Below are 69,168 nucleotides of genomic sequence, written 5' to 3' on the forward strand. Positions count from 1 at the left end.
CCGAAGTTTCTTTTAATTGGGATGGTTCGAGTAAAAATGAGAATGTCACAAAGAAGCTACCGCTTGAAGGAGTGGAAGCAATTCTATCTTGTCTTATCTTCCAAGTTCTCGACTTGTAAACCCGTTGAAGATAGAGACAAATGTTCCTTTCTTGGCCTCAAAGCAATAATTCCTTTGTGTAAGCCATAACCGAGCCTATATTAAGGTCCTTTCAAAAGACCTTTTTAATCGATCAAATTGTGCTCATTGCGATTGTTGACACCTAATTTTTCACATAAATTAATTAATTTAAAGTAGCATTAAATGTTATGAATTAGTCACAAAAGAAAATTAAAAAATTATTATTAATTAAATTTAAAAAAAAAAAAATCGATCGGGTTGGGCCGAATCTAGCCTTGGCCCAACCCACCCCTTTCCTTTTCTTTTTCCATGTGTTGGGCTCGGCCCAGCCCATTTCCTCCTTCAACCCAGCCTGCGAGCGAGCTGGTTGTCTCCCCCAACCGGTCTTCGCTGCAAGACCTGCAAAGAGAAAACAGAAACAAGGCAGCAATAAAGGGAGCAGGGGGATCGGTGGCAGGCGAGCTGCGTGATCCGCGGGTCGAGGGGCAGTTCGGCCGACAAGCTGGCAGCTACAGAGGCCATGCGCGCTTGCTAGCCGGGCATAAAAACCAGAAGAGAGACAGAATCGAGACCACAAACACACGAGAGAGAAAACACCTAAAAAAAACACCAAGCCAAGAGCAAGCGGGAGAGAACAAACAAAGCACAGAGAGAAACGCGAAGGGAAGGAGAGGAGGAGAAAACCCCTTTGGCCGTCAATCGCTGCGGTTGATTGCCGCTGGAGGTGCCGTCTGTCTTCAACCCCACCGGAACTTCAGGAAACAAAACAAACCGAGCAGGGGAGAATTGGAGACAAAGAGGGGCAAGGAGAGAGTTCGAAGGGGAGAGACCAAACCAGAGGAAAGATGCTCGAGGGAGCAGCTAGCCGTCGCCAGAGGTCCTTCCGCCCACCATAGCCCATCACCGGACAAGGTAGGTCCCCTGAACCCGTGGTCTCGTTTTTGGAAAATGCCGGGCCGAAGTTTGTGCCACTAAAGCATGTTCGACGCTCGGTTAAGCCGAAATCCTACGAATTTGGTACTGTAGACTATGTGTTCGATAAAATGCTCCAGAGAAAACCAAAGAATAGCCTACGTTTTAATGCCGAACCCACTCATTCTTGTCCCCGCGCCTGCTGAATCCTTGTTGCCTTGCCTGTATTCATTGTGTTTCCTAACGGTTTGCACGAGATATTGGCATATGTTCGAATCGACGACTCATTCTGTCGAAAATAGGTTATGGGTTGTCGAAATAGGTAGCCGGTGAGGGTCGGCGCCAGTCGAGGGGGATGACCAGCGAGCGGTAGCGGTTCGACGACTTTCCTTAGGGCGGTTGTTCTTCATGGTATAGGCGGCGTCGGTCCGGCGGAGGAGCTGTCCGGCGGAGGAGTTGCAAGGGCTTCTCCGCCGAACCCTAAATTCTCTGATTGCATAGGAAGTGAGGTATACTCTCATACCTCACTTGGTTTCTAGCCGACCCCAATAGGCTAGTAGCGACTCCTTTTGTGCAAAATTCCTAAAGAATATCTCATGTCACGCGGGGTATGGGCTTGAGAGAGCCCACGCCTAATTATGGACCTTAGGCCCGTCCTTTAGGCAATACCCCTATACCTGTTCCCTCCCCCGAGGGTAGGTCGCGACAGCTTGGCGACTCCGCTGGGAACTTGGTTTTATAACTTAGAGGACTTAGGCCAAAATTAATCTTCTTTAAAAATATTTTGTTTGGCAGCGAGGATCCTAGGTACGTCCCTAACATTAAAGGTGTTAAATGTTTTTGCAGAATGGGAGGTATAAAGGAAAGTGTTTGCTCACCTTTGTCTTGTAGGGAGGTGTAGGAATGTATGATTTATTTCTTATGTACGGAGAGTTGTTGCTTATAAATTGTTGTGCATGTATCTTTTACATTGCACTACACCCTAGCATGCACTACCTGCCGCTGAACCTGAGCCGCATAGAATCACCTAGGATGGTGTTGAGGTGGATACCACTCCGACTACAACCGTGTAGTACAAGTTGTCCATCTCATCCCCGAAATTTCTTTCTTCACGTCGAAGGTACCCACCCTGGTTTGCAACCGCGCGACACGGGTCAGTTCTTTGACGAAGCCAGAGTCATGGGTAACCCGACCTAGCCGCAACCTTGTTGGTTCGGTCCAGTGATCCTATGGCTCCATTTTGAGCCGTATATAGTAGAAATCGAACCACATGTCATGCGCATGTCTATGTAATTGAAAAAAAAGAAGATAAAGATCAACACTTGTTGTAAATATCATTTTCCTTTTTATTTGCTCATATTGAATTGCATTTTCATCTTGAAATTTGCGGAAATTAATCGAATGCCCTCGGTGTTATAGGCTTGTGATTAAAAAATTGGCAATCACTCTTGATAAGTGAACATTGAATACAAGTTCTAAACACTTTGATTTGGCCATGTTGAACACATGGTTTTGTTTAAATTTCTAGTTATGGACCCAAAATCATTTTGAAAAAAAAAATACTTGTAAGTTGTGATTTTATATCGAGGCACAAAAATTGAAATTGCATTTTTATCAAATTCTCTCATCCTCACATTTTGGGACTAAAATGCAAATCATTTTGTGCACAAATTTCTCAAAATAGAAGTCACTTCATTTTTCTAGGAGTAAAATCACAAATCAATCTTTCAAAAATCAATGACAATTTTGCATACGAAACTTTTGGAATAAAAGTGGACATCCGATTGATAGTCGTGGATTGATTATTTTAATGATGTCTTCTCTTATGATAAATCTTGGCGAAATACTAAAACCCCGTAATAAGGATTGTGGCGCATGTACCGTCACCTCGATTTTATTGTAAGAAGCGACCTCATTGAGATATCATTTTCTCTCATTCACGTACTGACATTGTCATCTCTTTGTAGGTTATGCATAATGCTCAATGACATTCTCGTGTTTGACCACATAGAGAAATGAATTCAAGAGCTAGGACAAGAGTTGATTTTTACTTTATCTATACAAGAGTTTCTTTTATTTTATCATTGTTCTTATTCTTGTTAAGGATCATGTTTTCCATTTTAAGTTTTGATTGCGAATCCAATTGTTGCTTTTGTAAATCATGCAACTCACATTTTTTAATGATGGAATCCAGTTTCATGAAATCATCATTAAAAAAAAAAAGAGAAAAAAAATAACAAATTCATAAGTGTTTCAAGAAAATCTTTATGTCCACCTTCCAAATGAATTTCAAGAAAACTTTGCTTAAGGCCCTCTATTCACGTGGTCGTTTTCTCGGGCTCATGGAACTTAAAGAGCAAGCATGCGTCGACGCTTCGTCGGTGCCAATTTTCCATAAAGGCGGAACGAAGTTGAGTTCCGTTCTAGGAAATTTCTTTATTTGAAGGGAAAGAATGCAAATGCCTTAGGTGCCAAAATAGCCCATCGATCTCATTCACTTTGCATGATGAGACAAATGAAGGGAGTTGCCAAGCATCCAAAAAGGCGAAATGAATTTGAATGAAGAGTAAACTGTATCGATTCCAATTATAAATTTCCGATACCGTTTCTAACATGTCTTTCTTTTCATTGTCAATGAAACATCAAGAGTACCAAATTTTGTAACGCTCCACCAAACGTGATGGAGTATTATCAAGTCATGTTCATCTTAAATAAAGAATGATTCAAATGAAGTAGATGGGCAATATTATCCTTTCCTCCATAAGAGATACCTTGGGATGTTGATTGCCCGACTTTGAAAAATGATGTATTTCGTTCTTAAACTTGATTCTCTTTAGCATAAAGAATGCCATCATTTTCTTTGGTACATGACAGACTCGAACAGAACAAGGGTTTGTCAAATAAAGAGTGGGAGAGCAACGTTTGATTTAGAGAAAAATCTCTCCTTCACCCCACCAATGAAGTGTGCTGGAACAACATTGTCAAATCCATCAAGAAAGGATGTATCGTTCCTCAATTGAACCTAATTAATATGGAGATAACCCGTTTCATCTCTTTTTCTTACAGGGTGATAAATGGGGAAAAAGTTGCACCTTGATCATAGAAGCAGCACCTTCCACCAAGGAATCAGGAAAACATCAAACACTTAAAGGCAAATGCAAATGAAGGGTGATGTCGAGTTACCAAATATCCACGAGGGTGAATACAAAAGATGTTAAGGCCCAAAGGATAAAAGCGAATGAAGGGTAATAATGTATCGTTTCCAACATTTCAATCCCTAAAGATTTTTGCACTAACATATTTTTTCAGATTCTTTACAGGGTTACCGAGTCACCATTAAGTACCCTCTTTCTCATTTTATTTTTCTTTAAAAAAAAAGAAGAAAAAAAGAAAAGAGAACTTCTATTACCAAAACAAAAGAACCTTTTGCGCTTTCCTAGAGACACGCACAAAAATGAATAATTGAGAAAACAAAAAACAAAAACAAAAAAAAAAACTTTTTGCAAACCTTTTGAGCATCCTTTTTATCCCAAAATTGTTTTCTCGTTTTGTGGATTATTCATTTTGAATTAAATTTCCCTATGGAGATTGATCTACTCAAATGATCTCGACAGAGTGAGATGGAAATGTTAACCATGTTAAACAAGAAGTGCTTAGGATGAAGAAAGGCAAGTCATTTCCAAACACATCCTTGAAACACTTTTGAAAGTTGAGTGAAAAACAACCTTCTCTTAGGACAAATGATTCATTTGCATTGAGCTCAAAGATCGAAATAATAAAGGCATTTCCTTCATCAATCCCAAGCATTGCACTAATCTCTTGCTACCCCTTTGGGCAAAAAAAAAGATAACCCTTCAAATTACCCCTATCAAGTACGACCCTACAATGAGGCAGCATAGGAGGTTACGGTCGAGTTATAGAGTGAAAGATTAAGAAAGATCCTATTACTTTCACTTGCATTAATCTTCTGGTAATAGCTTAAGAGGAATTCTCGTCAGAGCTTGACTCATCCCAAAGTGAAGAAAAGCATTTCCTTCTCTACCCAAGCACCGATACACATTGTTTTAACCAATTTGGGCCTGATTATTCATTTCTGAATCCCAAGCGGTGATCATCTCCCTTCACTAGGGAAAGACATAAGAATTGACCAAATACAATTGACAGTCACAAGAACATCTCGAAAGTCATAAGAGTTACAAAAATTCAAAGAGTAAAAAGTTCGACAAATTAGGGGGCATGAAAAAGCAGTGTGCTTGGTAAAAGTAAGGCCAATGCCTGTCAAGAAAAAGAACTAAAAGTTGCATCTTATTTGAAAGAAAAATTATCAAAGTCCAAGTGCCTGCGTAAAAAATCGTCGCAAGTGCAAAGGAAATTAGAGATGAGCGAACCTCCCATGCAGAAATGATTAGTTAAAGGGCTTTCGAGATGCGCTGTGTTTCAAAAGCCAAATGACTTCGAAAGGTCGAGTGACCTGGTCACGATACCATGATGATCACTGACTCATAAAAATCCTCTTGAAAATCTTAAGCCTTTCGAGCCTCTCCCAAGCCAACATTACAACCCTCTTCCAAAGTATCTTCTGATTGGAATGGTTGGAGTAAAAATGAGAATGCCACAAAGAAGTTACTGCTTGAAGGAGTGGAAGTAATTATATCTTATCTTATCTTATCTTCCAAGTCTCAACTTGTAAACCCGATGAAGATAGGGACAAATGATTCATTTATTAGCCTCAAAGCAATAATCCATTTGTGTAAGCCTATGACCAAACCTACATTGCGATCCTTTCAAAAGACCTTTTTGATCGATCATACTGTGCTCATCGCGAATGTTTCTGAAAGCCTTTGATCTAGGTTATGTGAGATACCCTCAGCAACCAATTATCTCCCACATGAATGAATGGGATCAAGCAGCAATTTTATCGAAAATGTGTGAGAAGCCCTTTCTGACCAAGAAGCTCTAGTTTGGCATGCTTAATGAGCCTTTTTCACGAGTCACAATCATTTTGATAAGAACTTGACTTCTAGAGAATTTGATAATTGATGATATATCCATGAGCAAGATGACAATTTTGCACCACATGATGCTGATTGAAATCAAATGTTTTTCCAAAGCAGTCAGACTTAGCTTGATTAACTTGTTCAATTAATGCTACAATATTGCCAAAACGTCTTTTGATGATGTCTCTAATGACATTCGCTCAAGTTGAGTTTGACAGGATTCCTCAGTGAAGCCATGCAGTTTTCAAGGGGTTAGCGGGTGCTTCCCTAAAAACCAAAGGTTCATGGTCAGCCTTAAACCATGCTATCTCCAAAGGTTCATGGTCAACCTTAAACCATGTCATTTCCAAAGGTTCATAGTCAACCTTAAACCATGTCATCTTCTTATGACCCAGTGGACTTCTATAGCCTGAAGTCTTCCTTCTCCCCATTCTTATGACCCGGTGGGCTTTCCGTAGTCCGGAGTCCTTCAACCCCCTTCTTGTGACCCGGTGGGCTTTCCGTAACCTAGAGTCCTTCAACCCCCTTCTTATGACCTGGTAGGCCTTTTGTAGCCCGGAGTCCTTCTCCCCATTCTTATGACCCGGTGGGTTTTCCGTAGCCCGGAGTCCTTCAACCCCCTTCTTATGACCCGGTGGGCTTTCCTTAGCCCAGAGTCCTTCAACCCCCTTCTTATGACCCGGTGGGCTTTCCGTAGCCCGGAGTCCTTCAACCCTCTTCTTATGACTTGGTGGGCTTTTCGTAACCCGGAGTCCTTCAACCCCCTTCTTATGACCCAATGGGTTTTCCATAACCCAGAGTCTTTCTTCTTCTTATTGATAAGACATGCTTTTATAGTTATAAGTCATTTCTATCGACCTAATACGTGCACATGCACCTAGGGTTTCTCTACCGCTAAAATAATTTAGGTGTCTTCCGTCTTTAAATGCAACCTCTTCAAGGCTATATTCAAAGAGAAGCAGTTGTTGACACCTAATTTTTCACATAAATTAATTAATTTAAAGTAGCATTAAATATTATGAATTAGTCACAAAAGAAAATTAAAAAAAATTATTATTAATTAAATTTAAAACAAAAAACAAAATCGATCGGGTCGGGCCGAATCCAGCCTTGGCCTGACCCGCCCCTTTCCTTTTCTTTTTCCTTGCGCTGGGCCCGGCCCAACCCATTTCCTCCTTTAGCCTAGCCCGCAAGCGAGCTGGTCGTCTCCCCCAACCGGTCTTCATTGCAAGACTTGCAAAGAGAAAACAGAAACAGGGCAACAACAAAGGGAGCAGGGGGATCAGTGGCAGGCAAGCGGCGTGATCCGCGCGTCGAGGCGGTTCGGTCGGCAAGGCCGGATGCGAGAGCCGGGCGCGCTTGTTGGCCGGGCATAAAAATTGGAAGAGAGACAGAATCGAGACCATCGACACGCGAGAGAGAAAACACCCACAAAAAAAAAAAACACCAAAACAAGAGCAAGCGGGAGAGAACACACGAAGCACAGAAAGAAACACAGAGGGAATGAGAGGAGGAGAAAACCCCCTCTTTGGCCGTCAATCGTTGCGGTTGATCACCGCTAGAGGTGCCGTCTATCTTAAACCCCACCGGAACTTCAGGAAACAGAACAAACCGAGCAAGGGAGAATCAGAGACAGAGAGGGGCAGGGAGAGAGTTCGAAGGGGAGAGACCAAACCAGAGGAAAGACGCTCGAGGGAGCAACTAGCCGTCGCCAGAGGTCCTTCTGCCCGTCGTAGCCCATCACCGGACAAGGTAGGTCCCCTGAACTCGTGGTCTCGTTTCTAGAAGATGCCAAGCCGGAGCTCGCGCCCGACCGGTTCGCGTGAGCTCCGATCCACGTCGCCTTCGCGCTTTGTTCCCATGTTCCTCCTACATCATGTTCCAAGGCCCCTAAAGCATGTTCGATGCTCGGTTGAGCCGGAATCCTACAAATTTGGTACTGTAGACTATGTGTTTCATAAAATGCTCCAGAATAGCCTATGTTTTAATGCTGGACCCACTCACTCTTGTCCCTGCGCCTACTGAATCATTGTTGCCTTGCCTGTATTCATTGTGTTTTTGAACGGTTTGCGCGAGATATTGGCATGTGTTCGAATCGACGACTTGTTCCATCGAAAATAGGTTATGGGTTGCCGAAATAGGTAGCCAGCGAGGGTCGGCACCGGTCGAGGGGGATGACAAACGAGCGGCAGCGATTCGGCGACTTTCCTTAGGGCGGTCGTTCTTCATGGCATAGGCGGCATCGGTCTGGCAGAGGAGCTGCAAGGGCTTCGGCGAATCGCGGCTGCGGGAGGAGGGCTCGAAGAAGACGCCCAAAAGAAAAGGGCAAAAGAAAATAAAAGAAAAAAGAAAACATAAAAAGGGCTGAAAATAGAAAATAGGGCATGGGCTTCGCTTCGGGGCTGTGCGAATGGGCTAATTCTTGGATGAGCCAGGCCCCTCTCTTTTTTAGGGAATAAGGGCTAATTTCGATTCGAGCCAGGCTTTTTAAAAAAAGAGGGGAAATAGGAAAAGAGGATCTCGGGCCGAGCCCGAACTATGGGCCTGCGCATTAGGCTCGGCCGGGCCAAAAATGGACCCAAGCCGTGCCAACCGAAAAGGTTAACCGGGTCGGGTTAGACTGGACTGACCCGTTTACCCATTTTCAAATAAAAAAAAATTATTGTTTTAAAAAAATTAAAAAATAAATATTAAAAAAATTAAAAAATTAATTAAAAATTCGAACAAATAAAAAAAGTTTTAAAACTAAAAAAAAAAAAATTAATTAAAAATTTTATAAAAAATAATCAAAAATTCAAAAATGATAGGGTTTGGTTAGGAATTGCTAGGTATTTTTGTTTTAAGTGTAATTATGCATTTATTTTGATTACATTGCATATTTAGATTGCATATCTTGTTATGTTTAATGGTACGTGTGTAGTCTTATGGTAATTAGGACATGGTTAGCTATGATTGTTGGTGGATATGTTTAATGGTATGTGTATAGTCTTATGGTATGTTTAATAGTATGTGTTTAGATTACACCCGTATGATCACTTTAACATGTTAGTGGATAAGTAAAATCAATCCAAACTGCTTGGCAAAAATTCTCCCTTTTAAAATGAGCAAAATAAGGTACCGAAATGACACTAATTGGCTAATTAATGTAATTAAGTTCCTAACCCTAGATTCTCTGGTTGCGTAGGAAGTGAGGTATACTCCCATACCTCACTCGGTTTCTAGCCGACCCCAATAGGCTAATGGCGACTCCTTTTGTGCAAAATTCCTAAAGAATACCCTAATGTCACGCGGGGTATGGGCTTAGGAAAGCCCAAGCCTAATCATGGGCCTTAGGCCCGTCTTTTAGGTAATACCCCTAAACCTGTTCCCTCCCCTGAGGATAGGTCGCGACAGTGATGTTTTTGAAAGCCTTTGACATAGGTTATATGAAATACCCTTAGCAATCAGTTACTTCCCATGTGAATAGATGGGATCAAGCAGCTATTTTATCGAGAGTATGTGAGAAACCCTTTCTAACTAAGAACTCTAGTTTGGCATACTTGATGAGCATTTTTCATGAGTCATAGCCGTTCTAATAAGAACTCAACTCCTAGAGAATTTAATGATTAATAATACATCCTCGAGCAAGATGACAGTTCTGTGCCACACGATACTGATTGACATCGAATGTTTTTTAAATCAGTCGGACTTAGCTTGATTAGCTTGTTCAATTAATGCTGCAATATTGCCAATACGTCTCTTGATGATATCTCTAATGACATTTGCTCAAGTTGAGTTTGACAAGATTCCCTAGTGAAGCCATGCAATTCTCAAGGGGTTTACGGGTGCTTCCGTAAAAACCAAAGGTTCATAGTTAGCCTCAAATCATGTCATCTCCAAAGGTTCACGGTCAACTTTAAACCATGGCATCTCCAAAGGTTCATGGTCAGCCTTAAACCATGTCATCTACAAGATTTATGGATTTTCCTCCAATCATGTATTTTCAACCCAATCAAAAACCCGTTGTTACACGATGAGACTTCATTTCTTTCATTCTTCCTATGAAACGGTGTGCTTTTATAGCCCGGGGTCTCTCTTTCTTTCTAAGACACAGTGTACTTCTGTAGCCTGTGGTCTCTTTTTCTTCCAATAACATGGTGTGTTTCTGTAGCCCAAAGTTTCTCTTTCCTATGACATGATGTATTTCTATAACCCGGGGTCTTTTTTTTCTTATGAAACGATGTGCTTCTATAGCCTGAAGTCTCTCTTTCCTATGACACGGTATGCTTTTGTAGTCGAGTCTCCCTTTCTTCTTATGACACTGCATGCTTCTATAGCTCAGGGTCTCTCTTTCTTCTTATGACACGGCGTGCTTCTGTAGCCTGGAGTCTCACTTTCCTATGACATGATGTGTTTTTGTAACCCGGGGTCTCTTTTTCTTATGACATAGTGTGCTTTTATAGCCTGGAGTCTCTCTTTCCTATAACATGATGTGCTTTTGTAGCCCAGGGTCTCTTTTTCTTCTTATGACATGGCGTGTTTCTGTAACCCGTAATTTCTCTTTCTTATGACATGGTGTGATTTGTAGCCCGGGGTCTCTCTATCTTCTTATGACACAGTGTGCTTCTATAGCCCAGAGTTTTTCTTTCCTATGACACAACGCGTTTCCATAGCTCAACCTAGTGTGAGCCTATGTGCCCAAGGCCTCTCTACCACCGAAATAATTTAGGTGTTTTATGTCTTTGAATGCAAACTCTTCGAGACTACATTCAAAGAAGAGCAACTGTTGACACATATTTATATATTTATATATATAAGGGCGAGGGAGACCAAGTCGGGCCAAATCCGACCTTGGCTTGGCCCGCCTCTCCCCTTTCCCCTCGCACGCATGGCCCGGCCCAGCTCCTGCCTCCTGCGGCCCAACCCGCGCCCATCCTTCCTCCCCCTGGTGTCCTGTGAGCACAACCTACAAAAGGGGGGAGTGGCAACAAAGGACGGCGGATCGGAGGGCGAGTGGGCGGCAGGATCCACGGGTCGCGAGGTCGGCAAGGGAGCCGATGCTATAGTCCTTCGCGTGCAAACTCGTAGAAGAAAAAAGAAAAAAGAATAGAACAAAAAAAAAAACAAGGAGGAAGGGAGGGGGAACTAGGGAGAACCGAGGGGGGGAGAGGGGTCCAAGGAAGAGATCTGAAGGAAGAAGGGCCAGACCACCATTGTTACCGCCGTTGACGCATTCGCCGATCGCCACAGTTTTCCCCTAGGATCCAGGTTAGTCTTTTTGCCAAACACCTTGAACGCATTCTTCAGTTTCAAGCCAGCTGGAGCTCACTCTAACCAATTCAAGTGAGCTCTGCCCACCACCCATCCCCCGCTACGTTTCTTGTTGTCCTAGCATGCCTTAGTAGCTCCCTAGGTCCGTGATCGGGCCTCAACCGAGCCAAAATTGCTTGGTTTCGTTAGCGCTAGCCACCAGCTTGATGAAATGCCCGAGTGAACTCCACCTCCCCAACTCCTCCGTATAGAGCCTTTTAAGACTGCTGGTGGCTGAAGGGATGCCGCCGCAACCAAGGAAGTCGGGCTGTCCCCCCCGCCTAACTGAGGCGGTGCCGTCGCCGACGTACGCCATCCTAGCACCCATGATCATGACTAAGTAGCTGCAACCAAGGGGTGCAGGCCGAGTTGGGCTAGATCTGATCTAGCCCACTCGGCCTTTGATTTTGCTTGGGCCTATCGGTTGGGCCCAAGTCGTGTTGAGTGGAGGCCCGACAGGCCTCACCCAACCGAGCTGGACTCGAGCGAGCTGGACTCAACCTGCCTTGATTGGATCGAACTCGATCCGGTCGGACCCAAGTCGGGTCGGACCGGACCTAACTTGATTCGCAAAAAATAAATAAATAATTCGAAAAATAATAATATTTAAAAAATATCTTTGAAAATCTAAAAAATGCGGGGTTTGGTTGGGAATTGCCATGTATTACCTTCTTAGTGTAATTAAGCCTTTGTTTGCTCGTATATTGATTATATCGCATATTTAATTTGTATATTTTATTATGTTTAATTGCACATGCTAAAGTTTATTGCAATTAGGATTTTGGTTGTAAATTATTACTTTAATGATTGCATACCCACATTATCACCTCAAATGTTAGTGGATAGGTATAAAATCAATCAAAACTGCCTTACAAAAATCTTTTCTTTTAAAATGAACAAAATTAGATACTGAAATGGCACTAATTGATTAATTAGTGTAATCAAGTCCCTGACCCCAGATTCTCTAGTTGCATAGTAAGTGAGATACACTCCTATACCTCACTTGGTTTCTAACAGACCCCAATAGGCTAGTGGCAACTCCTTATTGCGAATTTATTGAAAACACTCAAATGTCACGCGAGGTATAGGCTTGGGATAGCCCAAGCCTAATCTTGGATCATAGGCCCATCTTTCAAGTAATATCTCTAAACATGTTCCCTCCCCCCCCAAAGGGTAGGTCGCAATGATAACGAGATTGGCACATATTGTGGAAGATGCTCTATCTTGGAGATTTGCTCTATCAGGGTTTCTTTCATTCTCAGTCTTTGCTCGCACGGCTACATACTTGTGCCGCATGTCACGTTACTGTCCTGAGCATCGCCATCACCACGTGCTACTGTCTTGCTGAGTTTTGTTTGGCTCCTTTTGACGCTCTCCAGCCACCACCAACATATTAGCAAGCTTCTCAGCCACATCAACAAGCCTCAGTCAGCTCCTACGCTAACAAACCATACGACGTGCTTGGCCGACGCCGTAGCCAACGATCCAGCAAAGACTCACCAATGCAGAGACGCCAATGAGGCTCGAGTTTCCTGTTGCAAAGCTAGTAAGGCTAGCGGAACAACCTTAACTTCAATGTCTCGCCCTTGCTTTCACTGACCCGCGTATTTTCCATGTTTTTTTCTCGCAGGTTTCTTGGCCCACTAGTAGCTATCAAAGGAGGTCGACACCTCTATAGCTAGTTTTGTTGGTCTCTGACAGAAAAGAGAAGGAAATGTGGGGAAAATGTATTTCTGTATATTGATCTATACGCTATTACATTGTACATTTATAATGTAAGGAAGAAAGAATGAAATAGGAAAAATAATATACATGAATCAGAATTCTAGAATTTCCTATTTACTATATTAATCAAAGATCTACTATAATCAATTATAATCATAATCGACTCTAAGATCTTCTAACACTCCCCCTCAAGCTGGTGGCCTATATATGTCGAGAACACCTAGCTTGCTCAATAGAAACTTGTGTTGTCTTTGGCATAGTAGTTTAGTGAAAATATTTGCAGGTTGATCCACTGTTTCGATGCCCCTTGCTACGAGAACTCCCTCTTTGATCTTGTCGCGAGTGAAGTGACAATCAACTTCTATGTGTTTTATTCTTTCATGAAAGACTGGATTTGCTGCTAACTTAAGTGCAGCATCATTATCACAGAACAATTCACTTGGTCCACTAACCTGTATTCCCAAATCTGAAAGAAGTCCTCGTATCCAGACTATTTCGCAGGTAGTTTTCGCCATGGCTCGATATTCTGATTCAGCTGATGACAATGACACGGTAGATTGCTTCTTTGTCTTCCACGAAATCAACGACTTTCCCAATTTAATACAAAAACCGGTGATGGATCTCCTAGTCATTGGGCAAGTAGCATAATCAGTGTCACAAAATGCCGTCATCCCCATATCACACTCACAAGATAGAAATAGACCAAGCCCTGGGCATCCCTTCAAGTACCTTACAACTTTCAAGGCTACATTCATGTGTGATTCCTTCGACATATGCATGAATTGGCTGAGGATTTGTACTGCATAACATATATCAGGTCTTGTCATGGTAAAATATATTAACTTTCCAACAAGTCGCTAATACCCTGACGGATCCCTAAGCAATGGATCCTTACTTGATGAAGAAGAATTGAGATCATACTCATGTGTCGTCAACTTGACATTTTGTTCAGTGGGAATTATTGCTAGCTTACAACCTGATAACCCTGTTTCAGAAATGATTTCTAAAACAAATTTTCTCTGGCTGAGGGAAATTCCTTTATCATACCTAGCAATTTCAATGCCAAGAAAGTATTTGGGAGGTCCCAAATCCTTGATATGAAAAATGGAGTGCAAATATTCCTTGAATTTTGCAACATGAGAATCATTATTTCCCATAACCAATATGTCATCAACATATATCAGCAAATAAATCGATGATCTACCCACATTTTGTGTAAATAGAGCATAATCATGCTTGGAATGCTGAAAACCTACATTGGTTAATGCAGTAGTAAACTTGGCATACTGGTCTAGATGCATGTTTTAATCCATACAAGGATTTGCGAAGATGACATACCCGATACTCCCCCTGTCTGCATAATCCTTGAGGAAGGTCCATGTAGATCTCTTCATCTAAATCACCATGAAGGAAGGCGTTATGGACGTCCATCTGACCAATTGCGTATGGCCACAACAAACAAAAAAGACCAAATGGTAACTTCCTTCGCAATTAGAGAGAATGTCTCATGATAATCGAAACCTTCTCTTTAAGTTAAGCCTTTGGCTACCAACCTAGCCTTGTAGCGTTCTATGGAACTGTCTGATTTGAACTTGATCTTGTAAACCCATTTACACCCGATTGATTTTCTATGCGGTGGTAAGGGAACAACATCCCAAGTACGATTCTCCATGAGTGTAGTAAGTTCAGACTCCATTGCACGCTGCCATTTGGGATCTTTCGCTGCCTCAGTGAATGAAGATGGCTCATGTTCTTCTGAAATTCAACTGATACAACACATATGTTCTGTCGATAACCGATTGAAGGAAACATAAGATGAAAAAGGATATTGTGTACCTGAAGAGTTTGCAGCAGAACATATATAGTCTTTAGTCCACATAGGCAGGCGAGTCTGTCTTCCAGAACGACGAGGTAGCTCAACCATATTCTCAAAGGCCACGGATGATTCAGCAGCTAATTTCTGTTGTGTCCACTGCTGAAGTAAGTGGAGAGAATTTCTCAAATGAAGCTGGTAATTCCGTTTCCGGATGTGATAATTCCACTAGTGCTGGTGTCATAGAAGATGGTGGCGCCATAAGAAACCCAGGCGCTAATGATAAATCCTCATCAGATAGAAGAAACTGATTGTTTTCTGATAAAGGTTCTTGTGATGTAGGCAGCTTTTCTTTGAAAGGGAATGTGTCTTCATGAAAAATAACATCTCTACTGGTAAAGAAATGCCCTGTAGAAAACTCCATGACACGATAACCCTTCTGAAGAGAAGAGTATCCCATAAAAACACATCGTGTTGCACGAGCACTCATTTTATCTCGAGAACCCACATTTGTGGCATAACACAAACAACCAAATACTCTAAAATGGCTATTATCTGGTTGTTTCTTGTAAAGCATCTCAAACAGAGTTTTACCATGAAGCATTCAACTAGGCATGCGATTAATCAGATAGGCAGTTGTAACCACACAATCTCCCCAAAACACTTCAGGCAACTAAGGCTTGGTATTTGAGTACATGGGAAAATAAGTGCTCATTACAGACTATGTGGTCACTTGCGCCCGAATCAATAATCCATGCATCAATAGATAATGAATTCCTTTCATGGGGAAAAGTACCTGAAAATCTTGCACCAGTGTCACCAATCTTGAGTTGGCTCAAGGCTTGCACGATGTATTCATATTGTTCTTGAGTGATAGTCTACTGAGATGTTCCACCACTCTTCTGTGCAGAAACATGATAGACTAAAGACTCTCTTTCCCTTTTATTATTGGGTCTCCCATGTAATTTCCAACATGTATCAATAGTGTGATGTGGACGTTTGCAATATTCACAATATTTATTTTTAATTTTTGAATTTTTCCCACTAACCTTCCCTGCTGACGTGGCATTCCATGCGTCGTACGATCCTTTATATACTGGTGCTAACGTGGCAAAATGTCGACCGTCCGATTCAACTGAGTAATTCATCAAACCGCGTCAATCCCAGCCATCCATTCCAGAGAATTGATCCAGCCTATCTGATCCAGCGCGTCTCCCTCAACCGTCAGATCCACCATAGAAATGATCCAGCTTGTCCGATCCAACGCGTTTTCCTCAACCGCTAGATCCAGCGGTGCAATCCCAGCCGTCCATCCGTGAAACCCTAGGGTTGTCTTCCTCTACTTTCGTCACAAGAGCCGCGAAACCTATTCCCTTCGTTTGTCCTGCGGCTCCAAAACCCCCCTGGCTCCGGTGACCATCTCCGTCGAAACGAGGCCAGATGGGAACGCCACGAAGCCCGTTCCTTCACCGATCCGAGCCTGTTCAGTCGCGGCAACCCGCTGATTTTCCTCCTGCACGGCCAATTGGAAGATTCGCCCGAGAGGTGGTTGGGGATCCATCGCAAGGATCTGCGACCGAAACGCGGTGTACGACTCATTCAAGGTAAGGAGAAATCTTGTGGCTTTTTCTTTCTCCTTTATTGCATAGTATTGTCAAAGAGTGGCCTCCGGCCCCTTCAATTTGTCTTTTGATGCTTCAATTTCGTTCCACAAGGCCGACAACCGGTTGAAACAAGCAGTGACCGAGAGGTTGCCCTGTTTTAGTTCGGTTAGGGCTTGTGTCAACGAAAAAACTCTCGCCTTATCTGATTTCTCATACATTTCTTGTATGTTTTCCCAGAATTTCTTCGAGTCTTCTGTTGGAGGGAGACCAACAGCAACATCGGGCGCCAAGCAATTCCCGATCCAGGTGCGTACCAGTTGATTACAGCGCCGCCAGTGTCTCTTCAATCGCTCATCCATCGGGTAAGGCATAGTTCCCTCAATGAAGCCCTCCTTGGCTTTAGTGATGAGCGCTCGCCGGAAATCCCGAGCCCAAGAATGGTAGTTCGTCGGTCCGATGAGCTGTTGGCTTATCAGGCATAACTCTGGTTCGTCCGCCGGCGACGTGTAAAGCGCATCTCCAAGTTCCGGCCGACCGCCGTTGAACAAAAACAGGTAAGGCAGTGTCAGTCCATGTGGAACCGAGTAGGGCTCCATTCCCTGACCCGGCATCAATCCGAGTCTATGACCCACAACTGTCTGACCCGACTCATCAGTCGGGTCGGTCCCATATGGATACTGGGCCCATGTCTGTCCAGGCCCAGTGGTCCATTGTGGGGGGTACCACTGGGCTGGGGGCCAGTAGGTTGGAACCAGCATCTATACTAGAGCAGGAGCAAGAGCAAAGACGATGTTGGTCACTTGCCCCTCTTCAGTCGATCTGGCTTGATCAGAGATCGTCTGATCCTGGGGTGATGAATCCTCTGCCGAGGGATTCACAACATTCTTATCCTTTGCCATGGTATCCAAAAAAGAAAAAGAATTCCTAATCGCTTTTCTAATTTGTTCTGCAGGAAGAGATGTGCACCAACAGACCAGAATAAAAAAAAATAATTATGGCAATTCAAAAAGTTGCGAAAGCTAAGCCAGGAAGCGAGTGCTCTGATACCGTGATAGAAAAGAGAAGGAAATTTGGGGAAAATGTATTTCTGTATATTGATCTGTACGCTATTACATTGTACATTTATAATGTAAGGAAGAAAGAATGAAATAGGAAAAATAATATACATGAATCAGAATTCTAGAATTTCCTATTTACTATATTAATCAAAGATCTACTAGAATCAATTATAATCAGAATCGACTCTAAGATCTTCCAACAGTCTCGTAATTCGACGCTTCCACACCATATGCAACCAGCCCTCACTGACCAACCTCCTGACGCCACAGACTTGTAAGCCACCACGTCACCATCAATCGAGCATAGCACCGATGTGATATTCCAGTCACTTTCACCATGCCATGCTCGCTTTGCCCCTTGCACTCGTCGCTTGATTTTACCGGTCACTGCATGTCACTCCCGGGCCGCCTGTCCCTCTGGAGTCAAGGTTCCAAATTAGCTGATTTTTCAAGCTCAATTTGAATATTTAAATTCTTAAGCTGGATTGCTTGTATCTCAATTAGCAAATATCCCAACTTGTTGGCGGTAGCTTAGTGGCATTGGTACACACAAATATTCTTGTTCACAAGAGCACAAGTTTGAATCCACTTGTGATGATAGCCAATGATTTTTATGCCCATGAATGGGCTCCGGATATCAGGCGCTAGTATTATGCATGAATTAAGGGCCCAAATGATAACCATTCTAATCAAAAATTAGTTTTTAAAACATAAATATATTTTTCTATTTCTATTTTTGGATGAGTTTCGAGTAAAAATATCGTTTAATAATGATACAAAATTTATATTCCCGAAATAAAAATTTATTTAATAACAACGAAAAATTTCTCCCACATGAGTGGCGGTGGATAGTTGAGGGCAGCCAATGGCAACAACTAGTGGCGGCGGATGGCGACCACCAGAAGGTGGTGACGATAGGTGGCAACCAAAGGCATACAATGAATGGGCAGTAGCTAGCAGTGGCAACAGGCGATGCAGGCCGCGACGGATGGCAAGCAGCAACGGCGGGTGGGTGGTCAGTTAATAGCAAACATAAGTGATAAAAAGAGTTTTTATAATCTCATTTTTGTTTCAAAAATTGAAAATTTTACTTCTCATTTCTATGCTAAACCTATTTTTGAACTAAATATTTGTTTCAAAAATAAATAAATAAATGAAATTACATTACTAAACGGATTTTTATTTTAAAAACAAGTTTAAAACATAAAAATATGTGTAAAATAGAAATGTAATTGTTATCATGCGCACCTTGAATAACCATAACTCAACTCAAACATTATGCATCAAGCTAGATTTTATTTAGATTAGCAATAGCAGTAAAAAATTTAAGAAATACCCATATTACGTGAAAAAACTCACATCATCCAAGAATATTTTTTTGATAGGTGAAAAGGGTCACTGACGACCTCCCTAAACATTATCATAGGAGCTCCACACTTGCAATGAAATATTTGGTTTGAGCCATTACGATTGCTTGTTATAAAAGAGCCTCTCACCGTTGCCTACCGTGACACTAGTAGGGGCAAAAGAAAGCACGGTGAATGAACAAAGAAGCGCCCTCACATCCTTGCCAAGAATTGCCCCCACAGCCAAAAAGGAGCATGATCTCAAGTGTAATGAATGCAAACTGACGGGGCACCAGCAATTAATTGGGCACCGAGTAGAATTTACCATATTTAATTTCTTGATCCCCCGTGTCTCACGAGGAGCATCATCCCTTTGCCAAAGAAACTTTATGTCCCATCAGTGGAGCGAGCTCTCTCATGTCTCGTCGGTTTTAGCTTTAATGAACCAACGTCGGATCCCTTTGTAATGGTGCTGCAAAAGATGCTCTTTTCCACGAGTTAAAAGATGCCTGATTAGATATAAAAAAAAATATGATGCTATATAATGTAATATTTGTTAGAGTATTTAAATTTCATTTTATTTACCCAAATCTTCCTTATTTATGAGATATAGAGAAAATAAGAAAAAAATGACAAAAAGAAGGAAATGAAAATTTTGTAATTCATGAATTCAGATCAACAAGTATTGGAAAATGTATACCAAATCAAGGATTCAAGGATTTATTCCCTGATGTTATGTGAAAAAAAAAAAGAGAGAAAGCAATTGCCTTGTGTTAGAATTTTTAATATATCTTGTAAATAGGATAATATTGAGAGCTAGGAGCAATGGCTAGGTTTTTATTTTTAAATGATAAAATTCTTGTTATTTGATTCAAAATACTGAGTTTAATTTATATATTTGTATTTACTTCTATTATGTTCTAATTTTCTTTTATTAGGGCTACAATATAAGTGACTAACCACCACTTAAACGATCTAATGTATATATTAGAGACTGAAAAGTGATAATATGCAATTACTCCTTATAATATATAATGAATTAAACATGAATAAAGATATACCACACTATTTGTGTAGTTTTCAATAATGAAGTGATTCAAAAACTCATCGTAAGCTAGAAATATTCATAAATTTTAATACACTTATGTTTATTTAAATTCACATAGAGATATGATAGTAAATAAATTAAAAAATTCCACTATCACATGTTTGATATCATTCTTGTACGCGTAATAATATAAAATTCATATCTAGTGGTTAAAATAAAATCGGATGCTCTAACATATTTATTTGATTGATTTACTACATTCAATTCCAAAATTTTGCTTTTAAGATTTTTAGTTTTAATTTATTCTCAATTCTATTTTGATCTATTAGATAAATTTTAGAACTAATCTAGTTTTGATATTTAATTGGTTTGTTATTTATCAATCTCTGTGGCATGATATTCTTTCCTCATCATTATATTACTTATTCAATACGTTCATCGGTATTTAGAATTCTACAAACAATGCCCAATGTCCTTTCTATGGGATGTTGTATGTTTTAAGTTGAGGAATCGATCTACAACTAGAAGTAGATTGTAACTTGACCTTGATAGATGCTAAGCTTCAAGTGGTTGGAAGAACCTCCATTGATTCTAACCGCATCATTGACAACCTTAAGAAGTAGTGGAAAGAATAGCAATTTCTAAAAGTCGCATCGCTTTAAGATGACGCAATTGCACGAAGAATCTTATTTGCCCGATAAGGGTGAGTTTGGCATCTTGCCCAACGGTGAAAATTTATATTTTTTTATTCTTGTGAGTAGATTTGAAACAAAAATTCATTTAGTAAATTTTTTGTTCTCGATATTAAATTTGTTCCTGAAAATAGATTTGAAGTAGAATCAAGAAGTAAAAAAAAAAAAAAATTTGATTCTGTGTTTCTAGGAACAATTTCAAAATCAAGCCAACTCATTTTTTTCTTTTTTCTCTTCTTTTCTTCTTGTTCTTCTTTCTTCTCTCTTCTTCTTCCACTACCGCCGTCGTCGCCACCACCGCCACTACTGCTGCCGCCATCGTCCATCACTGTGGATCATCGATGACTAGTTGGGTAAGGTTCGACAATCTCATCGATGGCCAAGTGGGCCTCGCCTAAGCCTCCCCTAGCCACCAACGAGCCAAGTGAAGCTCACCCAACCACCAGTGAGCCTCGCTTGGCCAAGTGGTGGCCAGGCCCAACCGAGCCATGGCTGAGTGAGGCCACTCGCCTAACCAAGGCTCGGCCAAGTTTCACCCAATTGTCGGCAAGGCGAGGCTAACGAGACATGGCCTTGCCAGGTCGCCAACCAAAGCTTGAAGAAGAAGAAAAGGGAAAAAAATGATAAAATTATTAAAAAATTAAAAAAAATGGTATGGAGTAAAAATTTTGATAACAATGTCAAACACAATTCTATTTCAAGAATAGAAATTTTGGACAATTACCAAATACCTTAAAATACTTTGAAATTATTCTAGAGAACAGAATAAAAAAATCATTTCTGATCAGAAATTATTCTCGAAAACATAATGGTTACTAAACGCGGAATTTGGGTGTTGTTCAAATGCAAGAAAAGGTGGATTAACAATAGAGCGCTTGCTCTTGCGACTACATTTTTGGTAGCGCAAACCAACTACCGCATTGAGTTTGCTTTTAGAGAAAGTTTTTGGGAAAATGTAAAGAATTTTAGTCTAAAGGGTTGTCATGGAAAAACAAAGACTGTTTGATATATATATATATATGTCCAAAATCAGCCAAACTGAAGCCAAGTAATTTGGGTCAAAAGTTATGAATGGAGAAAAATCTCCAAGAAAAATACAATTCCACCCATGCAAATCACTATCGTTATCAGCCTTAGGGGTGTCAACGGCGTCCGGTCAACCTTGGTTCCGGATCGGCCCACCGGAAAACGGGTCGGGAACCGGTTCCGGTTGAAACCAGTCCGGGAACCGGTTCCCAAATATCAGACCCTGTTTGAACCGGTCCGGGAACCGGTTCCGAGGGATTACCCACCCGGGAACCGGATCGCCCGGACCGGTTTTGGAACCGGTTGGAGAACCGGTTTGGGAACCGGTTTGAAGCCCCCAAAACATACAAAAGAAAACCTAATCTGCTGTTTGTGTCTTTCTCTTCTCCTTTCCTTTATCTCTGCAGAAACGAAATCCCTAAATCGCGAAGCACCCAAGCACCGACGCCGCTCTGCCGCTCTCGTCAGTCGTCACCGCCCTCGCGCTCGCACCACCGCCGCCATTCCGCCGGTCATCTGAAGCTTTGCTGAGCCGCTGACCCCGCCGAGCTCCACTGGTTTTGCCCGCGAAGTCGCTGAGCCCCGCCGAGCTCGCACCTGAGCAGTGACGCCGCCTCCGTTCGATCGCCTCATCCCACCTGCTGCTGTTGCCTCGCCGACGCCCTTGATCGACAAATCTCCGTTCGATCGCCCCTCGCCGCGAAGTCGCTGACCCCCGCAAATCTCGCGTTCGCAAATCTCCCCTGCTGCTGATCTACCGACGCCCGAACGACGCCCCCCCTGCTCTGCTCGCTGACACCAGCTGAAGCCGCGTCCCACCGAGCCCCTTGCTGCAGTACCTATTTGTCTCTCATCTTGTCACATTTGGTCAATACAGAAGCTATATTTAGAATATCGATTTTATGGTTAACAACAGCTTGTTGTTTTAAATCAGATTTGGGAGTGCTTCTGTTCTGTTTTCTGGGATCCAAGCCATTCTGAATCTCTGATTGTGCTGTCCATCAGGTAACATTAGTCATTTTGTATTATTTTTTCACACTAGCATTATTTCTGTCCTTAAATCTGCATCCAACTGTTGCTGTCTTCCTTGATCTTGTCTGCATTCACAACACACTTTTAAGCATTTCATCAGCATCAATAGAGTTTACGGCAGGAAGAGCGTCCTGCTTATCAAGCTTCTTCATGACAGAATTGGCAGAGTTAATATCACTAGAGTTAAGCTCAGTGAAACGAGGGAGAGAAAACACTAGTGGGATTAGTTAGGGATAGGACGAGTCTCTTTGCTAATGATGATGATGATGATGAATTTCATCTGCCGTTCGATTGAGGTAATGGACTGTTGCTGCATCAACAGTTTTCTCAACCATTGCCCACCAAACTCCCAACCATTTTCGGTGAATGCACAGGATGTCCCTGACCATTACTAGCAACCTCAATCATGTAGAACTGTCGTAATCAGAGCTCCACAAGGACCCCCACTTTTATGCTCTCCTTGAGGAACACTGATGATAAACGACAGACTTGCTTTACAAACGTATCTATTCCAAGTCCCACATCATTTGAGAATCAATTCAATGGATAGGCTTCACAACACTAGCATCTTTTGCTTGTATTTCATGATCGAGATTCCCCCACGCTTGATGTTAAATTAGTTGTCGTCCATGAGTTTGAGGCATCGACCGACCTCCATGATCAGAGGCCAAAATTCAGATTTCTAATCGATGGGTGACAACTAGGCCCAAGGTCCCCTGCGATTTGTGAACTCCGCCGTGCTATTTACGTCTGGGGAGTACCGATTGTTGCAGGCACGAGGGCCTGGTTAGGTCTTGGGTACGATCCTTCTGAGGTACATTGTGAAACCCTCGACGTAGATAATTTATGTTTGGTGTGCAGATTGTAACAGTTCGAGTCCTCGAAGCGAGTTGCAGTTTTCTAGTTGAATGATGAAAGATTGAGAAAGAAATGAAGAGAGAGGGAGGTCGCACGAATTTAAATGTAGATTAATGCTCTGCCTGTAATTGATACTTCTATCTACTTTTTATTTTTCTATGCTAATACCGGTATAATCTTCTTGCTTAGTGCTTACATGTATCTTTTGATTCATATTAATGGATTGATGTTGCAATTTCATGATCGGGGCAAATCATTTTTGTCAAGTAAAGGCATTTAAATACTTTTTGACTGATTTCAGGATGCAAATTCAGAAACTTCTTATTCATTTTAAACTGCTTAAGAAGAAAATAAATTCTTAAGCGTTTTTTTCTGTTTCTTCAAAACCTCCTAACTGCTAAACCAAAGTTGCAGCGATTGCTTGATTCCTTAGCATTTGCTTGATGATTCAATTCCTTGTCAAGTGAAGTTAGTGGTCTATGTAACTTTCTGTAGTTGGTCTAGGTAACTTTTGGTACCTTTAAAGATTGCATCCAATTTCACTTGCCCAAAAAGCAAAGAAAAAGATTGAATCCTGTTACACTGTGTTACCTGATTGGTTTGGGGAGTCTGAAACTTGAACACACTGTTCTTGACATTGATCTCCTAAAAAGATGGGGTTGTATTGTCTTTTGCCTCTAGTTGTGGAGTTTTTTTAATGTGTACTGGATATATCAAAGAAGTAGCTACATTACTTATACTGTCCTCGTTGTATGAAGACATGAGAGGAGAGAAAATCTGCCAGACAATGCAAGTTTCTCCCAACTTTATGGTTTGTATATGCATATATGAAGCTATTTTTTTTGTGATAATTGCTCTTTCATGCATCCCTTCAGTACAGTACTTTGTCAAATTGGTTATGAATGTTTTTTTTCAAGAGGAGTCTAAATTTTATACATGTTCCCAATGAGTTTGGTCGAAGGATGTACTTGGTTCGGCCTTTTTGTTTAAGCGGATAACTTATCTAGAATTGTTTTTCTAAGGTTAATTTTTATGCAAAACAGGGTCCAATGAAAACAGGGTCAACCTTGTTCCCGGACCGGAAAAAGCAGGGGTGGGCGGGAACAGTCCAATGAAAACGGGGGTAGGGAACAGGGGTCCAAAAATGAGAACCAGGTTATAACGGGGTAGGGAACGGGGTCCAGGTCTAGACCCTACCCACCCTGGACCCGCTCACCCCTAATCAGCCCCGATGGAAAACTCCTAGAGAAATCGTTTCAAAGTGATTTTATGCCCTAAATGAGAAAGTGAAAAATGGCAACTCACTTCTCAGCAAAGAAAGTGACGCGCAAAGAGAGAGTCGAGCGACTAGTTTTGAGGAGGCGGGAGTGAGAGTGAGCGATTGGTGTGAGTTCGAACGACCTAAAGAGGGCGACCAAGCTGAGCTCAAACTGAAGAGGGCGACCAAGCTGAGCTCAAACTGAAGAGGGCGAGTTAGCGAACGAAGCGCGGAGTCGAGCGAGCGAGGCACGGAGTCGAGCAAAGGGAATTGAGCGAAGAGTAAGAGGCTCTCGCGCAAAACTTAAGAGAAGGGAAATTAGAGCGAGTATCGTATTTTCTTTTGTTTTCTTTTTTTAAATGGGCAAATTTAGACCTTTAGTAAATTTTTTTAGGCCAAGAAAAGCAATTGATTAAATTTCATTAATTAATGAAAAAGGGATGAAAGCCGATGGTAAGTAAGAACTTACTTTGAGCTTTCAGCTTTACTAATGCTAATTTTCACTGAAGCTAGGGGCAATAATTTTTCCTAGGGCTTATATCACGAAAAATCTCAAACTAATATATATGTGACAAATTTATAATAAACCAGTACATTTGTAACAGATTCACCATTTGTTAATTTTTATTAAATTGTACCATAAAATTGTTGAGTTGATATGAGACATTTAACGTATGTATTAGTTTGGGATTTTTCTCTCCATTTGTCACAAGAATATAAGTTTGTGGTTTTTTGTGATAATAATTCAATTTAACGGAAATTAACTGAAGACAAATTTATCACAAATGTATCAATTTAAGTTTTTATTGATAAAAAAAATTAGTTTATGATAAATTTGTTATAAATATACCAGTTTGGGATCTTTGATGGTCAAAAGATTAGTTTTGGGTAAATTTGTCACATATATATTAATTTAGGATTTTTCATGTTATTAACCCATTTTTTCAAAGGAACTATAGAGGCCTAAAGTCACAAACGATCCCTAAATTTTGACTAAATGCACAAGGTAGTCTCTCAACTTTAACCCAGTATGTAATGTCAATCATAAACTTTTGATTTGTTTAATACGGTCCATAGACTTTTAGTACATGCTCAATTTAGCTCTTGGACTGCATGATATATTCAATATTGTCCCTGGAATTAGATTAATAGAATGACAACATTGAACATTGTTATATAGTTCAAAGATTAAATTAAATATATACCAAAAGTCCAAAAATCATATTAAACAAATGAAAAGTTCTAGGACGACATTAAATATTGGGCTAAAGTTTACGAACCACATTAAACAAATTTAAAATTCAAAGATCGTGTTGCATGTTTGATCAAAGTTTAGAAATAATTTATATCATTATTCTCGTGACTCTATGGGACCTCTACCATCGCAGGCAATATTTTCCCTATTGTTGTACTTTAATGTTTTATTTTTGCAAAATGAAAAATCCAACTTGGACCGTCCTAACTCCCATATAAAATTCCCAACCACCATGCATACATCCGGTAATAATGATTATAATCTAGTCCCCCATATCACGCCAAAGGATACTATGCCTATCTATCCTCCACAGTCCTTATATAGTAATAACCTCTCTCTCTCTCTCTCTCTCTCGCTCTCGGCAGCAGCAACAACAACACTAAGATTGCTACTGTTGTTGCTGCCGAGACATGGAGAGCGGTAAACTGCCTCTCCTCTCGCCCACCGAGACGGCCGACCGAGCCGATCATGATATCGGCGGAGGTGACCATGCCCGCGACCAGCAGGCGATCATCGCAAACATGCCTCTCTCGACCACCGTTAATGACACCTTCACTTTCACGCCACACACAGACGACATCCCCCCGATCAAGGGGCCCCGCGACTTCCTCCGGGAGTTCGCCAAGGAGTCCAAGAAGCTGTGGTTCCTTGCCGGCCCCGCCATCTTCACCTCCATCTGCAGGTACTCCATCGGTGCCATCACCCAGGTCTTCGCTGGCCAAGTCGGCACCCTCGAGCTTGCCGCCGTCTCCGTCGAGAACTCGGTCATCGCCGGCTTCTCCTTTGGTGTCATGGTATATACGTATACATATGCGTTCTCGTATCCCTGTGACTGGCGTGACTATATTACATATACTCACATCTCAATTCTGCGCGCAACTTGTTTTATTCTAACACATATAGCTTAGTCCGACCGTCGGTTCGAGTTCACGTGCCGTACGCGGGATAATGAATTTGCTCGCACTCAATCTGGCAGCTCGGGATGGGAAGCGCGCTGGAGACGCTGTGCGGGCAGGCTTACGGGGCGGGGCAGCTCGACATGCTGGGCATCTACCTGCAGCGGTCGTGGGTGATCCTCAACACGACAGCCGTCGCGCTGTGCTTTCTATACATCTTCGCGGCGAAGCTCCTGCGGCTGATCGGGCAGACGGAGGCGATCTCGGAGGAGGCGGGGATGTTTGCAGTCTGGATGATCCCGCAGGTGTTCATGTACGCAATGAACTTCCCAATCGCCAAGTTCCTGCAGGCGCAGAGCAGGATCATGGTGATGGCGGTCATCGCCGGGGTGGTGCTGGTGCTCCACACCGCGTTCAGCTGGTTGCTGATGCTGAAGCTCGGGTGGGGGCTCGTCGGGGCCGCCGTCGTGCTCAACGCGTCATGGGTGGTCATCGTGGCGGCCCAGCTCGCCTACATATTCAGCGGCGCGTGCGGGAGGGCGTGGACGGGGTTCTCCTGGAAGGCATTCGAGAACCTGTGGGGGTTCGTTAGGCTGTCCCTCGCTTCGGCCGTCATGCTCTGGTAACATCTTCACCATCTCCGTCGCCACGAGCTCGTCTTTTAACATCCCTAGTATTAGGATCGCGGTTGCTGGCTAGAACCCTTTCTTTCGTGTTTCGTAGAACAGCGAAGACTAATGGTTAGCGACAAACAAGACGTGTCAAATCTCGCTGTCTTTCTCCTTCTTCTACTGTTACCAGTCTTGAGCATGGAGTTTTCTGCACTCCACCGAGAGGGAGACGGACCCCGCGAGACGGCCTGACAATTTCGAACTTTCGACGGGGTCAATGCACGATTTTTAAACCATGTGGCTCCTTTAATTATTCGAAATCTCGCAGACGATGGAGATACACATGATTAGCACGGTCTGTAGCGTGCGCGGTGGATAAAATCCTCCGGCGTGTTCCATGCTCATCTCATATATATAAAGATGCTTTTACCTTATAATAGTCGGAAAAGATTTTAAAAAATAAAGTGAAGAGGACAGGCCAGGCATAGTGATTAACCCGACCTTTAATTATGCATGTCTTACTCGTATAATTAGATTTTGAATGGAGTTAATGCGGCATTTATGAGACTTTACCTTAGAATTTGAAACCTCTACAATTGAATTTCACGTGCCTTTTCGTTTCTTCCTCTTTTATCTTCTTCCTGCGGCAGCTTGGAGATTTGGTATTTCATGGCGCTCATTCTCTTCGCGGGTTACTTGAAGAATGCAGAGATTTCGGTGGATGCCTTAGCTATCTGGTATAGTTCTTCCCCTTTCCTTGTTTAAGTCTTCTCTCTCCAGGGTTTATCAATTCTTGAGAAGCGAAAAAGCCAAATCAGTTGAGAAATGCAATAAATAAGAAAAATTGAGTGGGAATTCTACTTTCTTGGTTCTTTTGGAGAAAAGAAAAAGCGGCTTTTGATATCTCTGACGATTCCAAAGTAAGAAAAACAGGGTTTCCGACAATCTGTGTTGGTGGGGATACATGGACACCATTATCAAGCCGAGAATGGCGGTGACTGTTCGGTTCACTCCTGCTCTTTCCGATACCAGCAAGCGATGCCAATATTCCCCGTTTTGCTTCCAGAACTGGGTTGTACAAGAAATATGTCCCGCGTGCTGTAGTGATGAGTTAAGGCCAAAGTTTGACAGGGTTTTCCACTGAAGATGCAGTTGAGGTTTTCATGCGTTTTTGGCTTATTTGTCTCCCGTGAATTTAGGTAGCGCATGCAAACGTTTCTGTTCCGGGGAAGAGTTTTTTTTCAGAAATGGTTCTTTTCATTTCGCTCCGGGGAACAATTTCGAGTAAAAGAACCCGTTTGATAACGACACAAAATTTCTACTGCGGGAATAGAAAAAGAATAGAAATGCGTTTGATAACGCAACAATTTCTTTTTTGTATTTATTCATTTTTTAATCTTGCCGACGGATTGCCGCCGCCTCCCGCCGCCGATCGCCGTCGCCGGCCCACCAGCCACCGCTGCCGCACGACCGCCGGGCGCCGACCGTCACCGCCGGCGCCGCCGGAAGCCCATCGGCCGCCCCCTCCCGCCGGCCGCCGGCCGCCGGTGGCAGTCGCGCCGGCGGCGTGCGGCAAGTGGTCAGGCCGGGCGACGGCGATCGGCGGACGGAGGCGGCGGCGACGCAGCGGCAGCAACGGGAGGCGGAGACGGCCGCCGGCCGGGCCGGCGCGGCGGCGGCGCGCGGCGACGGCGGCGGCGCGTCAGCGTCCGGGCGCGGCGTCCGGCGTCCGGCGGCGGCGTCGGCGACCGCGCGGCGCGTCCGGCGGCCGGCCGGCGGCGGCGGCGGCGGCCCGGCGACGTCGGCGGCGGCGTCCGGCGGCCGCGGCAGCGGCCGACCGGCGGCGGCGGTGGCTCGGGCGGTTCATGGTGGTCGCGGCAAGAAAAGAAAATAAAAGAAAATTAACAAAAAAAAATCAGCTTATTTCTAGCAATTGTTCCTGAACAAGAAGCAACTTTTTTGCTTCTTGTTTCTGTTCCCAAACCATTCCCGGGCTAAGTTTTCATTCCCGAACAAAAAAATAATGTGGCGTTAGGCTTTGCAAACAGGTTTTTTCTTTTTTTTTTGTTAGGGGAACAAAAGAACAGAAACCAACAGAAATAGGAACGTTTGCATGCACTCCCTTAGTTACCGTTTTCCGCAGAGATGGCTAAATTAGCACAAGAGGTGTCCTTGAATACATATAACACCAGATATCAGGTGATTTAATCTTGAACTACTTACCGGTACAGTTCCAGGTTCCAAGTCTACAGGATAGATTTCGAGTTTCAAAAATTGAACCTATTTCGACCGATAAATTTCATGTTCTAGGTAATTGAAATCTAAAACCTAGATTTGTTATGAGTTACGTATATAGGAGCCACAAACATGACACAAATGTTTCTATTTGGTAACTGTTGTACAGATTTGTTGGTTGTTTACACTTGGTAACGGGTTAAAACGCAATTGGATAAGATTAATGTGATTGAGGGCGCAGTTCGATTCTTGGTTCTGATGTTTGATTTGAGGCGCTGTATCTGATGTTGCAGCATGAACATACTGGGGTGGACAGTCATGCAGGCTCTTGGAATGAATGCAGCCATAAGGTTGGTACTGAAATTATAGGCCCCCCTGAAAAATCTCTCTACGCATTTGAAATCGTTTCTTGATCATGCAGTGTGAGGGTGTCAAATGAACTCGGAGCGGCTCATCCGAGAACGGCAAAGTTCTCGCTGAAGGTGGCAGTGATCTCCTCGTTCATGATCAGTCTGATCTTATCGGCGATCTTGCTGGCCACTCAGGATGCATATCCATCCCTATTCTCGAGTGACTCGTCCATCCAGGCTATAGTCAAGGAGCTCACGCCAGTGCTGGCCTTGTGCATCGTCATCAATAATGTCCAACCAGTGCTCTCCGGTAGATTTTGCCAGACTTTATTTCATCTTTTAGCCATCTCTTTGCCAATTAGAGAAATGTCAAATGTGCAACGGTGGTCCTACTCTTCTTAACAGGCGTAGCCGTCGGAGCTGGATGGCAAGCCACGGTTGCATATGTGAACATTGCCTGCTATTATCTATTTGGAGTTCCCCTGGGTCTGACCCTCGGTTATAAGCTAAATTGGGGTGTCAAGGTAAGTTTCCTTTCGTGCTCAATCCTCTAGGAAGTAGAAGTTCCACTCTTTGCAGTAATTTTACCACCGATTTGATAAACCAAAAGCAATGCAAAATAGTAGAAACTGATCACTTATTGATATACAGGGGATCTGGTGCGGAATGCTGACGGGTACAGTAGTGCAAACTTGTGTGCTCACCTTCATGGTTTGTAGGACGAACTGGAACAAAGAGGTAAAACGTCTTCTTTTTGCCTCTTCATGTTCAAAGATATGAATGCTTCAGGAATAGGTGGAAGCTCATCGCCGCCTCTGCGCTTTCAGTCTTCTATTGCTGAAGAAAGAATGAGAAGGTGGGGAGGTCCTTCAGAAGAGCAGCAACTCACAGCAGCGAACGACTTAGAGAAATAAAACGGAACCCAATGACTCACCAGGAATGAAAGAATTTCGGCGAAGATGACCCCTCACTGTAGCCAGTGGCAACTCGACGAGGCAACTCATGAGATGTGACATCGGTTGCTGGATTCATTTGCTGTTCAACAAATTCCAACGGCCATTGGAGATCTAATTGGCCCCCATTTTCCAAGAGAAACCTCAGTCAGACGAGTCACTTAGTTATACCCGGCCAATTGCAGCATTTAACAAGCCATTTCATGTTTTTTCATCTCGCCGGCAATTCAAAACCTTGGTCAATGGAATCATCATCAATTTTAAGCACTGATTCTCCATGTCCATACTCTGTCCGGAAAATCAATTGGCAACTTCATGGGAAGCCCAGAGAAGCCAGAATCATATGAAAATGCGAATGTCTTTGCTCAGGAAGGGTAATAACTGCACTAAAACGCACATACGATCCTCGTTAAGCGTACCTAAGTTTATGCAAAATTTAGGTCGCCGTATCACTTGCCCATTTCGATAATAGGATTCTAGGAAAGATAACGCATTAAAGATTGTTTAATTGTTTTGCAATCTAGTTCTGATTCTCCAGAACATGGAACCAGAACAAAGTCCCCACTCTCACTTCCCTGTTCTTGCACAAACACTCGCTAACTTCGACTACCAAGTCCCAGACTCTTTACCAATTAATCTCCTACTCCTCCAACAGCACAAGCATACATGAGACATCTGTGCGATTCCGGTATTGATACTTTGCTTTCACATAAGAAATAGCTGGACGTGGCCTGGAGGAAGAGGGGTATCAAGTTTTTAAATGGCTAGAAGCGTTCTCGTGGCCGAGGAACTCCAAACTGCCGATGAAGAACTGTCAAAGAAGCCATAACCAAACGGTCTAATCGGCAATCCGCTTCATGTTTCATGCATTTGAAACACACGATCAGTCAGTGTTACACAGAACCTCTCAAAACTGATCGACTTAACCAACCATCTGATTCGCCAAATCCGAGGGCAGCAAACCAAAAGCGATGAATATCAAAACGACCACCAGTCGAATACCGAATGGGTGACCAATGACCGAACCTAAATTGGCCGGAGCTTGAGGCAGGTCGAGAAATGGGGCAATAATTGCTTTATTAGTTTAGACCCGAACTCGGGAACACTTCGCCCGCTATCTGCAAGCAGTGCCCGCTACAGGATGATCATGGAATGGCTAACGTAAATTGGAGTGACCAAAGTTCATGTAGAAATGGATGATGAAACATGCCAGAGACTATCTATCAGATAATTTTCTCGTGTAAAATTCTTTCCGACTTAAAGGTTCTCAATTGCGGACATTTTCTTTGCACCATTCTCCTTGGAAACCAGACTCTTTTGAGGATGTTTTGGCAAAGTCGGGCGGCAAGAGGAGTTTCCGAATTTCACTGGCCCGGAGACATTTTATACCAGAAATCCACAACTCGCACATTGCGTCATTGTAGAAACTAGAAATCCATGCCCGGCTGCGATTTTAGTAACGCATCGTCCCCTGCCTACTGGCACTTGGCCCAGGCACAGGGTTGCACGGAGCTATGATCAAGGAAAGAACAACCGAGGTTAATCAGAACAAAGCCACGGACTTTGGATTGAACGAAAAGGAAAGCAGCGAGGGGAAATAGTTAAGCAGGGGGATATCTCTGCTCTCTGAAGCGGGAAATAACAAGGGTAGAGCAATTATTCCTAAAAGAGACGTATTCCTTCCATTACAAGGACGGAAAATGAGACGGCACGACCAAGGACAGCCAGTGTGTTAGACACAGGACATCTTGGCTCGACAGACATAAGACGCAACAAACAGCAAACAACATCGTGAACAAACCAAGTACTTAGGCATGAAACAATCCTTGAGCAAGGCTCTCGGGCAAGTAACGCTTTCAACCAATGCATTTCATTCGGCCATTTCATAATCTACCATTAGATCATAGATACAGAGGCTGCAATTCCAATACACTACCTAACAAGCATAATTTAGTTCTCAAAAACCAGTTGGCATGATAACTTGCAATAACGATGATAAGTCACTAGCTCCTACTATCTTCACCACATAATATGTATCCCAACTTTCATGAAGTTCGATGGCCTAAGCCTAGTAGACGCAGGGTCAGATAATTAGCCAAAGTTTCATGCTGGACATCTCTAATCTTCAAAAGCAAAGTCTCCACAAAGATCAGATTGAAAAGCAGCCTAACCAAGTCTGCATTGGAACCTTGAAGGTATCACAACATGACCATATGCATGAAAGATGAAACTTGCACTATCCTAAGGCGACCCAACACTAGAGAGAGAGCAAAGTGGCAGGAAAACCAGGCCTCAACCTAAGGTTAAACATCAGACTTCCATCCCCAGCTATGTGTGCTCTATCCGTAATCATGCGGCATGCATAAGCAGATACGGATAACATACAGAGAAACTAATCCTTGGCATAAACTTATAGCTGCCACAGTCAAAGCTTCGGCACTTAAACAACCAAACAGTCACGCAGACGCAGCACAAGCAACCCACAAACAAATATGTAAATATAGTCGCCCTCGCGTGCTCCCGGAGCAGTGAAGAAAGCTAAAGGGAGACAGTCATCACGAGTGCGACACGGATTCTATTGCTTCAAGGGAACGAGTCATGTGGGAACTAAATGAATCCTCACTGACCAGATAGTGAAGCGTACAGAACAGACGTAGAAAGCAGTTCTCAGACGACCATCAATATCACAGAGAGCATTAACCCAGAAATGAATAGCATCGCAACGCGGAAAGCGAAATCATAACAAGCACACGAGCAAGCAATAAGCATAGAGAATTACCCAAAAATTAAGCTCTCGGTCTGCATAAAGTAAACAGATCCAGATCCAATTACAACCAAGCGTCAAAATCATAATGGAAAGCGCATCAATTGTATATAATTGCAAACGGGGAAACCCTAAAAAGCTACCGCGAATGGAGCCCCTAAGCGGTGAGCACGACGGCGCCGCCGGCCTCCTTGATCTTCTTCTCGGCGATCTTCGACACCAGCTTGGCCTTCACCACGATCGGCTGCTTCTCCGGGAGGACGCCCTTCCCGAGGACCTTGAAGAACCCGAACTGGGTGACGTCGAGCACCGGGGCGGCGGCGGCGCCGGAGGCCTTGTCCTTGGCGTCCTGGGGGACCAGCGACCACAGCTTCTCGACGTTGACGATGGGGCAGTAGAACTTGTTGCGGAGCTTGTGGAAGTACCGCATGCCGACCTTGCCGAAGTACCCCGGATGGTACTTGTCGAAGAGGATGCGGTGGTGGTGCATGCCTCCGGCGTTACCCCGCCCTCCCGGATGCTTGCGGTGCTTGCCGATACGGCCGTGGCCGGCGCTGACGTGGCCGCGCTTCTTGCGGTTCTTCTTGAAGCGGGTCGTCATTTTCTGGCGGACGGCGGGAGGAGCTCTCTCTCTCTCTCTCTCGGCGGCGGGGTTTGCCGGGGGAAGTGCGTGCGGCCGAGGCTCTGAGATGAGGGGAGGATGAGATTAGGGTTTGGTGGGTTCTTATATGGAGGGGTTTCGTTTGGTTGGCCGTTTTGTCCTCTAGGGTTTTGGGTATTTACGATCTGTGATTGGGCCTAGACCACATTGGGCTGGACCGGCCGGTTAAGTTTGTCCACTCTGTTTCCGAGTCCTTTTGCTAACCTTCCCGGCCCGCAACTTCTTCTTCTTCTTTTTTTTTTTTTGGGGGGTCGAAAGCCTAATATTCAGCTCGTTTCATAGATGAACCTTTTTCTATTGACTCTCGTATAAACGAAATTTACAACTTTTCATGGATATATAAAATATTAGCTTTATCAAAACTAAGGATGAGCATGGTCCGAATGGGCGATTCCCATTTTAGATTCAAAAATCGTCTACTAAGAACCGATTTCAAAAAATTGGAACTAGAACCGCCCATTGATTTCATGGATCCACTCGAAAATCAAATCGTCCGGTCCAATCTAGTTCCCATGTGGGTCTATAAAACCAATCACATCAAGTTTCACATGTTAGTTCTGTAATATATTATAAGGAATTACACAATGAGACCATCTTATCAAAAACACTCTCAGTTAAAGTCAATGAACCAACAATATTAACATGTTAACAAGTGTGTAAGCAAGCGTGCACTCACCAAACTTGTTATAAATTGGCAAAAGCATATGGTCATCTAACATAAAAACTAGTGAGTAGCTTAGGGATTTTGGATTTTTCATTATTTATATTAAAAATAAAATACATACTATATATTATTGGTTCAATCTAGATGAGCAATTTCACATTTGACACCAAGAATCGGACCAATATCCATCAGTTTCAATAAATTGCAACAAACAACCAAACTTCTAAGCAGCCTAAGCGGTTTTCAATTCCATTACACACCCCTAATCACAAACAAACATTAAAGGCATATTTAGTAACCATCTTCTTCTTTTTTTGTTCTTTTCTTTTTTTGTTATTTTGTTCTCCTCTCCGAAATAGAGTAAGAATAAAAATTCATTTGATAACGTCAGTTAAACGAAAATTCATTTGATAACATCTATTAATTTTTTTGCGCCCCAAAATAGAAAAGTGACCAATGAATAGACTTAGAATAAAAATAAGAAGTTAAAAAACTACCCTTTTGCTCTAAAGAACAAAAATGAAAAAAATTATTTATCAAAAGAAATTATTACCCAGAAAGAGAAAAGTTGCCATATACGCTCTAATTGGGTCAATGAGGGTGATCTCCATTTCACATGAGGCGTTCTCGTTCTCATGAAGGCACTTTACCATTTACTGAGGAAAAACCACGCACAAAGGACAGATTGCCCCTACTCCGGCAAAGCTCGAAGCGGCGATAGAACGTACGACAAGGTGTACATAAACACAAGATCTACCCGGATGCTACCCCCGCAAATAGGCTAAGAACTCGAATCATCGACCCGATTTTGCTCCACATTTAGCGGTCCGAGAGCAAGGAGAGAAGTGAAGAGAAGTAAAAACATACATCTTTTTAGGCAATACAATACAACTATCTTCCCAACATCTGAAGCATCCGCCAACACCCCAATAATTTCGAGGGCACCAGTCGATAACAAATTCAAGAATTGCATTTGGATGTGAAGGACACAGTTCTTCACGAACTGGAAACTATATATCACGTGAGACTCGACACCGTTTGACCACAAAACAATTGGATAGATACATATCACGAGCCCCGTGGACATCATGTAATTCTGTAACTAGAGAGCTGTACCACTGCTGCTTCATCTCTGAAGGACGATGGCGGCTCCAACTAAGCCCAACCACACTGTCAAAGCCACCCAGAAAGCCCTGTTTTTCTCGAGTCCTACCGGAGGCCGCCACACCAGAAAGTCCCCCAGAAAATCTCTGGATGAAGGAAGTTGGTTGGTCGAGGGATAACTGCTGTTTTGATCCTTGTCTTTGTACTTATCACTCCAAGTTGCTGCATAACTGCAATAGCCACACAAAACACTCACCGTCATCAATGTTTATTTAGAGACAAGAATAGCAGCATATGCAATTCCCAGTTCTAGTTCACTGATAAGTTCAGGGCATGACATCACCAAAAAGTAGGAGATAGAGGGCTTCGAATGATCGATTGATCTTCATCAGTGCTATAAGAAACAACACAAGCAAAATGTAAACCCTGTCCATAACAACATGATAAAAGCAAACTTGACAGAATTAAGTTGCAAATTAGGATGGGATATACTTAGTACTTCCGCTGCACCAGTCAAGCCAACATTTGCTTGCTCAGCTTGATTTTTGTGTCCCCTCTAAAGCTTTGAGTTCAGATTTCCTCGGTTAGATATCTCAATTAATTCATTCAAATATGGTGCAGGTTAAGCCAACATAAAATCCATCAGATGAGGCATTACATATAGTAACTGTACAGACACCCCATTACCGTACATAAATAAGAGGTAGCCACACCATCCTATACAGAAAGCATATACGAAGCCCTGCATGGGGGAATGTCAATTCTGGCCAAGGAAGATTTCTTCATGGTTTTCAAGAGAATTCAAATAACATCAAGAGGAAGACTTGTTGATGAGGGTCTTGGGAACTTTCAGAGAGTTGAGCATCAGCCTCTGAGTCTAGTCCCCAACATTGCCAGTAGAGTTGCCTAGAATGGAGTAGGCTCTCTCATTCAGGTTAATTTTGTGAAATGGGTTAAGGTAACGACTGCTAAGTTTAAACAATCAAAGTTCGGGCAAGCAACCCACCAAACAAAAACAACTAATGACCAAACACTATTGAATTTTTGTTTTGGTGCCCACTTTTGAAATATTCTTCTGCAGCCTAAACCAATGGAATTTGGTTAATGAAGTCAAAAGTTAAGTGGGTTGAGAGGTTGGAGAATGTGGGAAGTGGTCGTCTTGCAGTTGGAAAAACATAAGACAGCACGCTAGTGGAAGACTTCGTCAAAGGCACAGGAGAAGACAGAAAGGAATAAGAACTTATTATGAGTTAAAATACATGCTGGAAGATATTTAAAATAATACGAGCAAGTGAGATAAATATACACACAATCACGTGATCAGGAGAATGCTTATCACGAGGAAAATCGAATCAGCAGGAGAATGGGTTTAAAAGAATACTCAAAACAGAGGAGGGGACACACACAGACATTGAGACAAATCAAGCACTTCATCTTTTGCCTCTACATTTTCTGCAATTTTAAGATTTCTGCGATGCCGTCCATTTAGATTCTTGTACCTTTGAATTTCCACTTTGTAGCTCATATAGGTTCTGATTTCCTCCAATGATGTCTACTGGATTTCATGTTGCTACTTGAATTTTCAGTTCCTTCCAAATTACATATCTAGAAATTCACCTCAAGTAGTTGTACTTCATAAATCCAATTCCTTCATCCAATTTATTAACTTTCTAAGCACCGAATCTCATCTCTGCAACTTATTCATCCATCCACTCTGTATGTTGTTGGTTGGTTAAATTAGCCACGAGTCCATCCGAGCCCAATTCGTGCACTTTACGTGTCAATGTGGTATCAGAAGTAAATGCAGTTGCTTCTCAGTCATCTAAAGTTCAAATTGACCCAGCACAAAGTTGTTCCACGAAACAGTTGCAGCCCAAACTGTGATGCCTATTTTATCTCCAGTAACATGGAGCGAGTACTTTGCCTTCCTATTGTCATGATATACGCCTCATGCGAGACCGTGAGAGGTCTGAAATTGCAAGGGACAATCAGCGCAAATTCAAGATAACACAGTAATGTGAAGAGATGGAAATCTACCTGTCATAGCTGGATCCTATCAGCGGAATGGTAACCATCTCCTCCTGTGAAATTTTCAACTTAGGTGCTTGAAGGATATACTTCAGCTCTGCAGCTTGACGTCGAATGCTAACAATAGGGTGCTTCTTCTCCAACTGTTGATAAAGTGCAATACAATCTGCGTGACGATTATTAGCCTCATATGCCATTGCGAGCCATATCTGAATCTGGAGGCCAAAAATAAGCAAACATCCGCATCAGTTCCCATGAACAGGGTATTAAGGATGTAGCATCGCATCATCCCACAAAAAGAGCACCAGGACATGCAGACTTTAGGGTATTAAACCAACCTCACCGCCAAACAATGTAGGCCTAGGAATGATCGTAAGCGCACCCTCTAGGAACTCGATTGCCCTTCCATACATTCCTCTTCCGTAAGCTTTTTGACCCAACTCAAACATCAGCTGGGCTGTGGCTCGCCGCTCCGCCTGCTCTTTAGCCACCTGGCCTCCAACCGAAGAACAAGCAACCATATCATTACCACATTCAACGGGGCACCAGTATCAAACAAAGCAGAGCTCATGACATAGACATAAACGCGCAAACACAATTCGATTCGCAAATCATCACGAACGGTAGAGAGACAACAAATTTCTGAACTATCCACTAAAGATACATTCAACAGAGCATCATTTCTCATCTTCATCTTCTTCGAAACTAAAAAGTATTGCCAGCATCAGACAATCACACGAAGAACGAAACATCCTCAAGCAGCGAGACAAATCGTCTCCGACTCGCGTCGAGCAACCGAACGCGTACGTAAATTAACAACAACAAGCAGAAGCCCCCTGCCTTTCTGAACGTAACAAACAAGGTCAGGCTTCAGCATCAGCAGTTATAGCTTAAATCAAAATCGCACGTAAACGATCTAATCTAACCTTCTCAAGCTCCTTCCTGACTCTCATCTTCTTCTTCTCCTCCGTCTCCTCCCCGCCCTCCTCCTCCTCCTCCTCCGCCCGGGCCTGCAGCTCCTCCGCCTTCCGCTCCAGCTCCTTCATCTCCTCCATCTCCTTCACCCGCCTCCTCATCTCCTTCTCCCAGTCGAACTCCTCCTCGTCATCTCCGTACCCGTTGCCCCCGCCGCCGTTCCCGTTGCTGTCCTCGTCGCTGGACCCCGCGTCGAAATCGACCCCGTTCACCTTCGAATTGGCCTTGCCCCGGGCCACCACGGCCGCCCGGTGGCCCCGCGCGTCCCCGTCCACCTCGAAGCCCTTGGAGCCCGGCGCGGCGTGGTAGGAGGTGAAGTGGAGGGGCTCCCTCTTGGCCAAGCTCGAGACGACGTCGGGCAGCGAGGGGCGCGGCTTGCGATCGGGAATCGAGGCTCTCGGCGAGTTCAGGTCGAGCAACAGGCCTATGTTGCCGAGCACCGCAGCCATGGCGGCTAGAGAGAGAAAGAGAGAGAGGGGTAGAGAGAGAAGTGAGATATGGTTAGTCGCAGAAAGCTGACTGATCGAGTGAAGAAGAAGAAGAAGAAGAAGAAGGAGAAGGAGAAGAAAAGGAGATATTTTAGGCAGTTGGGGATGAAAAGACGAGAGTGCCCTCGCGGCGGCTCGGACGATGCGAGAGGATTCCGGTTCTGGGGAGGGTAATATGGTCTAGGACGAACGCGGAACGTGGCGCTTTGCGGGCGAGAGCCGTGCCGTGAACGAGAGATTATTAAGGAGAGTAGTCTGCATGTGGGAAATCAGATCTTGACCGTCGAGCTGGATGGGTCCCGCGTGAGATCTATCAGATCCGACGGCTCATGGGGATGCTTGTGTTTGCCGTGAACGGTTAGCTGCTGCTTCGTCGCGAGAAGCGTGATTAGCTGGTTTAACTGAGCACGGACACGTCACCAGGGGTTCTCTCGGCGGAATAGGAATTTAATTTACGGCCGCCCGTTCGTACAATTTAAGATGACTAAAAAAAAAAAAATGGTATAATTATATCCATTTTCAAGAAAATAAAAAATGGGAGATTTATGAAATGATGCTCTATTTTCCTCCTGCCTAGGTGATGTTTAAAATTTAGAATATACTTGGATTCGTCGATTTACTTGCCAACCGTTTCTGTAGATGGTTGTGTGTAGTCTTAATGCAACTTAGATGATGTATGCATGTTTTCCAAGAAAAATAAATATTTATTTTTTGTAATGGCCTAAGGTTGAAGTAACTGTCTAGATTAATTTTTAATCCCTTTTTAGTTTTTACTTGATTTAATTCTACTATATTCTTTAAATTGAAACTCATAAAACTTTCACAATACTTACGAACATCTTGAATGACACTTTTATGGGAGAAGTTGGACGCGTTCGGTTTGACTTTCGAGGAAAAATTTTGAAGAAAAGCAAAAGAATTTAAGTGAAATAGTATTTTTTTCGAAATATAAATATTGTTTGGTAGAGTGTAATTTAAAAATGTATTAGGAAATAATTTTGATTTAAAAATATTTTGTCACTCTCCAGCATTGGATATGGGTTTAACAATGATTATTTTGAAATTAGACTCTGAGGTGAGTGTAGATTCCGACTCGGCTAGAGATCTTTTGATCCAAAACATTGGGGACCCATCACTTGTCCATCTCGTATATTCCGCTAAGGATATCATCTTCGCAGACTCACCAGCAAACATGGGCTTTAAGCAGCATTTTAAAATTCAACCCATAGGAATTATTAACCACTTTTGTTGGGTCACATGGATTTGGTTTCTTTTCCTAAAAGTAGAGTCTTTCTAGTCTTCATGGAATACTCGTTTTACTAAAAATATATAAAATGATACGCAAATTCACATAAATTTTTCATGATTTTATAAAATTGTAATAATGTATTCAATTTTTGTGGGGAAAGTTTTCTTTTTGTTTGTTTTTACTCGTGAACAAACAAACTCTGGATTTGCTTGATCGATAGGCCATATTTATGACTTTTCTCGTAAATGGGAGGATGAATAATTATTGCAGATTTATGTTGAAGTACATAATAATATGTTTTTCAAATGTTTCCGTTGATACCGAAAAAATGTCAAAGTATCGTAGTCAATAGTTTGGCCAACAAAAAGTTCTTATTATTTGAATAGTATCATTTGATTTGTTTCTTAATTTGAGCTTGCAATAAATACAATTCTCGAAAAAAATAGAGTAAAAACGAAATCGGTTGAGGAAGCCGACGTTTCCGGCGTTTTTTCATCTTTTAGATCTAATAAATCTATACAATAACATTAACAGTCTATTTTGAGTAGGTGATCATATTTTTTACTTGTAATTATTTATATTTTGATATCTAATTTATTTTTCTTTCATCATGTTCCTGAAAATCGATTGTGTGAGGCCTCTTATGATTTTATCTCCAACACTGGACATGGGTTTAATAAGGATTATCTTGAAATTAGACTCGGCTAGAGATCCTTGGTCCAAAACATTAGGGACCCATCACTTGTCTATCTCGTATATTCCGCTAAGGAAATATTTTTTGCGGACTCACCAGCAAACATGGGCTTTGAGCAGCATTTCAAAATTCAACCGATAGGAATTATTAACCACTTTTGTTGGGTGATGGCTTTGGTTTCTTTCCTTAGAAGTTGAGTGCTTCTAGTTATGATGGAATACTCACGTAAATCAACATAACTTTTTCATAATTTTGTAAAATTTAGATAATGTATTCGACTTTTGTAGGAACAGTTTGTCAGTTTTTTTTTTTTTTTATGTGTGAACTAAGAAACTGTGAGTTACCACATTTATGACTTTTTTCATAAATGAGAAGATAAAAAATTATTGCAGATTTATGTTTGGCTGAACTACATATTAATATGTTTTTTCAAATGTTTCCTTTGACACCAAAAAATTGTTCAAGTATCATAGGTAATAGTTTCGCCAATAGAAAGTTATTAGATTGAGCAGTGGAGTCGTGGGTGAAGTAATTGAGTCCATATAACTATTAATATAATGAATATAATATAATGGTCAAGCAATGGAGTTTTAGTAACCGGGTGTCACTATCGATTGTAAATTATAAATACTTGCCATGTACTCTTTCGTGATAAACACTGTTGATCAATTGCATAACTTCATTTGTTTTTGCAATTTATCTCTTATCTTTAAATTCTAATACAATTAGTTCTCCTGAATAATTATTCGTACTGCTCATACCTTCAATTTTCTCGTCAATTAATTCCTTATAAAAAAAAATCTACAAATAACCCTTCCCAACCTTGGTCGGTTGATATTGATCGTTCATTCGATAGTTTTTTTCAAGAAGAAAAATAAGCTAATACTTTTCCAATTTCCAATATAATACTCTTTCACTATTAAGTTCAACGGTCTGAATGTGACGCCCGGTTTCCAATGTTCGGTAAGCGACTTCGAAGTCAGCTCACATGCATCGCCCCGTCGGCTGTCTCCCCTTCCTCGTGAGTCGGCGTGGCGCCACCGGAGGAAGTGGGGAGTTGTCTGAACCCCTGCCCTCTTCTTCCTTTGTTTTGTTTGCTTAATTTCAGTTAAAGTTCCACTTCCACTTCCCTTCGTTCACACACTTCCGCTCGAGTCAATGAAACCAAAACCCAACACCACAGCAGCTCCCATTCGGGCCATTCCCCAATTCTTCATCCACCTTCTCCGCCATTCGACGAGAATGAAGTCCAAGGTCCCTCCTCTCTATTCCTCTCTCTCTCTCTCTCTCTATCTTCATCAGCTTCTTTTCTTTTTCTTGTGCTAATACGTTTCTTGATTTGGTCAGGCAGCGGAAGCAGGTCTCTGGTCGATTTGGCTATCTGGGTTGATGCTCGTTGGCCTCTCCCTTTACGCCACTCACAAGTTGCCGTCGGCGAAGGACCGGATCAAGAGCCCGTCGCTCAACCGCAAGGTGTCCACCGACCGGGCCGGGCCGAGCATCGCCATATTTGCCGCGCCCGAGCCCTTTGCCGGCTCGGCCGGAGCCGCGCAGCGGGTCGCGATCCGCTCGTGGCTCGGGCTGCCCTCGCGAGTCTCGGTGGTGCTATTCAGCCGACACGAGTCCGTCGTCGCCTTCGCGGCTGAACTTGGGCCGCGTGTCTTGGTCGAGCCCAATATCGATTTTACGTAAGCACGGCTTTGCCTTTTCGTGGTTCGTGGTTTTGCTGTCTTTTTCAGCTCCTAGATATGTATTGGCCGATGAGTTTAACTTGCGTTGTGTCAACTGTTTTTGCTGTAATTGTCTGCTTCTAGGGCTGTGTTAGCTGATCTGATTGGCTGATATTTCTATCTGGAATATCCATACTGTTTGTCGTGCTTAATTAGGCGACAGATGAAATGCCATCATGGCCCAATTTCTCCTAAAGATTCTCTAGTGGCTCAATGATCACCATGTAGTATTTGTGTACTTTTTCTATGTAATTGAACGATGTCATGTCAAATTTTCGATTAAGAGGTGAATGTTAGGTGGTTGGTTCCTGATTACACATCTCGCATGCTTCCTATGACCTGCCTTCCAATTAAGGGACTTTTGGCAGCATGGAATAAAAGGTTGGAGATGATGAATACAGGCATAGTTGAATGGTCCTTAAAGAGATTTCTTATCGCAGTTTCTAGTAGCCTGATATGTGTTTGTATCTTTCCTAGGTTTCTGGGTATCCCATTCTTTCATTCCATGGTGGCAAGGTCGCAGGGATTTGCATCGGACATATGTGTGTTTGTCCATCCCAAGACCATCCTACTTACCAACTTTGTTTCGGCACTGAATTTTGTCCATGAACTCGATTGCGACTGGTTCCTTTTCGCTTCCCCGCATAACCTCTCATATTTCCCATTTTACTTGGACAAAGATGGGAAACATTGGCTGAGGGAGGATGGCAAGCGGGTCAAAATGAAGGAGGTACGACGAAGCCTAACTTAGATTGGAAGTCGCTGGCTAATGCTGCTCATGTGAAAAACTAGACTGAGATTATGCTCTATTTCATTAGTTGCAGGAGGTTATCACTCAGAATTCGCCACCTAATAACAATGAGGGAAGATTGATCATGGCATGGAACAGAGGGGATTTTCCCTTGCATACTGGAACACTTCCTCCTTTCTTATATGGGAAGGGAATACACAACCATTGGGTCATTAATGAGGTTGCATCGTCTGAACTGAGGTTTGTGCTTGATGCTAGTTGGAGTATTTCAAGTTTCTATATGACTGATCCTACACCTCGGTCTAATAAGTGTGGAGGCTGGTCTGGTGATCCAAGCATTGAGGAAAGAAGTTGGGAATGCGCTGGCAATTCTCTTCTAGGAGCACTCTACGGATCATCACTTTTCCATGAAGCTAAGCATTCCAGTCTGGTGAAACTACTGAGATGCAACGGCACATATCTATTTGCTGACACGTCTGACAACATCGTCCACATATTTGGGAATGCAAAAGCATTTGGCTTGCTTGAAAGGAGGATCTTGCATTTTTGGAGAAAGAAGAAGCTAGCAGCCTGTGCTAGGGATGTTAATTCATCACATGGTGTATTTAATTGGTCCCTAAAAGATCAGTTGAAGCCATCAGTGGGATTGGATTATCCATTCACGTTGGAGTCACTCCTCTCGATAATTGCAGACAAGAATAGGACAATTGTGCTCGGTGTTGCTGGATTTAGTTATAAGGATATGTTGATGAGTTGGGCTTGCAGACTGCGGGGCCTCAAGATGACAAATTTCATTGTCTGTGCTCTTGACGATGAAACTTATGAATTTTCAGTCTTACAAGTATGACAGTTTCAGTTTTTTGTCCATTCCTGTGTCCTTACTATTCATCTTCAATACTTTCTTTGTCCTCTGTGGTCTTAATAGTCACTATCAAGTCTTGCTGCCATTGCATACCAAAGCTGGAAAATTTGGGTAAATACGTAGGTTGGACTGAACCATTATATGGCAAATCGATGGTAACACGAGTCCCTCATGAAGTTGATTCTTGTTCCTCTGTGCGTTTGTCTGCTCAATAGTACTTTCAAGATTTAATGATAGATTGTTTTAAATTTGAACACTCCATTACTTTAAATAGAAGTGGCTAGAAATCAAGAGCATTCAGTCATTTGATTGAAGGAACACGGATAATTGGATGTTTCTGTCGCCTGAGATTTGTTGCCACTTTGTATTTTTCATTGCACGAGTTTTGTGCTTGCTCTCTGAATTTCATTTAATCTTTTTTACTGCTAGGGGCTTCCAGTTTTCAGGGATTCATCAGCTCCAAATGATACTAGCTTCGATGACTGCCACTTCGGGACAAAATGCTTTCAAAGGGTGACCAAAGTGAAGTCCAGAATAGTTTTGGAGATACTCAAGCTAGGATATAGTGTACTTCTTAGCGATGTTGATGTCTATTGGTTCAAGGATCCGTTACCACTGGTCTCCTCATTTGGTCCGGCTGTTCTCGTCGCACAGTCTGATGAATTTAATACAACAGGTATTATGTCCAAGGCTTGTGCTTCCACTCACTGCATGACGTTATGCAATTTTTTCCCAATCATTTCAAAATTATAATGAAGGGAGAATTTTATGTATCAAATTGAAGAGAACAAAAGGACAATAAGATGTTGATGTTATTCTTCTTCCACTTGTGAGGAAGATCACTGTTTTAGCTGTAAGGCTGCTGCTAATATTAGCGCTTCTAATATCTTAAATTTCTATAGGACCTATTAACATGCCCAGGCGCTTGAACTCTGGCTTTTATTTTGCTCATTCTGATGTTTCAACAATCGCTGCTTTGGAGAAGGTGGTAAAGCATGCTGCTAATTCAGGCCTGTCAGAGCAGCCGAGTTTCTACGATACATTATGTGGGCTAGGGGGATCCAATCGCTTGGGTGATAACGCATGCTTTGAATCCGAGACAAATTTGACCGTTCATTTTCTGGACAGAAATTTATTTCCAAATGGTGCATATGGAGGACTTTGGGAGGAAAGAGATGTCAGAGAGGCCTGTTTGAAGAAGGGTTGTTTTATCCTTCACAACAATTGGATTAGTGGAAGAAGGAAGAAGCTGGAACGTCAGGTGTTATCTGGACTTTGGGAATATGATATCAGCACAAGGAGGTGTCTGTTGAGCTGGCATTAAAAAGAATTAGCAAGTAAACCGTAATACCCTGTAGGTGCTTTTCCTATCTGTCTCTTGCAGACCTTGGTTTTCACGAGGAAGAAAATTGATTAGAGATATTATTTTACCATCCATGATTGTGATTGGGGTAAGCATTGGTTTCATCGGCGAAACATGTTCGAAGATGTTAAGACAAACAAAGCTGGCCAAGGGAAAGGCCAGAAGGTAGCTACCACTGTGAGGAATCAGGGACACAATGTGATGCCAAATCACAGTTTTAAGTAATTCTGGTTCGCAACCAGTTACTGCATAGTGATCAGCTATGCTGAAGAACTGCATTAATTTGCTGGGGCTAGTCTCCCACAAGGAGCCCCCCTCAACAGCGAAAAGGGCCATTGCTGGAGCGTCCTTCTCGCTGGAAATAAGCATACAGTTCGGAGATATTTCTCTGGGCTCACAATTGAATGATGTCTCTGTGAGAATAATCCATGCAGGTGGGCGAATCGAGCTGTACCAAGATGTGATTCCTGCATCCTATGTGATGGAGAAAAATCCTGGCATGTGCGTTGCACTGCCGGAAGTTTTCAGGAAGCCCCACGAATCCATATTGAGTCCAGAAGAAGATTTAGTACCCGGCAGGAAGTACTTTATACTTCCATCCACCACTGCGAGCAAGCTGAAGCGCAAGTACCAAGAAAAAATGAAAGCCAAAGAAGCTGCTGCTGATGAGACAAAGTTGGATGTGAGAACCAATGTTATGAAAACCAATGTCAACCCAGGCGAAGCACCCATCGAGCAACCCATTTGCTTGGCTAAAGATTTTTACACCTCAAAGGACCGATGGTCAAGATATTCGAGGAGAAAGAGGGGCATCAGGAAGCAGCCTTTTGTACCCCCTATACCAAGGGCAAGAACGCTGCGTTCAATGACATGGGAGCCGAGCCTGTCATCCATACAAGAGCTCTCTCCATGATTCTCTTTTGTTTCAGGGCTCCCGGAGTCCATGGTTGTTGACGTTTACATACTTCAATCTCAAATTTTGTACTTCTCACAGATATCAGATAAGCGATTTTTCTTTTATTCTATGTTGAATGATCCAGACAGTCTCAATTTGTTGGACAACAAATTATCCATTTCCCGTGTATGCCTCCATATTTCTGTTTTGCTGTTGCCCTGAAACATCTAACAGCGTGTTAGTGATATTGAAGTACAAGTAGTTGCACTTGATCGCAGCTAACTGGATGTTTTTCCTTCTTCTTCTCTCGGTTTATACGACCAAAATGCCCTACTGCTTTAGTAGTTGAAGGTATAATCCTTCCTCCCTCTCCACGTGCCCGCTCACACCATACGGTTTAAATCATCATTTTATCCAGTTTATGTTCTTCTGTTAATGCATATCAAAGCACCACGTTTCAGTCTATGAACGAACCATTTTGATTTTTCCCACTTTTATCAGCCTTTTCCATGCAATCATAGACATTCTCAGTTTTCCATCTGATGCACGTTCTGATGTTCGCAGCATTTTGCTTTGCCTTTGACAAAAAAACTGGCTTCATCAAGCAGAATTACCGGAAAATCAGTGCCTTTTTCTCTACTTGCTCTGTCCAGAAATGGATCATACTTTGAATAATTATAAATATTCCACCGTTTATGCACTGGATTCTGAAGCGACCTCATACAAGATCTGGAAAATTGGATAACTCTATGCAACAGCTACATTGATTTGGATGGTTATCCCATTTGATTGTAATTCAGCAGGGAGAAAAAAAGACTGCTTCAGTTCCAGACAAAATCATTTGGAACCAGTACAGAACCCGATTCAACCATTTTAGTTTGATACCGATAAAGTAATCTAGTAATCAGACCAGAAGACAGCAATGGGATAGTTATCTACATTGGTAATTTTAAGGAAGCTGTGTATCTGTCAATCTCTGCTCACAAAATGTATGACAATAGCTTTGTCAATATCCACGTATAGAACACGGCAAAGACAGCGCCAACTGGAATCGTCACAGCCCAAGAAACCACGATCTCTTTGACAGTTTCGGCTCGAACACTGTTAAGCCCCCTCGCAAACCCCACTCCCAACACTGCACCAACAAGCGTGTGCGTGGCTGAGATAGGGAGGCCCAGCTTCGAGGCAAACAGGACCACTGAAGCAGCCGCAAACTCGGCTGCAAATCCACGAGTTGGTGTGAGCTCTGTTATCTTCTTCCCTATCGTTGCAATCACTCTGTACCCCCACATAATAAGGCCTGCCACAATGCCAAAGCCTCCCCAGGCAAGGACGTCAATGGGGATAACTATATCAGTGCCAGTAGCACTGCCCTGGAGGATGGATAACGCACTGGCAAGAGGACCGATCGCATTGGCGACATCATTTCCTCCATGTGCAAATGACATGAAACAAGCCGAGAGAACCTGCATGTACCCAAAGACCCCGTACACTATTTCCAGCTGAGCACCCGTCGGGCCCGCAATTTTTGACAGAAACCCAACATCTCTATTGACCATGGATTCCTCTGGCTTTGGTTGGGATGGATCAGTTTTGTCAAGGAGGTGGCCAAGTTGTTTACGGATCATGCGGTTGACGAGGAAGGCCCCGGCTGTGCCACAGGCTAAGGCCTGGGCTAGGGCCAAGGGAATAGTCTTGCTAAGCGGGAATGCCGCGAAGGAGATTCCTGTCACACTGAGGAAAACCGCGATGGGAGCAGCGGCTGCGGCTGCTTGTCCTGGATTCGGAGCACTATAGACAAACTGCATAAAACAGAGGCAATATCAATGAGGCCATGTTCTCGAAAATTCGTGTTCGATTCACTTCGCTTGGTTATTATCTGGACGGTAACCCTATAAGCTATTCCTGTCTCGTGACTAGTTAAAATTGGCAAAGATGCCCACAATACTCGTTGAATTCCATTTATCACTTCTTTTCACAATCTTTTTTTTCACCACGATCTTGAAGGCTTCATACCAAGAGCTGAAGTCTTACCCTCCTGATGCATTTGTACACAAGAAATGAGACCAATGCCCCCATTAATGGCGAGATAACCCATGATGATGTGACCCTCACGACTGAATTCCAGAAGACGGCGCCTGCTCCTCCATAGACGAGGCCAAATCCAACCATCGAGCCGATTATGCAGTGTGTGGTCGACACCGGCCAACCATAGAACGATGCAACCTGTTTTAAAGATGGTCAGTCTTTTCAGGGCTGAAAATAATGTATGATTTCCATAGGCATACTCGTGGCAATTATTTCAGAGGGATCGTTCTGGAGAGGCTCCAGCTACAGATGAATGAATAGAGGTGCAAATCATGAACTTACTATCCGCAGTTATAATCACCCTGAAGTTTTCATATCGAAGATGGACTAGACCATGAAAGTCGGGAGTAGATCCGCATGCCGTATGACTAAACATCTTTTACATCACCTGATCATCAACTCCCAAATCAAATACGACCATGTGTCTCTTCAGGATTCAATTCAAATTATTCTGCTTTCACCTCACGGAATTACTCATTTCAAAGGTTCAGTACTCTCTTGTTCTTAATGTGTCACAAGTAAGGTTATAAAGCCATCTCGCTAATTTCCTAGTAATTCTCTGGAATCCGGAAGATCTTTCAACATATCCTGGCATTTTGCTGTAAGGAACTCCATTTGGCTTGTGTCTGGACATCAAAGATACCATGGATAAAATTGCCATGAGTCATTGAACTTGGCAATTTGACGATATAATTTAACAAAAATTGACATAGAGTAAATTTGTCTCAAGTATACTAATTTGAAATTTTTTATGGTAAAAAAATTAGTTTAAAGTAAATTTGTCATAATTATATTATATTGGGTTTTTGTAATATTAACTATTTATTTTTTTAGACTTTAAGTCAGAGGAGAAGGAGCTTTTAAACAAGAAGATGTGTAGAAGATGTTGGGCATGAAAGGGGAAAAAGGGATTTTAAGGATTCGGTGGCATGATTGATTTGATTTTAGTATAACCGATCGATTCCATTGTTAATGTGGCGGGCATCCCAATCAAATTTACATGTGAATTTTAAACTGTCACGATGCACCGATGGACGAAAAACAATCACATGATATGCCACGCAAATTGCCTCTTTTTTTTCTAGATTGATGACGATGCCCATCGAAGCATAAGTGTAGTGCCAATGTCCCTAGAAGCCTGTGACGAATCCAGCCGCACCATTGCCTTTGCATTCATCCTTGATTTTTTTACGCAAAATGCGTACCGATCAAAGGGGCTGGTTTCACAAATTCCTTGGTTAATGGGGAAGGAAATATGTCACCACAGAGTAACCAAAATTCTAAAACGGACAAAAACCAAAAGATTAATGGAAGATATGCCTTAACAACGGGCATGACAGACTATATAAGCCGGCATTTAGATAAATCGGTCATACTCAAAACTGGATAGAAGTCCACGGCATCATTTAGTAGATCAAAAGATATGGAAGATGTAAAGAGTGGCAACAACAGTCACAAACCTGCAACCATGTGCCGGCAGAGGCCAACGAAGAGAGCAGGCCGGCGAAGAGCAGAGTGTCCTTTCCCTTGAAGACGTCGGCGACGAGGATGCCCTTCTGCATGGTGCTGGTCACGTGCGTCCCCATCAGCAGCGCCCCTGAGAACTCCAGCACGGCCGCCGTCAGCACCGCCTGCCGCAGCGTCAGTGCCCCCGACCCCACCGACGTCCCCATGGCGTTTGCCACGTCATTCGCCCCGATGTTCCACGCCATGTAGAACCCGAACAGCAGTGTCCCGTATGACAGCGCCCGGGTCTTCACCGCCATCCCTTGGCCCAGCGACCTCATCGCCAGGGGCAGCAACAGCGCTGCGAAAGCGATGCATATCGAGATCGCTGATGCCGTCCTGGAGGATATGCCGAAGGCCTGCGCCATCCCGGGCGAACCGTCACCGTCGCGGGCGGTGTCCGAGGAAGGGGCGGCTCTCTTGGGTTCGACAAGCCTGACTCCTTGCTCGAATATCTCCTCGCCTTCAGCATCAGCAAAGGAGGATATGGAGGCATATGGGTGTGCTGGCCGGAGGTTTCGCAGGCGAAGCAGGTGGGGTTTTAGGGATAAAGTTTCCTTCTTTGGAAAGCTCGGTTCGTGGGGGAGCGGAGGGGGGCGATGCTTGGGGAGATACAAGTGAGAGGGCGTGATGGTGTTTCTAGTGGAAGACAGGCAGTACGAAGTATTCATTGCTTTAGAGAGAGGGGGAGAAGAATGTGGTGGTGGCCGGAGAGGGATTACTCAGGTGAGTTCTTGGCCATGGGAGGCGGAGGAGAAGAGAGAGAAGAGTAGGTGGTGGTGGTGGTGGTGGTGGAGGAGGAGAGATGGAGATGGGGATGAAGGAGGTGTTGGCATCGTGTTGGAGGGAGAGTCGGAAAACAGTTTGGCAGTTAGCTTCGGGGGAACTGATAGGAGGGAAGGGAGGGAGTGGTGGTTGTGGTTGCATGGAGGGCCACCTTTAAATCTTGGACCCACAGAAAGAGTTCGGAAAATATTCAAGAATATTCAGTGGCCTTCCGCGACGAGAGAAGGGGAAAAATTCGGGCACCATATCCCCGTTCGGATAACGTGATTTGATTCCATCCCTGTCCACATTCTACCGAGTTCCACGGGTCGGACGAGCAGGAAGATTAGGCACCACAAAACTTCCTTGCCGACGCAAGACGTAAGTGAAAAACAGAGGATGTAGTTTGGTAGCTCTGAAGGCTATCAAAATTTAGGGGAAGCTTGCGTGGACATCGTTTGTAACTTTGTATTATACTCGCCGGTGTGCAATTAACGTAAATGACGGTCTGCTTCTCTGTCGCTCATCGTTCTCGAGTGTACGCTTTCTCGATTGGAAACGAGGGCCGAAAAACTAAAATTGCTGGCTGCATCATATATAATCAGCTTAGCATGACCAAATGCGACCGCAGGAAGGGCATCAAGTGCTTCGTCTCGGCTGATCGACATTGCTTGAAATGTAGTTGGTAGGTGCGAGATGCGGCATTGTTGGTAAGTGTGACCTGGAAGTTAGCTGATAGGAACAAGGGTCTTGTGATGCATAGCGTTGCCTGACAGAAGTAGTTGGTAGCAACGAGTAAGTAGTGGCAGACGGGTTGGTTGGTTGCACAATCAAATGCTCCTCCTCCTTGGATCTGATTTACTCTAGTCTAGTGCAAGCACAGACAAGGCCTTAACCGACGAACGTCCCCACACCCGGACATGGACTGAGCCCATTTGCTGTGCCGCCTGAAATTGCCCAAAAAGTAGAAGTTGTTGTGTGCTGCACTCAATTTAACTTTGATCCAATATGTAATTTATGGATAATTTTTTATGTAAAATTAATAAAGTATTTTTCATATGAACTGCATCCATATCAAAATCGTAAATATTGATGCCTTTCAAGTCATTTATGTATTTCCAAATTTACGTGATCAAAGAGCTTCTCTTTTTTCTTCCCTCACTAGCTTCATCCCTTATGTAATTCATCAATTTAAATAGGTGGTGTCCCTTCTCTTTTTTCTTCCCTCACTAGCTTCATCCCTTATATAGTTCATCAATTTAAATAGGTGGTGTCCCAAATTTTTCAGCGATGTCTCAATTATGAGAAAATTTATGCTTTAAAGAATAAAGAACAAGATTTCACCCAATGCATATTCGCTCATCTTGCTAACACAGATAATAGATACGTTTCAACAAAAAATTACTGCAAAATAATTGTATAAGATACTATTCTCTTCGTGACACGCACATCCTTAACTATAATAAGGTCGCAAAATAAAATACTCGGTGGTATTCTTTTCTCGTCACTGTACTTGACATATGCTTATGATCCAGGTGCATATGGTACCGATGGATCCGAGTCGCTCCATCATGTGAGTCACACGTGATCTCCGCCTTATCCAATGATGACCGGAACCTAGCAGGGCTCATGTGCATTGGCAATGAGCAAAGTGGGTCAACAAGGAATGGGTTTGATCCACACAGGCCCAAAACAGTCTCGGCCCATACCCCCAAACATTATCCTCGGCCTTTCGGCCGACGAGTCCCACGACCGAGCCCCCTTGTCCATCATCGACATCCAATATTCTCTCCATTTGAGAATAGTGCTATTTCTAGTCATCACTCGAAGGGCGTGTTGCGACTCCCGACATCTCTCTTTTATCGCTACCGAACTAGTATGGTGAATCCATTTACGCGGCGAGCAAGAGAGAACTTTTCAAACGGCGAGGGACAAAGGGAAAAGCACGGGGAATATAGCTCTGCGAAGCATTCGAATTCAGGAGTCGGCTTTTATGTATGAGGTCACGAGCAGATGAAAGTAAAGGATCCTGGTAATAGAGAACAAGATATCTAATGCCAGAAGGCCAAATTATTCCATCGGTTCTTTCTGCCTGAGCCATATGCAATGTATCCATTCCTACTTTCCGGATTTTGGGAAGAGTTATATGAATGGTTGACTCCTTTCTTTATCCATAGACAACACTCATCCTTTTTTGTCCTCCGGTGATGTGGATCTAACCCCTAGCGTTTTTATTTTTCAATTAATATCACAAAAAATCCCACATTGGTATATTTATTACGAATTGACTTCAAGTTAATTTCTATCACCAAAAACCCAACCCGACATATTTGTGACTACTTTACCCTACATTAATTTCTATTAAATTGGATTAATCACGGAGAACCACAAATTGATACATTTGTAACAAATGGAAAGTAAAGTGCTAAACCAATACACCCGTCAACTGTTATGTATCATTGAACTTAGCAATTTGACGATAAAATTTGACGGAAATTGATGGAGGGTAAATTTGTCCGAGATGTACTAATTTGAGGTTTTTTATAATAAGAAAATTAATTTGAAATAAATTTGTTATGGGTATATTATATTGGGTTTTTCGTAAATTAACCATTTATATTTTTAGACTTTAAGTAGCAGGAGGAGGAGCTTTTAAACAATAAGATGCGTAGAAGATGTTGGGCATGAAAGGGGAAAAAAGGGATTTGAAGGATTCGGTGGCATGATCGATTTGATTTTGGTATAACTGATCCATTCCATTGTTAATGTGATGGGCTTCCCAATCAGATTTACATGTGAATTTTAAACTGTCACGATGCACCGATGGACGAATAACGATGACATCATATGCCACGCAAAATGGCCCTTTTTTTCCTAGATGATGACGATTCCCATGGAAGCATAAGTATAGTGCCAATGTCCCACCAACTTAACTGAAATCCCTAGTGACCCAAAAAGAAAAAAAAAGAAAAAAAAGTGTCTAAAGTTCCTGATTCCTCAACCTGCTCTTAGAAAATGTGGAAAGTGTGGAAATTGGGCAGCCATCGACGCATGCCTATAAAAAATAGAAGAGAAAAAACACACGTTGCCAAAGAATAAAGGGGTGGCTTCCTCTTGATGCGCGGGTGCTTCTAGACAGCACAGTTGCCTGTCCTATGATTCGTGTCAGGAGCAACCTAATTAGCATCATCCTCCGACATATGCGCTCCCCACCCCTAAGGCGATACGCAAAATGAAGGAATCGAGTTCGTCCACTGAGCGAATATCGACCAAACGCCTTCCATCCATTGCACTTTGTTTATCTTCGTTTCTAATGTGGAGAGATCAAGAACGACCATGAGATACCTCCCTGGTCAAACACCGAAATGTCCATGAGAAAGAGGGTACGTTATTTAACGTCTTCTCCATTAGAAGTTTCATAGTTGGATACCTATAAGATCCAAGTTTTACTGTGAATTTGGTGGTGACAAACTATTGAGAGATAATTATTATTCTGAGTAAAGAATAGAGATGATCTTATATTATGAAATTTTTATTCTCATCGATTAAAAAAAAAAAAAAAAAAGAGGACATTTCAAACTTCATATCGTTTCTTACAACATTATATGTCTCTCCAATTATGTCAGAATCTAGTGCACAATCACAATGAATTAGAGAATAAAAGTAAAAAGAAAAAAAGCCTTTATCCTAGTTTTCCCTTAAATTAAAACTATGTTCAGCAGAGAATTCTATTATAATTAACATATTGTACCTCTTTATTATAACCCTCAATTACAAGAGAAAGATATTATATATATCAAGTATCTATTTATAAGCATAAACTTAAATTACAAATAAAATATGGGCTCAAACTATAAAAGTCTTTGATAATTTGAGGGCGTTGCCCATGCAACCCCGTCAATGTAGCTTTTGGGACCCTCGCCAGCTCACCAAAGAGCAAGACCTTGTATGTTCCTATCAATAGAGAGTATGAACCACATCTCAACAAATTATCCGACTCTCACTCTCATATCCACTAGTAATCTTGATTTAAATATGTAATTTTAACTTTACTCAACTGCCAATCATGGACCTCTCTCGCCTCTGTATCTACATCCATCATTAGTCTTGTCCATCGTCATCGTATGGACTCCACTTTTTCAACATTTTATTTTGGCCTTCATCTTGTTTTTCAAAGTCCAAATAGTCGGAAGATTCTGAAGACTGTCTTAGAGAAAGAGAGAGAGGGAGAAAGGAGGACCACCCATGTTCCGTCTTCCCATGGGCAGGAGGGCATGGTCCTCCCTGGCTCCTCCTTATCTTTGGAATCGCCGAGAGCATATTCTGATGAAGCGGTGGAGGATCAAACCCCCTCGACGTGGGAAAGAAAGAACGTCATTTCAAAGTGGCGCGCCGATGAGGGATCAGATGCTTGGTTTGGAAATGACGCGCTCATGTCCGAAACCCGGCTTTTCTCGTTCGAAGCAACTTCGAGAGCTCCTTATTCGTCGTATTCGTTGTACGTGGACATAACGATTTGCATACACTTTTTAAGAGATTTGGAAATAAAAGATTTTGGATAACTCGTATTATTAAAAAGAAAAGAAAAGGTTTTCAAGACATGGTGTGGAAACAATCTAAGGATTGTCTGCGAACATACGAGGTCATTGCAACGATCCTATGCCCAGATCGCGAAATCTATGGTTGTCCTAAAACCCTAAATTGACGGAAAAGGAGGACGATAATTCAATTAAAAGAAGAAAAAGGCAGGAGAGCCCTTCAAGTTTCCGGAGTCAAGCATTGATTGTGAAGGAAGCTGTGGATTGTGCTTGGGTTCCAAAAGTTCAGTCTCCCTCCCATTCCTTCCTGTAGTCCGGCAGAGTGCAGAGCCACTCGTCTCAGCTGTCCCTCCTGCTGCCATTTCCCCATTGGCCCACAAATATTCTCCCTTCGTACCTCACACGATCTTGTAAACCCATTTGCATCGGTCGCGACATTACTCCCAGCTTCGCTTTCCCCTCTTTCACTTTTTGGGGTCATCAAGGCCTGCTTAATCTACATCTAAGCTGCTAAAAAAAATAAAATTTATTACTAGAAATTTTTTAAAAATTGTGGAAAAAAGTCATGCCTGTAATCTGCATGTCGATATTTGAATGCCCATGGTTCAATTTGATTTGAACTCTATTTCATTGACCGCCCATGAATAAGATCACTAGTCCCTGTGGAAAAATAAGTATATATGATTAATATTACGCACGAGAACGATGAGATCGGTTGGCAAATCACCAAATGTTAAATCCATCAAACGAGCGGGTCAAGTCGAAAATAACCCAATTCATATTATCTCTTTAATCATATTTTGATCAATTTTCATGCAATATAAATCTAGTTATTCATATTCGACCCAACACATAACCGACTATATCCCTATTATTAAAACACTTCATTATTAAACCTAATCAAAAAATCTATACCTAAATTGATGTGAAGTCCAGAGCAAGCAAGCGCAAGCGCAAGATCAAGTGCAAGTAAGAAAAAATGAAAAGAGAATTATTAAAACGGATTAGGTCTAAATGAATTGTGAACCCATTTAACATGAGTATAATTTTGGTTTTATCATTTGGAACCCATTTATGACAATTTACTCAATATAACTAATTCACATAATAACTTGATCCATCAAGTTTGAGTTAAGAAATGAATTTGAAATCCATTTTGATAGACCTACCAAATACGTGTTTCCAACCCTTTCTGGTGGACAAAGCAATGGGAGAAATTCTTGCAAGAACCTTCCTCTTTTATTTTCCTAGGCATCTTTGTCGAGTGTCAAGTTGGGCCATTAAGTATCGACAAGCTAGAGCAAAATCACGATGTTGATGTGGTAACGATGTCATGGAGTCTCTAATCAATCATCAGAATGGTCCGGATATTATCGCACGTATCAGGTCCCTCAATTTGATAGCTTACTGTCACGTGAAATGCTAAATCATAACACAAGGGGTCGGGTCGCACATCAATAGTTCGCGCCTGTGCGGCACCACACGTGTCCCTCGTACTCAAATTCTAGGTAGTTAGGTTCTTCACCTCCAATCGCCACCACATGGGTCTGTCCCCTTTGGCGAGGGTACTGTCGGCCCTAGCAATTTCGGTGCCTCGTCCTAGTAACACGTGTCGATCTTGAGAATTTCTGGTTTAAGCCCATCTTTTCGATGGCGGCTATGTTTGGCAACGAGAGGCCATGAATGTTCAGACATAAATTAATCAGATTAACACCACGAAAAATTATAAATTTATCTCAAAAATCACAAATTAATAAATCTAAAATAAATAAATTAATTATTAAATTTTATCGTTAAATTGTTAATTTGAATTATATATGGCAATTGATCGATGTACCACTTTTGGATTCTGCCCTCCGTTTATCACGTAAGTACCATTTTGTGATTCTTCGTATTATTATAAGAGAGGGTAAATTTGTCGTAAATATTCTTATAATAAAAGAATTAGTTTTAAGTAAATTTATTATAAGCATACTGATTTGGGATTTTTTTTTGTAATAAAAAAATTAATTTAAATTAAATTTGTTATAAATGTATCAATTAATGATTTTTCATAATATTAACCTAAAGAAATTTTTAGCATTCGATTTTTCTCCCTCTAAGCTTCTTGAAAATAATTTTTAATGTAGTATCAAAGCAAATGTAACTTTATTATTGAGTAAACTTCCCTCTTATTAAGGGTTGCATGTGAAATTTAACTAACATAGGTGGAGGCACACACAAAAAAATAGGTTCTAAAGACATATTATAAGGTTCAACTTAAAAACTTAAATCGGATTATCCAGCATTCAAAGGTTTCCCTCACCTTCCCCTAATTTTTTCGTTCCCTCATTTTCCAAATGCAGAATCTCGATAGTTGCTATGGTAGATTCAATATCAGCCTTGCGTCCCGTATGATGCTGTGATTAATAAAGAAGTGAATCGTGATATGGGTCAAATCATGCGTTAAAAGAGCACTTATTTTTGCAAATTTCCGATAGAATAAGAAAGAACAATTATATTTCTAACTTTTCGGTGCTTGGCGCCACGCTCTAGGAAAAGAACTCGCAAGGAGACAACCGACCCTGGCTGGATCGCAAGTCCAACTTGTCCGGTTACGCGCTCGATGGTGAGGCCGGCCCCTCCCTCCCAAGAAAATCCCACATCACAAGTGGCGAGGTGGGTCCGCCGCCACGTGTAAAGAGGGACGTTTCGTAAGGTCAGGATAGCAACCGCATATCCGGTTCCCCCAAAAAGTATACTTTGCCCAATGCGTGCGCACGGAACGTGAAAGAAAAGGAGTAAAAAGGCGCACGACTCCACCTAAGTTCGGCGATATCGTTTGAATTTTGGTCCCAATGCCTCCTATAGACCACTTCCACTTTTTCGTGACGTGTTTCCCAGTCAGCTCTTTATATCGTAGCTTCAGGAACTCTCGTCAATTATAGGGTGAAAAAATTTAATGCTTTTTGCGATTTGTCGATGGCGGCTAAGATTGATGTGGAAAAGAAAAATATGTTGAATTGAGATGACTATTTTACCCATCGCATAGAGTCAAGCTCGATGAATCTAAAGTAGAACGAGTAGAACATAAATATGAGTGATATTTGTCAGATCTCAGGTGAAACTCTACATGGACTTGAGCTAGATGCTGGTGGAGCTTGATAGATCCATCTAGTCGAGCTCCACATCCGCTACTGAGTTGCAGTTCAATTGGAGCGGTGGTTGTTGAAGGGTGGCAACAGCGTGACAGGCATCGGCATTGCTCAGAGGGGACGGGCTAGTTTGTGGGTGGGTGGGGGTCTTGGCAAAGTGGTGTTTTTATTGTAGTGTAGAACGATTTGAAATGGTGGATGGGGCAAAACTATAAGGAAAATGACAAATTTGTGAGTAGGGCCACGCATTACATGCAATTCGGGATGCTAATTGTAAGTTCTCAACATTCAATGTGCAAATAGATATGACATTGAAACGTGACGAGACTTTTGATATTCTCCCAATTATCCAAAGTATTTTTCACGTATCAACCAGATTTTCATCTCTCCGGCACGATCTACGTTTCCGCATCAATTAGTGCTCGGGGGATTCCTATACATGGGAATCTGCAGTCGCCAAGCAACACGGGGATATGACAAGAGATCGCCACTACCATCCACATCAGTCGGATGTTCCAAGACCAACCCTTGCTGTTCACCCACTAACCAGATCGCAATTCCAAGAAGCTCATCTCGGTCATCGAGCTGAAGTGAAGTGACGAGGGGCACTTATCGAGCGAGCAACTCGATCTCTCGGGAGGGCCTACCGAACGACGTAGGATGTTCGGTGGTGCGCGCCGCGGGACCAATCGAAGCGGATGATTCCTTCTCCCTCGCGTCAAGGGATAAGGAGATAAAGGCGCGGATAAGCCCACCACCCCCTTTGAATATCGCGAGCTCCTTTTTTTCCTGAAGAAGACGAAAAAGCTCCCAAAGGAAATCCATGGAGAGAAGACGGAAGCGGGCGTCACAGCTCGGGCCAGCGTAGGACCCAAAGAGCATGTTATGGCGGCAGGAAGGTGGTCATCAGTCGGCTCATTCGCAAGGAAAACGACGACTCCAGATTCATAAAATATCTGCTAAGTCCTTGAGGGTTTGAGCTTATCTGAAGGAGCAGCCTTGACTTTTTGGTAATCGCTCAAGAAATATCAAGACCCCAAATCGCAATCGTCAGTTCAAGGGACGCACATTCTTCGTCCCGATCGGATAGACTTTACATTATCGAATCGACAGTATTAATCGTCTAGTGAAGATGCTTCTGGTCCTTGAATGGACGTAAATCCATGTCACGGTGGCTTATCCCTCGCATCATCCGATTCCATAACGCAGAGTGGGGGATCGGGGCTAAGTTTAAAATAAGCTTATAGGATCAACATGAAAACGGACGCCAGTGTCTAGACGATATATTATACAATTACTTAGTGGCTCAGTTTGGCTCAGAGCGCATATTAAATAGAGCTTTCGGTTCTTTAATCCACGCATACAATTTGCCTCGTCGAGCGACTTTAAGTCTCATTGATATGTGTATGTAGCATTCTCGTTCCAAAGCTCTCCTTTTGTCTTGTTCTTGATATTATTTAGGACCTTTGAAAGTCGTTGGTTTATTGACTAGGAATGGTTATCTCAAGATAGTATTTAATGGCAATAGTTTGAAAAAACACATTCTGAAATCATAACGACAAAACGGGGTCCGTTTTTTAGTATTATAATTATTATATTTTTGTGACTATAGTTTGATGAAAATAAACTTGTTTTTTCTCTCAAGAAATATCCATCCACGAATTCAACCTACCTCAGACGTGCACTTACTTTGAAAGGCAGCAATTAATATTTTTTTTGTCAGAAAGGTAACGATTAATATTGAGTTTATTTTGCGAAAAACGAGTGAGTTGAAAAACATTTTCAAAAAAATATTTGCCAATATCACCTATAGAAATGAGAGAGCAAAAATGCTTTTATCGTCCGTGAAAATGGTCGAATATAATTTTGTCGTCAATTAATTATTTTAAGTGATATAAATGGTTAATTAAGAAAAAAATTTCAAATAATTTATTTTTTATAAAATAAGTGGACGCAATTGAAAATCGAGGTCAACAATTTCTAGCCAGTAGTAATCACACGGCGATGCCCATCTTTTTGCTTCCTATTGCAACTTTTCAAGTCGGTCACACGAGTAGCTTGGTCCTCGAGAATGCCCCTAGTCTTCGGTCAAAAACAATCCATATGCCCCACGCCCTTTGGCAATACACGGGTCATATATTCTTAATTATGCATGAAAAATACTCCTTTTTTCTTTTTTCTTTTTCCTTTTTGCCCTTTTCTTTTTTCTCTTTTTTTCCTTTTTGTTAATACGTGCATGAACATGTCTTGAAGCATGAAACGTGGGGTACGTCTTAGCCATATAAAAACCTCGCGGATGGTGCGATAGCTTACGGATGAAGGAATTCAAGAAAAATTGCACTCAGAAACAGAGTTTTGTTTGTCGCTTTGATTCGAGAAATTACACTCGAAAATTCTACCTTATGTCGATCAATACTCTCAAAGCTTTTCTTTTGACATTGCCAAAATCCCTAAATCTATTTTGGCGCAAAGTATCACGTTAGACATTAAAATTAAGGTTTTGATATCATAATGAGTATAATTTAGGATTTGCGGTGGTGATAACTCTTTCAATATGTCGACAAACATAATGAGATCGCCGTGCAATATACGGCGATATTCGTGAAAATATCCCTTTTTGTCTTAAGTCAAACCGAATGATCTTCGTCGACAAGACCTATCTTGAAGCCAATTTTCTTAGGAAGGAGAAAATTACTCTTAAAAACCTTGTGGATGGTAAGATATTTTACGAACAGAAGAATTCATAAAGAAATTCGATTTGGAAAAATATATTAAAAAATTCTAAGGTTTTTCTTTTGATGTAACCAAAACCCCTAAATCCATACCGGGGTGACAAAAGTTTTGAGAATTAAATGCTATAGTGATCATTATTTAAAGGGTTGGGCGAGATGAAAAAAAATTAGGACAATATAAAAGATATAATTTAGGATTTTTTACAACAATAAACCTTTTAATGTGTGGACAAACACAACGAGATCGCCATGCAATGTACAGAAACATTTGTGAAAATATCCCCTTTCGTCTTCAGTCAAATCAAATGATCTTCGTCGACAAGACATATTTTGAAGAAATTTTCTTAGGAAGGTGAGCATTATTCTGGTTTCAAACTTAATACGAGCGCGTTCACAGAAGATAACGTGTCCATGGAGTCGAAACAGATTCGCGTGAGGCCAAAAGCCCCCTGCTTAAAAATATTGAATCGATTCGCGTGGATGAAGACGCTCGAAATCTGCGAAACAAATCACGAAATTTAGAGGAAAAAAAAAATTGGGGCGTGGTGGGTGGGTGGGTGGGGGTTCGTGGCGAGCGATGGCTCGATTAATTTATATCTTTTGCGCTCGCACAACGAACGCAAATTGCATGGTGGATCGTCGCGCCGTACAGATGATCCAATCGCGTGGCTTTGTCCCGACATTTGATTCCGCCGGGTCGTGTCGCGCGGCCAACTCCAAGATGCTCCTGAGGAATTGGTCGGGGGAGTTTCCCAAGACGAAGAGACGAGCGCGTAGGCTCGACTAGTGCATCTGCTACCGACTGAAGTTGTACAGTAGTACAGTTAAATCGGAGGCCTTTCGATTCATTGACAAGGACGTGCGAAGACATTAGAGTTCACGTGACTGCTGTCCGCGAAGTTTCTGGAGATTAAAAGAGTTTTGATGGGGTGAGTTGTTGGAATTTATCCCATATCAATAATTAAAGGAGTTAATGATGAATTTGTACAAATGAGAATAAGTGTTGTCCTGCAAATTATTTTTGGGGTGAGAGAAATTTAAGGCCATCCAATATTGGTATTAAAGCTCAAAATGCTAATAAATATAGACTCAATAATTATTGAAGTTTATCCTACATTAATAGAGCCGCCCAAGAATGGCCATTGAAGAAGAGTCGGCAGATTGCAATATTGGGGGCGTCAACCTCAAAAAATATCTTGTGAGATGAGAAGAGCAATAGCGATTATCAAGTAGGCCAAAGAGATTCTCCCAAGTGATGTGGGACGATTAAGATCTTTTTAGCATGTATCTAGATCCACTTTAATCCGACTCTGATGCCAATTTGGGAGATGTCAGCTTCAAAAGACGTAGGATTGGAGGAATTATTTATTTGGTTTCAAAATTAGAAATTGTGTTCACGATGCATTTGTTTCACAAAAAATGAATAATCTAGAAAATATTTTTTAAAACAATCACTCATAAATGAATAATCATCCATGAAAATGCTTAGGCATAAATTTTTGTCAATAATGAAAATATTTTTCATTAACTAATTATTACAAAAAAATACAAGTGATTATCTTTAAAAATATGTTTTTAAAATTATTTATTTTCTAAAAAATAAACCGAGAATAAGTTCTTCAGAGCATACACATTTTTAGTTAGTATACATATTCAACTTATCATAACATTTGAATTATCGTTAAGCAAACTTTTCCTGTGCGCGCCTTTTTTTTTTTTGAGATATAAAAGAATAACTAATCCAACAATAGTAATGCATGTCATTTAAAATGCAAAGAACTAGGAAAAAAACTACAGGAATTCATTCATAATATTTTGGGTAAAAAAAAAAAGCCAAAATGCATCCGCTCCCAAATCTCGATGAAGTAAAAAGAATATTATATATATATATATATAGGATAAAAGTTTAGCGAGACATGCCGCACGGTATCTCAGTTCAATGTTACGGAACAAAGAAAAAGGAAAATTCGCTTTCTCAAAAAAGAAAAGAAAAGAAAAAAGGGAAAGTGAAATGGAGCGGGTCCCGAAAAAACCCGGGAAGACGGGGAATCTGGAAATGACCTCAAGCCCTGTCCCATCCCCCATCTTTACAAAAAAAAAAAAAAAAGAAAAGGAAAATGAAAAAGAAGGAGAGGGCCCCACCCCCTAATCTTCTCCGTTTTCCATTTTCCCCCCTCATGAAATTAAATTTTTTTTCCTCCAGTGACAGTGAGTGATCTCTATAAATGAAGGCAGAATCGAACCATCCCTAGGCTTGAAGACGCAACCCAGCAGCCAGCATCTTCAACTCTCCCCTCGCTAGCTTCCTCCTTATCTCCTCCACGCATCCGGGCCCCATTCCTCTCCCCATCCAACCACCCCAGCAAGCATGGTCGGACCGCCCGCCGCCGCCGCCACCACCATCAAGTTCCTCTGCAGCTACGGCGGCAAGATCCTCCCCCGCCACCCCGACGGCAAGCTCCGTTACGTCGGCGGCGAGACCCGCGTCCTCGCCGTCGACCGCTCCATCTCCTTCTCCGGTCAGTTCCGTTACTATCGAATCCATGCCCGATCGTGTGCGTCGCGTCCGTTTTCTATTCGTGTTTCCATCAACAGTGTCGGTTGAGCGCATGTCGTCGTGCTTTCTGGATTTTCGATTCGAGCGGATTGTGGTGGCGATGCTGATTTAGGGTTTTTTGGGTTTTTGGGTTTTTGATTCCCTGCGGGATTCGGTGTCGGTTCCTCGGAATTCGGATTTGCGTGCGCGTTTCCGATGAAAATGATGGGATGTGATTTAGAATGAGGTTGTTTTGGTTAACAGAACTGATGTCGAAGATGGGGGAACTGTGCGGCGCCGCCGTGTCGCTCCGGTGTCAGCTTCCGACAGAGGATCTCGACGCCCTGATCTCGATCACCTCCGACGAGGACCTCGTGAACCTCGTCGAGGAGTACGACCGCTCGCCCCCCTCGTCCTTAAAGATCAGGGCCTTCCTTTTTCTGCCCAAGCCCGGCAAAAAAACATCTCCTCCTCCTTCGCTAGCCTTCTCGTCGAGAACATCATCATCATCGTCGTCGTCGCTGTCCGCCGCCACGGTGACCGTCGGATCGACTCCGAGGTTCTCGAAGTGCGTGCACCAGTACATGGAGAAGCCGAAGCCGGTCGGGTTCCCTCTCTGCAAGGGAAAGTCTGCAGGTAACAATAGGATGATGATGATGATGAGTTACCACCACTACCAGGGACACTGTGCTTATGGAAATCCTGGACATGTCCATCTCATTCACAATGGCAACCACTGGCAATAACACCCTTAAAGCTCTATCTGCAGATCAGAACTTTTATATGCGTCCGACCTGTTGGAGAAATACTTTGATTTTGCCCCCGCAAGTATATTATATATATCGGCAAAGAAAGAAGAGAGTGCGACGTATATATATGTGATCATGTAATGGGAGGGAGGACTGTAAAAATCATTTATGGATCGATTATTTGTGATCCGTGCCCAATCAATGAACTTTTTGCAGTCCAAATTCGTATTGGTTGGACAAGAACATATGTCTATGATGGTGAGTTTTGCTTACCCTTTAATGGATGTGTATCAACTCAATGTCCATTACTTTAACTGCACAAAGGAACAGCTTCCACTTCCAAATCCATATTAGGGTTTCAATGTCCATGTTAAACCTACAATCTCTTCCACCAGTTCCTTTTTGCAAGTACCGGTTGCAGAAGGGGCCTGTTGGTTTTAGCCGTATTGGATTTATTAGTTGACAAGTTCCCTTCACTATCCATTAGAATGGTTGTTGCTTGGCTTTGTGTACTTCCTTTGTGTTTGTTCGTCCTCTTCCCTCCTGTAAAGTACAGGGGTCATCCTTTTTCTCTATGGGGTAGAGCGACATATTTACTTTGTTGAATCGGGTGTCCTGTCAATAGGAATTTTTTTCGTATTTTTCTTCTCTTTTTACTTGCTTGCAGTATCATTGTTGGCTGTTTTTTACTCTTTTCTTAGATATTGTCACTCTCTGCGTGTTGTCCTTCTATAGGTACCTAATGTGTTTGTTCTGCTGTGATTGTTTTGCAGGTTAGAATACATTTGTAAATCAAGTGGATTGGAGACACGGAAGCTGGGGAAACAGTCTCCAGCTAACTGGTTGAAATTGAAGGTGAGTATTTTTTTCGCATTCCTAGTATCTGTTTCATAGAGGAGGACCGTTGCTCTTATTTTGTTCATTTAGATCTTGACTATGAACTCATTTCTGCATCTTAGCTTGTCGTAGATGTTAGCAAAATAGGTATTCGTTTTTGTTACATGTGGGTCCTGGAGTTTTTGTTGCGATTAGAACCTTTCTTTAAGAATGTTGAGTAGAGATTTACTGTCTAATAAGGTCTCTTCTTGATTATTACTGTCAATATTATCTATTGGTTCTTCTTGACGACTAATGTCAATAATATCTATTTCATACTGGTTACATATGGGTCCTGAAGCTCTTTTTGCGATTTGCTGTCCAATAGGCCTCTCGATGATTTAACTCGATATTATCTATTTCTTTATGTAGCTGAAAGAGAAACCGGGATTGCTTTTTTTCTTTTCCTGTTCTTTTATCTCTTTGTTGGAATTACAAGTTAATGATTTGAACAGTACTTTGGGGGAATCTGCCTCTGGAGAGTGCGTGGGGTATGGGTGGCAGGATGAAAGTGAAAGAAGTTTCGAGTGATCTGCACTTGACAAATCTTACACTCCCCATATCCCACTTTTTCCTTCAATGTACACGTCCACGAGAGAGCAGAAACATCATATAGATGGAAAAATGGGAAAGTCATACTTAGCGCTTATTGATTGGTTCAGCTGAGTCATCAGTCACTGAAAAACCCAAACATCCAACTCCAGCCAACCTACACACAAGATCTCCGAATCCAAGGAATACTTGGCTTGCGTTCCTTTTCTTCCCTGGAAAACATGATTTGTTAGGGCACTGCATGGCATTCAAGTTTCAACTCCATGATACTTTGCTTCTTTGAGTTCATGCCGCTAAATGCATGCTGATATTTTTTGCTTTCCCTTGCCTCTGATATGATATGGAAGTGAACAAAATATGATGTGGGTTGGTTTGTATTCGTTTGGACAGATTCACTTAAATTGCTGGTGATGGCCAGAATGCGATGGGAGAGATCAGTGGTGGTTTCCATATTCAAACAAGCTTACTGTTACAATTGAAAGCAATTGGCAATTTGAATTGGGAGCGCTCTCTGGTGGACCATTAGCCAAGAGGCCTTCACAGCTGAAAACAGCTGATTTTTGGAGCAAGACCAGAAAGATTTGGTTATTCCAGCTGGATATAGATATATGGAGGTGCAGCTCCTGAGCACTCAGACAAGGACACGAACTAACCAAAAAAGAGAAAAAAAAAAAAAAAAAACGGCGGAAAATCCTCAGTTCTTGCAAGCATTGGAGATCAAAGGAAGACGCTCCACTCATGTAGCATTCGGGAGGGAGATTCTTCTTGATGTCCTTGTTTTGGAGAGATACGATGAGGCCATAACAATATAAGTCTACGAAGCAAAAGGCCGTTAGGAAAGTGATTTGGTGGGGGAGATTTTCGATATTGTAGTGACGCAACTGTAAGGGAAGAAAGATTAAAGTGGTTTTAAGGTTGTTCTGCCCCACCACGTGCGATGTTGATCTCTTTTCCCTTCCTTTCTCTTTTCTCTCCGGTACACACTATTAAAACGAAAAGAAAAGCTAATTGTTCGACTGTTTCTGCCTAATTGCCTTTCTTTTCATTTCTCTAATTTTTCACCCGATCGAAGCGAAGGACTGGACATCTAGGGCAATGGATAAGGGTGTGGCCACCTGTCGTCATGGCTCCCACAGAGCACGATGTCTGGTCCGTGTCCATGATCAGAGCGTGCTTCGAGGTCCCCACTGGGACCGAACGTAAATTCAAAGATTCATCATGAAGGATGTGTGATGCGTTTAGAAAAAGCTCATGATGGAGAAAATTGGAGCTCAGGCGCCATTGAAAGTAAAAAAAAAGAAAAACAGCAGATAGGTATACGGCGGGTCAAATCTTCCAATTTTGGTGGTTTCCTTCGTCATCGGAGCTTATTTTGTTTACTAATTTCGCTTAGACATATGGGGGTACCAACTCGAAGCAAGTAAGCAAACCCTCTCTTCGGTGACCCAACAGAGAACCCAAAGGTCTGCCTAAGAACTGAATACTGCCATGGTCCAGAGTTCGGCTCTCAGCCCACCTTACTGTTTCTTTTGGGCCATATCTCATCCTAACCAATTGGGCAGAAATAGACGGACAGTTGTGGAAGATCGTCAGCAATTAATGGATCAGGGATGCACACGTTAATGATATGAAATTGAAATGCCCGTCTTCTTAGTTTATGGAGCTCCAAAGGTGTTTAATCCGGGGCAAACGGTATATGAAAATTTTTACTGAAATGTATTTTGAAACTTTTTTAGCTTAAGATTGGTCCAGATGTGCTATTAATTCTGAGCATTTTTAAGAATGCTAAATATTTATAATTCCAGAAATGTCCTCACTTCGTGTGAGGTCATCGGTGAGTATAGATCCGGTGTCGGTAGTCTTGCGTTGGCGATAGTTGCTTGAAGTCATAGTAACTCCGGCAAGTGCTAATGATGCCATATCTGACTTATCGATCACTAAGGGTGCATTTGGCAACCGGTCAAACAGTAAAAATTTTATTTTTTTATTTCCAGGAGTAGATTTGGAACATAATTTCGTTTGGTAAAATTTTTGTTTTTGGGAACAAATTTCAATTTTGTTTTTGTTTTAGGAAGTAGATTTGAAACAGAATCGAAAAAAAAAAAAAGTTGATTATTTGTTCATAGGAACAATTCCATAATCAAGCCAACTTAAATTTTCTTCTTTCTCTTTTTTCTTCTTGTTCTTCTTCCCTCTCTTTTTCTTCAACCGTCACCGCTGTCATTATTGTTGTCGTCCGCCACCACTACCGTTGTCCATCAGCGCTGGTCACCGGAGGTTTGCCCAGCCACCAACGAGCCTTGCTCGGGCCTCCCCCAGCCACCAGTGAGGCTCGCCTAGTCGGGCAAGGCTTGGCCTAGCTGTTGGTGAGGCTCGGCTGACGAGG

The 69,168-nt window shown here is 42.4% G+C and overlaps 7 protein-coding genes and 1 long non-coding RNA gene across 9 annotated transcripts; 5 read left to right on the plus strand and 3 right to left on the minus strand.

Annotated features, from left to right (window-relative positions):
• Nucleotides 1–21,988: 21,988 nt before the first annotated feature.
• LOC104457309 lies at nucleotides 21,989–23,221 on the plus strand. The gene is made up of 2 exons (XR_727495.3): nucleotides 21,989–22,465; nucleotides 22,565–23,221. It is a non-coding gene; the product is annotated as an uncharacterized LOC104457309 (long non-coding RNA).
• A 3,086-nt stretch (nucleotides 23,222–26,307) lies between these two features.
• LOC104433506 (protein DETOXIFICATION 29) lies at nucleotides 26,308–31,356 on the plus strand. The gene is made up of 8 exons (XM_010046276.3): nucleotides 26,308–26,827; nucleotides 27,010–27,551; nucleotides 28,191–28,277; nucleotides 30,069–30,125; nucleotides 30,197–30,435; nucleotides 30,531–30,649; nucleotides 30,777–30,863; nucleotides 30,953–31,356. The coding sequence occupies exons 1-8, from the start codon at nucleotides 26,444–26,446 to the stop codon at nucleotides 31,037–31,039; spliced, it is 1,602 nt and encodes a 533-aa protein (XP_010044578.2). The 5' UTR covers nucleotides 26,308–26,443; the 3' UTR covers nucleotides 31,040–31,356.
• Nucleotides 31,357–33,840: 2,484 nt separating this feature from the next.
• On the minus strand, nucleotides 33,841–34,552 carry LOC104433505 (60S ribosomal protein L27a-3). The gene has a single exon (XM_010046274.3). It carries the CDS (start codon nucleotides 34,441–34,443, stop codon nucleotides 34,000–34,002), a length of 444 nt encoding a protein of 147 aa, XP_010044576.1. The 5' UTR covers nucleotides 34,444–34,552; the 3' UTR covers nucleotides 33,841–33,999.
• Nucleotides 34,553–36,013: 1,461 nt separating this feature from the next.
• On the minus strand, nucleotides 36,014–39,821 carry LOC104433503. Its single transcript, XM_010046271.3, has 4 exons — nucleotides 39,226–39,821; nucleotides 38,638–38,790; nucleotides 38,309–38,514; nucleotides 36,014–36,501 (listed from the first exon to the last, which is right to left on the minus strand). Exons 1-4 carry the CDS (start codon nucleotides 39,721–39,723, stop codon nucleotides 36,294–36,296), a joined length of 1,065 nt encoding a protein of 354 aa, XP_010044573.1. The 5' UTR covers nucleotides 39,724–39,821; the 3' UTR covers nucleotides 36,014–36,293.
• A 2,843-nt stretch (nucleotides 39,822–42,664) lies between these two features.
• Nucleotides 42,665–47,583, plus strand: LOC104433502 (beta-arabinofuranosyltransferase RAY1). The gene is made up of 6 exons (XM_010046269.3): nucleotides 42,665–42,959; nucleotides 43,053–43,393; nucleotides 43,913–44,165; nucleotides 44,254–45,027; nucleotides 45,478–45,724; nucleotides 45,951–47,583. The coding sequence occupies exons 1-6, from the start codon at nucleotides 42,864–42,866 to the stop codon at nucleotides 46,370–46,372; spliced, it is 2,133 nt and encodes a 710-aa protein (XP_010044571.2). The 5' UTR covers nucleotides 42,665–42,863; the 3' UTR covers nucleotides 46,373–47,583.
• LOC104433501 lies at nucleotides 46,650–47,588 on the plus strand. The gene has a single exon (XM_010046268.3). It carries the CDS (start codon nucleotides 46,674–46,676, stop codon nucleotides 47,322–47,324), a length of 651 nt encoding a protein of 216 aa, XP_010044570.1. The 5' UTR covers nucleotides 46,650–46,673; the 3' UTR covers nucleotides 47,325–47,588.
• Nucleotides 47,589–48,014: 426 nt separating this feature from the next.
• Nucleotides 48,015–51,735, minus strand: LOC104435620 (inorganic phosphate transporter 2-1, chloroplastic). Its single transcript, XM_010048333.3, has 3 exons — nucleotides 50,855–51,735; nucleotides 49,341–49,532; nucleotides 48,015–49,108 (listed from the first exon to the last, which is right to left on the minus strand). The coding sequence occupies exons 1-3, from the start codon at nucleotides 51,569–51,571 to the stop codon at nucleotides 48,287–48,289; spliced, it is 1,731 nt and encodes a 576-aa protein (XP_010046635.2). The 5' UTR covers nucleotides 51,572–51,735; the 3' UTR covers nucleotides 48,015–48,286.
• Nucleotides 51,736–64,304: 12,569 nt separating this feature from the next.
• LOC104433500 lies at nucleotides 64,305–67,799 on the plus strand. 2 transcript variants are annotated; one of them, XM_010046267.3, is made up of 4 exons: nucleotides 64,305–64,588; nucleotides 64,870–65,241; nucleotides 66,128–66,209; nucleotides 67,173–67,799. In XM_010046267.3, exons 1-3 carry the CDS (start codon nucleotides 64,438–64,440, stop codon nucleotides 66,130–66,132), a joined length of 528 nt encoding a protein of 175 aa, XP_010044569.1. In that variant the 5' UTR covers nucleotides 64,305–64,437; the 3' UTR covers nucleotides 66,133–66,209; nucleotides 67,173–67,799. The 2 variants fall into 2 exon arrangements, with proteins under 2 accessions (XP_010044569.1, XP_010044567.1); XM_010046265.3 differs by having other exon boundaries at nucleotides 64,870–65,612; nucleotides 67,173–67,798.
• The last annotated feature ends 1,369 nt before the right edge of the window (nucleotides 67,800–69,168 follow it).

The sequence above is a fragment of the Eucalyptus grandis genome, chromosome 2, assembly GCF_016545825.1.
Source record: "Eucalyptus grandis isolate ANBG69807.140 chromosome 2, ASM1654582v1, whole genome shotgun sequence".
Taxonomy (NCBI): domain Eukaryota; kingdom Viridiplantae; phylum Streptophyta; class Magnoliopsida; order Myrtales; family Myrtaceae; genus Eucalyptus; species Eucalyptus grandis.

What these genes read in the sequence shown, in the direction of transcription:
- LOC104433506 (XM_010046276.3), top strand. Translation starts at nt 26,444, where the DNA reads ATGGAGAGCGGTAAACTGCCTCTCCTCTCGCCCACCGAGACGGCCGAC. An exon ending in GCTTCGGCCGTCATGCTCTG is followed by an intron (nt 27,552 to 28,190) that starts GTAACATCTTCA and finishes TTCCTGCGGCAG; the next exon opens with CTTGGAGATTTGGTATTTCA. An exon ending in GGAATGAATGCAGCCATAAG is followed by an intron (nt 30,126 to 30,196) that starts GTTGGTACTGAA and finishes TTGATCATGCAG; the next exon opens with TGTGAGGGTGTCAAATGAAC.
- LOC104433505 (XM_010046274.3), bottom strand. Translation starts at nt 34,443, where the DNA reads ATGACGACCCGCTTCAAGAAGAACCGCAAGAAGCGCGGCCACGTCAGC.
- LOC104433503 (XM_010046271.3), bottom strand. Translation starts at nt 39,723, where the DNA reads ATGGCTGCGGTGCTCGGCAACATAGGCCTGTTGCTCGACCTGAACTCG. An exon ending in TCAGGAAGGAGCTTGAGAAG is followed by an intron (nt 38,791 to 39,225) that starts GTTAGATTAGAT and finishes GTTGGAGGCCAG; the next exon opens with GTGGCTAAAGAGCAGGCGGA. An exon ending in ATAGGATCCAGCTATGACAG is followed by an intron (nt 36,502 to 38,308) that starts GTAGATTTCCAT and finishes TGGCTATTGCAG; the next exon opens with TTATGCAGCAACTTGGAGTG.
- LOC104433502 (XM_010046269.3), top strand. Translation starts at nt 42,864, where the DNA reads ATGAAACCAAAACCCAACACCACAGCAGCTCCCATTCGGGCCATTCCC. An exon ending in AGCGGGTCAAAATGAAGGAG is followed by an intron (nt 44,166 to 44,253) that starts GTACGACGAAGC and finishes CTATTTCATTAG; the next exon opens with TTGCAGGAGGTTATCACTCA. An exon ending in TGATGAATTTAATACAACAG is followed by an intron (nt 45,725 to 45,950) that starts GTATTATGTCCA and finishes AAATTTCTATAG; the next exon opens with GACCTATTAACATGCCCAGG.
- LOC104433501 (XM_010046268.3), top strand. Translation starts at nt 46,674, where the DNA reads ATGCTGAAGAACTGCATTAATTTGCTGGGGCTAGTCTCCCACAAGGAG.
- LOC104435620 (XM_010048333.3), bottom strand. Translation starts at nt 51,571, where the DNA reads ATGAATACTTCGTACTGCCTGTCTTCCACTAGAAACACCATCACGCCC. An exon ending in CTGCCGGCACATGGTTGCAG is followed by an intron (nt 49,533 to 50,854) that starts GTTTGTGACTGT and finishes TCTTTAAAACAG; the next exon opens with GTTGCATCGTTCTATGGTTG. An exon ending in TGTACAAATGCATCAGGAGG is followed by an intron (nt 49,109 to 49,340) that starts GTAAGACTTCAG and finishes TGTTTTATGCAG; the next exon opens with TTTGTCTATAGTGCTCCGAA.
- LOC104433500 (XM_010046265.3), top strand. Translation starts at nt 64,438, where the DNA reads ATGGTCGGACCGCCCGCCGCCGCCGCCACCACCATCAAGTTCCTCTGC. An exon ending in CCGCTCCATCTCCTTCTCCG is followed by an intron (nt 64,589 to 64,869) that starts GTCAGTTCCGTT and finishes TTTGGTTAACAG; the next exon opens with AACTGATGTCGAAGATGGGG.